We start from the raw sequence: 67,587 nt of genomic DNA, 5'->3' as shown, positions 1-67,587 counted from the left end.
AACCCTCTCAAGGCGAGGATGTATAGTCCTCTGGAGGTGAGGGCGTGTAGTCCTCTCAAGGTGAGGGCGTGCAGCCCTCTGTTGGCGAGGACGTGTAGTCCTCTAAAGGTGAGGGCGTGTAGCCCTCTGTTGGCAAGGACGTGTAGTCCTCTAAAGGTGAGGGCGTGTAGCCCTACGAAGGTGAGGACATGCAGTCCTCTGATGGCGAGGGCGTGTAGCCCTCTGAAGGTGAGGACGTGTGGTCCTCTAAAGGTGAGGGCGTGTAGCCCTCTGATGGCGAGGGCGTGTAGCCCTCTGAAGGTGAGGACATGCAGTCCTCTAAAAGTGAGGACACACAGTCCTCTTAAGGTGAGGGCGTGCAGCCCTCTGTTGGCGAGGACGTGTAGTCCTCTGAAGACCGGGGTACTAGTACCCGAGGGTCCATCCTTATGAGAAAGCAAGAGATCGACTCATCGAGAGAGCCGGTCATCCCAAATTCAAAAGATTTGGACATTTAGATGTAGGGAATCTATGCAGTTAACATGATTTTGAGGGATGCAAATGCATGCAACCTTTGTTGTGAAATTTGGGTAAATGCGGACTTTATATGAAACAATGCAATGTAATGGAAAGTTGTACAATGTTCATGGCATTCTTTCCCTATTTTGTGATTTTGATTTTGATTTAATTTTTTTGGAAAACATAGATTGACTGTCCTTTTGAAAGAGGTGATAATTCATGCGACCTTATCCTATCTTTTTGCAAATCTCTCTGGGAACTCCCTCAGAGTGTATGTTCTGTTTGATTTAGTCACTTGACCGTTTTGGAGTGACGGGAATGGATTCGTTTGATAATTAATCAATCTATTGAAATTCCAGGGCTTGTCTCCTTTTTTTTTTCTTGTTTAAAAACATCGACGGGTGTGAACTTTTGATCGGCCCCTATGTTCACTTGAGGCTCATGCACGGTGCCCCTCATTGCCCCAGTGTAAGGCTTTGAGGTACCAATCGTTGCCTTTCGTCATGACCTTGTAGGAGGGAACCTATTGGGTGAGAACTTCTAATCTGCCCCTAGGTTCGCTTGAGGTTTTTGCATGGTGCCTTTCGTTGCCCCAGTGTAGGGCTTAGAGGTACCAAGTGTTGTCTTGTTTTCACGACCTCGTAGTGAGGAAGAATGAAAGAAGCAGTTGATTCTTGCAAAAAGAATTTTCCAAGGACGAGAAATAGTTGAAGGATTTTTTTTAGTTGATGGATTAAGTCAAATGACTCCTATGTAGAAGCAAGATGTTTTGATGTTTTGATGATGCCAAAGGATCAAGTGCTTCCAAGTTTTATTCAAGACAAGAATCCAAGAAAGTCAAGATATATGATCAAGTTGATTTCTAGAATCTTTTGGAAGAAGTTTCCAAATTGAAAAACAAAAGGTTTGACCAAAGAATTCTATCATTTCAAATTGAGATTTGCTCTCCGGTAATCGATTACCAGCAGCTGAAAATGTTTATAACAGTCACTAGAAATTTGAATTCAAAATTTATAATGTGTAATCGATTACACATGGATGGTAATTGATTACCAGCAATTTATTCAAATTTTAAAGCCTGTGATCTATTACACAAGTCTTGTAATCGATTACCAGAGGAGATTTTCAGAAAATAATTTCCAAGAGTCACATCTATTCAAATGGTTTATGAATGGCCATCAAAGGTGACTTGGAAACACGAATTTAAAGAGAGTTTTCATTGCCCACAAAGTTTATCCTCTCAAAAGATTAAGAGTTTTTCTGAACTGAACTGTCTTATCCTCTTAAAAAGATTCCTTGGTCAACCACTTGCATATTCAATAAGGAATTTTGATTGGTCTTCATTGTACAATCTATCCCTTTTAAGAGAGATTTCTTCTTCTCTTCTTCTTACTTCTGAAAAGGGATTAAGAGACTGAGAGTCTCTTATTGTAGAGGATTCTTGAACACAAGGGAAGGGTTGTCCCTGTGTGGTTCAGACTTTGTAAAAGGAGTTTTACAAAGAGAGTGGAAAATCTCAAGTGGGTTTCTTGAGGACTGGACGTAGGCGCGGGAAGTGGCCGAACCAGTATAAATCAAGTTTGCATTCCTCTCTTCCTTTAAAATTCTTTTATTGCTATTTATCTTTTGCTTTAAAGAAGTTTATTTTGATTTGTCTTTTGAGTAATTCATGTTAAGGGTGCATTGTTAATCCAAAAAGAAAGAGTGATAGTTCAATTGGGGAATAGTCTTTGCATCTTAATTCAACCCCCCCTTTCTTAAGATAACTGAGGCCATTTGTCCAACATCCTATTCTTGACAACTCGCTTCTCTAAGAAGACAAACTTTCTGGAATGATAAAATGAGGTCACATGAACGTCTATATTTTTACTTGAAAACACAGTCAATCAAATGCCCCCTCTTTTTTTTTTTTTTACTTTACTCGTCGTTTTACGACACCCCCACCAACGTGCAAGATGAGTAATCTCTGATTGAACGGTCTTGGAAGTCAACACTCAGGAGCGCAGGTTGCTTGAGCAAACAGACCCATGGCTTACACTCACATTCCGGTGGAAGTTGAATAAGCAAAGATGTGTTCGTGAGAGGATGTCCATTTTATCCATATCATTTAGCATTGTAACTGTGGTTTATGGCATAAACTTGAAAATCCTGATGAGTCATAACAACAGCTTCCAGAATTGCCCCATGTATGGTGTTGCTTCTCAATGTTAGGATTCAACAAGCGATTCTCCTCAAATTTCAGCCAGCCCGTATCAATTAGACTTCACACTTTATGCTTCGGGGTCATACAATGCTCAATGGAATGCCCCGGGGCTCCTCCATGATAAGCACACGTTGCGTTCGAGTCGTATCCTCAGAAAAATGGAGGTTGAGGAACCTTGGTTGGGGTTATGGCTACCATTGAATTATTGAGTGGATATGGGATCAAGTTTAGCATATGACAACGGAATTTGGGGTGAACCCTACAGGCTTTTTGCTGCAAAATTCCTTTTTGTTGGTGTTTTTTTTGGTTTGTGCTAAAGGTGGTCTTCGTCATTGGAAGTGCGGTAGACAGGCTTTGTGGTTGATTTAGGGATGGCCTTTGTGGATAACTGGGTGGTGGGTAAGGAGGTGGTTTGTTATTGACTGAGTAATGACATTGTTGGGTTTGGTGGGAAACTTGGCCGTATAGGAATGGCAGTCACAGCATGGGTTTCTCCCTCATCCTCACCCTCTTTATTTGCCCCAGTTTTCTCATTCGTCTAAGCAGGATGATTAAATTTGCCTCTTTTCAGATCCACTTCGATCCTTTCACTGGCGAAGACCAAATCCGCAAAGCTTTGAGGGTGCGTAGCCCACCATCTTTTCATAGTAGAGTATCGATAATGTGTCTACCATCACGATTATCGTCTCCCTTTCCATCATTGGGGGTACCACTTGGGCCGCCAGATCCCTCCACCTTTTGGGCGTGTTCTTTGAAAGATCCGTCCCCCTTTTTGCAAATGTTCTGTAGTTGCATCCTATCCAGAACCATATCAAAATTGTACTAATACTGCCTAACAAAGGCAACCATTAGGTCCTTCCAAGAATGGACTCGGGAAGGTTCCAAGTTAGTGTACCAGGTAACAGCTACCCCAGTAAGACTTTCATGGAAGGAATGTATCAACAATTCCTCATCTTTTGCGTATTCCCCCATCTTCTGACAATACATCTTTAGATGGTTCTTGGGACAAGTAGTCCCCTTGTACTTGTCAAAGTCCAGCACCTTGAACTTGGGAGGGGTGATGATATTGGGTACTAGGAACAACTCTTTTAGGTTAGCAAAGGCATAATCTTTACCTCCTTCAATGGCCCTGAGCCTTTCCTCTAGATGATCCAACTTTCCCATTCCTGCCATAGTCATGAGGGTTTTTAACCGCTGTGGAACGTGAGGGTTGTGGTTGTGGATGATATTGAGGGCCCTCCAAAGTGTTTTGTAGGGGTATACCACCAACTGCTTGCCCTTCAGCAGCATATCCGAGGCAAGGCTCGAAGTTGGCTAGATCGTGGTGGGGAATTTCATGTGTCTCCTCCATGCGTCGAGAGACATGTGCATGATCAGATTGAGGTTGTTGGCTCTTAATGAGTATGGGAGTGGAGTTATTGACATCCTCATTGGGAATGTACACCACATTGGGTGGTGTATAGTTTGGGAGGCAAACCATATGGCGGGAAGGCGTGCTTGTTTTGAATTTGCACATCATGGGGTCATCCGTACTTCCCAAATCTTTGCCTACCATATTTGAGGTTGGATGATTCATTTGCTTGAGGCCAGATGGGAGCATCGGGTTCACCTTAGCGACAGCGCTAGTAGCGGCAACTATAACCGCATTGGCTTCCATTATCTTCTTCATGCTCATCATGGCCTCCATCATTGTGGCCATTTGCTCTTTCATGGCCTCCATGTCGGCCTTCATCTTCTCTTGCACCTCCTCTGCTTCACCCATTACTCTAGCTCTAGCACGAGTCCGGTAAGGGTGCCGTAAAGCGTGTCCTTTTCTTTTTGATAACAATGATTAAGTTCATTTTATTTTATTTTATTTTATTTTTCAAGGAAAGAATGCAATGAGCAATGCAACCAATGAAAAGCATGGATGTATGCGAATGATGTACAGTTGAAGATTGCAAATTTTTACGCAGGATATGGGGTTGAATCAATTTAGATTTTCAACATGGTCCATGACATCTTTGTCAAGGTGAAAATGGAAGTAACAAGGACATCAACAATCCTAAATATGTTTGGCAGTAGACGAAGCAGTGATGTGACTCGATTCATCTTTTGCCCCAATTTTGCAAGACGGTTACTTCCATATTTTGACTTGATGAACCTTTTTATAAAAGCATGAGCTTGGTTCAACCCTATAATCCAAGGAATGGCAATTCTGATCGCCAATACTTCAACAACGTTTCATAGGGATGAAAGACTCGAGAATATGCATGCTATGCATGGAAAATGTAATTATGAGATTGAGATGCCCGAAGAAACACCCTTTCTTAGTTAAACATGCATCAGGTACCATGTTCAATCATTTTGTTTTTAAGTGAAATGGGTTTATGATCCCAACATGGTTGGCTCATGGTACCGAATATATGCAACTAAGAATGCAGCGTGAATTTTCGTACTTCCCTTTTTTTTTGTTTTTGTTTTGTAGAGGAAAATACAAGGATCATGTATGAGCAAACAAAAAGTATGTTGAACGCATATGATGATGCAATGACTCATGCAAAATGTGAGGCTGGAATATGATAACGGACAAATGCAGGAACGATATGTTCATTATGATATTATGAAGAGATGCTTATGCGATGCATGATATGAATGCATTTTACGGACACGAGAGCCCGGAAAATTATCTCTTCTTACTTGCGCATTTGGGGGCGCAGTGCCCCATGTGTACAATTAAGAAGGTGATATGGACCTTCCGGCTTCCCGTGACAAAGGACGAGACCAACATACAATGCATGCTAGAGATAAAATGTGGGAGTGACTTGATTCGCACTGATTTTTGGAGTAAAAACGTGGGATAAACTCATTTTTTTCAAAAAGTTATAACTAGTCAAGATCTGAGCGACAATACAAACTTCCTAGTGGTTTCCAATTATATGGTCCATTAAGTCTATCATATGCTGACAATAGCTGAGAAGTCCGTGGATCTCCTCGGGGGCGGAGTAGGTGTCCGCCACTGCTTTGGCCTTGGCTAGCAATGGGGGAAGTTCTTGACTCCTGTTCAAAGTAAGAGCAAATCGGTCCGTCCACATTGTTGTCTCTTGGTGCAATGAATCAATTACCCTTTCCCTTTTCGACGCACGAGCGGTGACCTTGTAGCGGATAGACGGGCCTACCTTCTTGGAGAAAAAAGGTGTGAAACCAGCCACACATAGAGAGCCAGTGCACAACAAACAATTCTTGCGCTGCTCTTTTCACATCCCCGGTCGAACGTGTCATACATGGCCAAAATGGCGACGATCGGGCTTTCCTTGCCATGATGAAAGGCGAGGAAAGCGTCAATCGCTGCTAGGTCCACTAACCCTTCCATATTCGGAAAGAGGACAACTCCAAAGATCAAAAACGCCAAGATGTCAATAAAAGAAAGCCCATTCGCCTTGATTTTCCAAGGCCTTTGCCCTTTCCTCCAAACACTTCCTTGGTACTCCGACTACTCCATTTCTGTTTTGCTTTACCTGGTTCAACTCTTGTGCTGAGATTTTCACTACCTTGGCAACTCTTGTCGTGGAGGGATAGAACCCAGAGAAAAGATATGGCTTCCTTCCGCCCAGTGGGCATCCCAGGATTTCTTTAAACTCTTTCACAGTCAGCACTAGCTGGAAGTCCTCGAATGTGAAGCACCTTAGGGGCTGGTCATAATACTGGGAAAGGGATGCAATCGGTTCCATGGAGACTTCTACCTTAGCTAGGTCCCAAATCTTACCATAGGCTTTGCGGAAGGCTTGCTGTTGAAGTTGACCCATTAATTGCCCCAACTTTCGTAAACTGGTGACCTCTAAGCTCTTGATTTTGACTTGATAAAACCTCTTTTTAAGCGAAGGCTTTTGACTTGATCCCATGTTTTACTAAAGTGAAATAAAATCTAGTGCGAATCAAAACTCCGACATCTATCATGGGTGGAATGGATGAATGCATGAAGGAATGCATATGACACGGATGCAATTTATGAATACGGGAGCTCGGGAAATTGTCTCCTTCTTAGATACAACGTCTTGGGGTAGCAAAGTGCCCAACGTATGTATTTAAGAAGGTGACACGGACCCTCCGTTGGTTTGCCCAAGAGAGGGGATTAAGACGGAACCCGCACATGATGCACATGCGAAAGGTACAATACGGGGATGTACATAGTATGATAATATTCACTGAACATAAGCAAACGGGTATATGATACTTATGCATGGCAGTGTGAAAAATGGCACGCAGTGTGTTTGCTCCGTGCCCCTATTTAAGGGACCTATAAGGGAGAGAGCTAACTAGGCTTTTAGTAATAACCCCCAAGGTAGTCATATCTCTCTTGATGGTTTCTAGAGGTATCATCCCCTTCGAAGAACATATTGCAGCAGTAGGGACTACTAGCAACAATAAGTTTTCAAAGAGAAAAGCTCTAGATGAGGGTTCACTGTAATCAAGCAAGTCGGAGACCTAGCATGATCACAGATTCACCTCCACTCCTTATGTTCCCATGAACCCGGGTATAGGGCCCTTTTTCACTCACAGTGTGTGCAAATAGTGTTAGTGTTTGTGTGCATCAAATGAATAAATATTTACCTCATGCATACATTCTAAAACACACTAAAAGCAACAAAAAGTTTATATACACAAGAACATAAGACAAATAAAGGGAAACCAACAAAGGAGAAAGTCATGATAAAACATTGCACAAGATTAAATGGCCTAACTCTCTAAAAAACAGTCCCCAGTGGAGTCGCCAACTGTCGCAACCTACCCTTCGGCGGGAGGGCGACGCGTGACTCGTGGGATGCATGTTCCACGAAAGGAATACGCGCGGAGTCGCCACCAACGTTTATTTGAGGAAAACGTCAGAAAAACCGGAAAAGACGCGATCTACGAACTTTTAAGTGAAAGGTTCGGGAGTTGTATTTACGCGCGGGGAAGGTATTAGCACCCCACACGTCCGTCACAAGGGACGGCAGCCTTTAATCGAATGTGCAAACATGACTTTGATTTTTACGTTCCCTTTTATGTCCTTATATCCTTTATACCCTTTTTATATTTTTTCTCTTTTTGTGGTCGACAAGGGTGTTTCCCTTTGCTCCTACGTATTCCTCAATTGGGATGAGAAAATCAGACCTACGTAGTTCTTTCGGAACAAAGTGTTTGGTTAAGTTGTTTTTGTCTTTTTTTGCAAAATATGTTTTTATTGAACAAAAGGTCATTTAAGGTGTTGGACCATTAAACGGTCTTTTGATTTTGAAAGGAGAGAAACGTTAAGGCGTTGGACCATTAACGATCTCTTGTTTTTTGAAAGGAGAGAAACGTTAAGGCATTGGACCATTAACGATCTCTTGGGGTGGTCGACAAAAGCGGGGCTTTTGCTCCTACGTATCCTCAATGAGGAACTCAGACCTACGTAGTTCTTGCAAAAGCGGTAAAGTCACATGTTGATTTTATGCTTTTGAACGGTCCATGTTAACCGATAAAAGCAAAGAGGACCGTTTAAGGCGCTGGACCTTAAAACGGTTTTTAGTGATTTTTCGGAAAAAAACTTGATTTGTGAGTTGATTTTAGTCTTAGTTTCACTTTGGTTTATTAATCAATTCATTCAAGGAAACTTCCAAAGAAAAACGTCCGATTGATTTTTTTTATTATTTTATTCAAAGATATTTTGATTATTTTATTATTATTTTTCAAGATATTTTGATTATTTTATTATTATTTTACTTTTTTTGGTTTAACCGAGGTTATAGCGTGAACGATCGGTTAGATTTCGTTTTAACAGTGATTAAACGAGATTACAACACAAATGATCGGTTGAAATTCATTTTATCATTTATTAGACGAGAAAACGGCTTAAATAAATGGTTAAAGCACGTTAAAAACGGAAGAAAAGAAAACTGAAAGTAAACGAAATTAAAGTGAAAGTACACAAAACAAGAAATGAATTGAAAGTCTCGAATTCGAAAACTTACCCGTTGAAGAACGAAGAACGGATGAAGAACGGATGAAGAACGGTGAAGAACGACGAAGAACGATGAAGAATTTCCACAGAATCGCTTACGGAAGCGTTTCGGAAGCGCCTCGGCTTAGATTTTCTTCACGGAAACGATTTTTCCAAGCAAATTCGAAAGAGAGAGAAGTGCCAAAGGGGCTGAACCTTTTGAAACAGCTCCCCCCTCCCCTATTTATAGAAAAAAAGGGAGGTGCTTGCCGCCCAAAGACTTAATGAAGAAGATTTCTAAGCGCACCCGAATTACTAAGTTCACCCCCCTTTTCGTATTTTACGGAAAAGTTACGGAAGCCTTACGGAACTGTTTTCGAATTTGATTTTCATCTTTTTTCTTTTCCCTTTTACCAATGTTAAGTGGAATATGCTTACCCAAGGTTTTCGGAAATTTTACGGAAGTATTACGGAAGCCGCGGAAGCCCCGAAAACCATTTTTCAAAAACGTGGAGGAGCTTGCCGCCCAGTTGCTTCCTCCTTAAGCAACCCAACTTCCAAAATGTTCTAGAAGGGCCTAGATTTGAATTGCTATTTACACCCCTATCTTGATAAGTTCACCCCCTTACCTTTTTTGGTGATTCTTTTTTCGTAAAGTTACGGAAACTTACGAATCTCGTAACGATACTTGTTTTCTTTCCGTAATGTTACGGAACCTTGCGGATTACATAATCATCCCCTTTTTGACTTACGGAATGTTACGGAATCTCACTTAATTATGCAACGATGCTTCCATTTGATTTCCGGTGTGTCACGGAAACTTACGGATTGTGCATCAATATTTTTTGGTTTTCCGGCATGTCCTGGAATTTCACAAATTGCCTAATGATGGGTGCCAAGCACCTCATAAGGACCAAAGAAAGGTCGCATGTCATCAAGCAAAGGTCCCCGGACGAAATTAAGGTATGACACATTCCTTCCAAGAAAGTCTTACTGGGGTAGCTGTTACCTGGTACACTAACTTGGAACCTTCCCGAGTCCATTCTTGGAAGGACCTAATGGTTGCCTTTGTTAGGCAGTATCAGTACAATTTTGATATGGTTTCGGATAGGATGCAACTACAGAACATGTACGAAAAGGGGGACGGATCTTTCAAAGAACATGCCCAAAAGGTGGAGGGATCTGGCGGCCCAGGTTGTACCCCCAATGATGGAAAGGGAGACGATAATCGTGATGGTAGACACATTATCGATACTCTACTATGAAAAGATGGTGGGCTACGCACCCTCAAAGCTTTGCGGATTTGGTCTTCGCCAGTGAAAGGATCGATGTGGTTCCGAAAAGAGGCAAATTTGATCATCCTACTAGGACGACTGAGAAAACTGGGGCAAATGAAGAGGGTGAGAAAGAGGGAGAAACCCATGTTGTGACTGCCATTCCTATACGGCCAAGTTTCCCACCAACCCAACAATGTCATTACTCAGCCAATAACAAACCTCCTCCTTACCCACCACCCAGTTATCCACAAAGGCCATCCCTAAATCAACCACAAAGCCTGTCTACCGCACTTCCAATGACGAAGACCACCTTTAGCACAAACCAAAAAAACACCAACAAAAAGGAATTTTGCAGCAAAAAGCCTGTAGGGTTCACCCCAAATTCCGTTGTCATATGCTAAACTTGATCCCATATCCACTCAATAATTCAATGGTAGCCATAACCCCAACCAAGGTTCCTCAACCTCCATTTTTCTGAGGATACGACTCGAACGCAACGTGTGCTTATCGTGGAGGAGCCCTGGGGCATTCCATTGAGCATTGTATGACCCCGAAGCATAAAGTGTGAAGTCTAATTGATACGGGCTGGCTGAAATTTGAGGAGAATCGCTTGTTGAATCATAACATTGACAAGCAACACCATACATGGGGCAATTCTGGAAGCTGTTGTTATGACTCATCAGGATTTTCAAGTTTATGCCATTATTATAAACCACAGTTACAATGCTAAATGATATGGATAAAATGGACATCCTTGTCCCTCATCCTCTCACAAACGCATGTTTGCTTATTCAACTTTCACCGGAATGTGGGTGCAAGCCATTGGTCTATTTGCTCAAGCGACCTGTGCTCCTGAGTGTTGACTTCCAAGACTGTTCAATCAGAGATTACTCGTCTTGCACATTGGTGGGGGTGCCGTAAAACAACGAGTAAAGTTCAAAACAAATAAGTTTCAAAATAAAAAAATAAGTTTCAAAATAAAAAAAATAAAAAGGCATTTGATTGACTGTGTTTTCAAGTAAAAATATAGACGTTCATGTGACTTCATTTTATCATTCCAGAAAGTTTGTCTTCTTAGAGAAGCGAGTTGTCAAGAATAGGATGTTGGACAAATGGCCTCAGTTACCTTAAGAAAAGGAGGGGTTGAATTAAGATGCAAAGACTATTCCCCAATTGAACTATCACTCTTTCTTTTTGGATTAACAATGCACCCTTAACATGAATTACTCAAAAGACAAATCAAAATAAACTTCTTTAAAGCAAAAGATAAATGGCAATAAAAGAAGTTTAAAGGAAGAGAGGAATGCAAACTTGATTTATACTGGTTCGGCCACTTCCCGCGCCTACGTCCAGTCCTCAAGAAACCCACTTGAGATTTTCCACTCTCTTTGTAAAACTCCTTTTACAAAGTCTGAACCACACAGGGACAACCCTTCCCTTGTGTTCAAGAATCCTCTACAATAAGAGACTCTCAGTCTCTTAATCCCTTTTCAGAAGTAAGAAGAAGAGAAGAAGAAATCTCTCTTAAAAGGGATAGATTGTACAATGAAGACCAATCAAAATTCCTTATTGAATATGCAAGTGGTTGACCAAGGAATCTTTTTGAGAGGATAAGATAGTTCAGTTCAGAAAAACTCTTAATCTTTTGAGAGGATAAACTTTGTGGGCAATGAAAACTCTCTTTAAATTCGTGTTTCCAAGTCACCTTTGATGGCCATTCATAAACCATTTGAATAGATGTGACTCTTGGAAATTATTTTCTGAAAATCTCCTCTGGTAATCGATTACAAAACTTGTGTAATAGATCACAGGCTTTAAAATTTGAATAAATTGCTGGTAATCAATTACCATCCATGTGTAATCGATTACACATTATAAATTTTGAATTCAAATTTCTAGTGACTGTTATAAACATTTTCAGCTACTGGTAATCGATTACCGGAGAGCAAATCTCAATTTAAAATGATAGAATTCTTTGGTCAAACCTTTTGTTTTTTCAATTTGGAAACTTCTTCCAAAAGATTCTAGAAATCAACTTGATCATATATCTTGACTTTCTTGGATTCTTGTTTGAATAAAACTTAGAAGCACTTGATCCTTTAGCATCATCAAGACATCAAAACATCTTGCTTCTACATAGGAGTCATTTGACTTAATCCATCAGCTGAAAAATCCTTCAACTATTTCTCGTCCTTGGAAATTCTTTTTGCAAGAATCAATTGCGTCTTTCATTCTTCCTCACTACGAGGTTGTGAAAACAAGACAACAATTGGTACCTCTAAGCCCTACACTGGGGCAATGAAAGGCCCCATGCATAAACCTCAAACGAACCTAGGGGCAGATTAGAAGTTCTCACTCAATAGGTTCCCAGCTACAAGGTCATGACGAAAGACAACGATTGGTACCTCAAAGCCTTACACTGGGGCAATGAGGGGCACCGTTCATGAGCCTCAAGTGAACATAGGGGCCGATCAAAAGTTCTCACCCATCGATGTTTTTAACAAAAAAAAGGGGACAAACCCTAGGATTTCAATGGATTGATTAAACATCAAACGACTCCATTGCCGTCACTCCAAAATGGTCAAGTGACTAAATCAAAAAGAACATACACTCTGAGGGAGTTCCCGGAGAGATTTGCAAAAAGATAGGATGAGGTTGCATGAATTATCACCTTTTTCAAAAGGGCAGTCAATCTGTGTTTTCCAAAAAAAAAAAAATCAAATCAAAATCAAAATCAAAAAATAGGGAAAGAATGCCATGAACATTGTACAACTTTCCATTACATTGCATTGTTTCATATAAAGTCCGCATTTACCCAAATTTCACAACAAAGGTTGCATGCATTTGCATCCCTCAAAATCATGTTAACTACATAGATTCCCTACATCTAAATGTCCAAATCTTTTGAATTTGGGATGATCGGCTCTCTCGATGAGTCGATCTCTTGCTTTCTCATAAGGATGGACCCTCGGGTACTAGTACCCTGGTCTTCAGAGGACTACACGTCCTCGCCAACAGAGGGTTGCACGCCCTCACCTTAAGAGGACCGTGTGTCCTCACTTTCAGAGGACTGCATGTCCTCACCTTCAGAGGGCTACACGCCCTCGCCATCAGAGGACTGCGTGTCCTCACCTTCAGAGGGCTACACGCCCTCTCCATCAGAGGACTGCATGTCCTCACCTTCAGAGGGTTACACGCCCTCGCCATCAGAGGACTGCATGTTGTCACCTTCGTAGGGCTACACGCCCTCACCTTTAGAGGACTACACGTCCTCGCCAACAGAGGGCTGCACGCCCTCACCTCCAGAGGACTATACATCCTCGCCTTGAGAGGGTTGCACGCCCTCACCTTTAGAGGGCTACGTGTCCTCATTTGAAGTGTGCTCCACATCTGCACCTTAAGAGAATTTAAGGTCCTCTATCCTTAAATGCTTAACCAAGACTTGCACTCCCGGTTAAGGGACCAGTAGTTTCCTTTTAACGGTTCCTGGGCCACCCCCTGATATTGGAGGACGGCCAACTGTGCGAGCACAACCAGAGAGGGAGGCTATCACACAGCTACTATGCATACCGGGGCAAGATTTCACCCGTGCCGCTGCAAAGAGACGAGTGCGGATCATGCGCACCAACATGACCACTCTTACATAGATATAGATGACATTGCTACTTAGCAACATTCTGCCCAGCGACCGCAATGCCAATCTCCCCCTGCAAAAGTATCAGTTGGTCTGTGTTGTCCCGACATGGGTAAGTATGCATATGGTTCAACTGATTTCTGATACCATTTATTGTTTGCAGGGATCGCACCCACAAAGACACCCAGTGGACCTGAAGAAGTCCAACAGGGCCCTGGGGTTTCCAGCTCTGGTTACGGGCCTCTGTCGGCCCTACAGGGCGCCCGTTCCCCCCCAGCAAGTTCATGTCGTCGTGGCATAGGTAAGTATGCACCTCCCCCAACTGATTTCTGATGTCATCTATTGTTTACGGGGATTGTGCCCGCAAGACACCTAGTGGACCCGAAGAAGGCCAACAGGGTCTTGGAGTTGCCAGCTCTAAATACGGGTCTCTGTCAGTTCTAGGGAGTGCCTGTCGCCCCCAGCAAGGTCATCAGGTCCCCCCTACCAATCGAGCTTTCATCAAGAAGTTCTGCGTCTCCAGGCAGGCGCAGGGCGAAACACCACAGCAGCCTGGCGATGGCCGGCAGCGGGCAACAGACGCACCGCCATCACCTCTAGAGTTCACCTCTGCTCATCCACAAAAAGGTTTGAGTATTGCCTACACCACATGGCCGACCAATAGGCGACCAAGTCCAAAGCCAAAGGTAAGCAAAGTACTAGGTCAGTGACCGACAAGTCATAAGGCGTCCAGCTCAAGACGTTAAAGAAGTGCTACTAGGAGGCAACCTAGTACCTTTTGAATCTATGCTTGTTATTTGATCACTTTTTATAGTAGGACGCACCTAGTTGCTCATGATCCTGGGAATTTAAATAAATCAAGCACAAGCTCGAAAGGTAGTCATACCTCACAAAATATATATATGTATGTTTAGGTAGAAAGATACCTTAGATATGCATGTATGTAACAAAAATACTTCACAAAATATATATATGTATGTTTAGGTAGAAAGATACCTTAGATATGCATGTATGTAAACAAAAAAATACTTCACAAAATATATATATGTATGTTTAGGTAGAAAGATACCTCAGATATGCATGTATGTAAACAAAAAAATAGTTCACCAAAATATATATATGTATGTTTAGGTTGAAAGATACCTCAGATATGCATGTATGTAAACAAAAAAATAGTTCACAAAATATATATATGTATGTTTAGGTAGAAAGATACCTTGGATATGCATGTATATAGCAAAGATACCTCACAAAATATACACATGTTTAGGTAGCAAAATACCTCATGAAAAAAAAAAACAAAAACAAACAAGAAAAAGAAATAAACATAAAAAAATAAGAGAAAAAAGAAAAAAATGTTTTCTAGCTGAAAAACCAACATGCTTTTGAAAAGAGATGACTTCCAACCTTTCTTTGAAAAAATTCGCTGATCATAGCTATTTTTGAAAAAAAATGTGTATACACCTAAAGGGTGAATGCTGTGAAGATTTCCCCGGACGCCCGAAATGGACTTGGTTTAATGCACAAATTGATAAAAGAACATATTTTGGAAACATTGGGTTGATTTAAAATAGAGGAAATGAATCCTGAGCCCTAGCATCACATGACCATAAAAATTTGACACTTGAGTGTCCACATAGGTGCATGCATGACCAGTTTTGCATAAAGTTTCCAAATCATCATTTTTTGCATTTGTATCATGGAAATAATGTGGGGCATCCCTTTTTATCCTTGAACCAAACCAAACCCTGACATGTATCATGCCTAGCCATTCTACAAGTCTTGAGCCAAAATCCTGACTCACCATAAACCTTGACCCAGGGTGAGAATGTTAATCCTTACCCTCGGAAGCAAAAAAGAAGAGAAGGAAAATTTCCAATCAAAGGAAAAGAGAAGGAAAATTTCCAATCAAAGAGAAAGAAAAAAAAGGAGAGAAGGAAAATTTCCAATCAAAGGAAAAAAGGAAGCAAGGAAATTCCCAATCAAAGGGTGGGAGAAAGAAAAAAGAAAAGAAAGAAAATTCCCAAGCAAAGAATGGGAGAAAGTAAAAAAGAAGAAAGCTCCTGGTCAAAGAAACCAGAAGAAATGTGCAGAGAGGTCTTTGGACCAGACAATATCTGAACAATACAGAATTGTCACCAAATGAACAAAAGAAAGAAAAGGAAACCATGACCTAAAAGTGGTCTTCTCCCTTTGATTACCAACCAAAATCCTGTGCGTCGGTGACTTGTTCGCCCCACACTAAACAAAAACAGAAAAGGAAAAAGCCAACAAAAAATCAAAAGCCAAAAACACACAAAAGCTGAAAAACCCATCAAGAGAACCCATTCCCAAGGGAAGTCTTATTGATCCATGATCACGCATGTAATTTTTGATTTGATAGGAAATAATTTGCAAAGTCAAGTCATGACATATCTATGGTTCGGAATTAGGATGAAACACTTACCTGTGCGAGATTGATACACTTTGAGTGGATTTCTTCTATTTTTGTCGAACCCAGTGTTTCCTCTAAATGGTCATTTAGAAACGAAATGCTAACATCCAAAATCTCATTTATGGCTATGGGGGATTTCATCAGCAGACTCTCCTTCCCTGGTAGACGCATTGTTTGTCACTCAAAAAAGGCATATGCTGCTCTAATCGGTTGGAATATTTGTCTCTTTGCTAAAGCATGTTTGCATTTTTAGTGGAGAAAACACCGAGACTTTTTCAAGTCTCACAAGTTATCCAGAACTACGTAGGTCTGAGTTCCTCATTGGAGGATACGTAGGAGCAAGAGCCTCGCTTTTGTCGACCGCACCGCTTTTTGTTACCATGATCCAAGAGCTGGTAGCCCGCGGAGATACCTTACGGTTATCCGCACCTCGTCATTCAGTGACCCCAAGTGTGATTGATGAGCAGAGGCCAATGTGGTCATCTGCGCCCTTTCCGGAGATGTCAGCATCTTCCAGTGGAGACTTTCTCAAGTCTCACAAGTTATCTAGAACTACGTAGGTCTGAGTTCCTCATTGGAGGATACGTAGGAGCAAGAGCCTTGCTTTTGTCGACCGCCCCATAATCTTTGTCATACTGACCCTGAGGTCATGTGACATGCACCCTTGTGTCATCCAGAGGCGGCGGGCCCGATGACACGCAGAGACAAAATTTGGTCATTCTGCACCCTTGTATCATCCAGAGGCGGCGGGCCCGATGATACGCGGAGATACCTTACGGTTATCCGCACCCTTTTGTCATCCAGAGGCGGCGGGCCCGATGATACGCGGAGATACCTTACGGTTATCCGCACCCTTGTGTCATCCAGAGGCGGCGGACCCGATGACACGCAGAGACAAAATTTGATCATTCTGCACCCTTGTGTCATCTAGAGGCGACGGGCCCGATGATACACGGAGATACCTTACGGTTATCCGCACCCTTTTGTCATCCAGAGGCGGCGGGCCCGATGACAAGCAGAGACAAAATTTGGTCATTCTGCACTCTTGTGTCATCCAGAGGCGGCGGGCCCGATGATACGCGAAGATACCTTACGGTTATCCGCACCCTTTTGTCATCCAGAGGCGGCGGGCCCGATGACAAGCAGAGACAAAATTTGGTCATTCTGCACCCTTGTGTCATCCAGAGGCGGCGGGCCCGATGACAAGCAGAGACAAAATTTGGTCATTCTACACCCTTGTGTCATCCAGAGGCGGCGGGCCCGATGATACGCGGAAATACCCGAGTGGTTATCCGTATAAACATTCTTTTGCTATCTGTAAGACAAAACGCTTGATAGCATGCAGAGACTGACATAGTCTTCTGCACCTTTTGTTCCTCCGGGAACAACAAGTTATTTACATGCGGAAATTTTATGGTCACCCGCGACTCCCGTCAACCGAGAGGAGCGAAATTAGTGTAATACCCTAATTTTCGTCCGAGGACCTTTGCTTGATGACATGCGACCTTTCTTTGGTCCTTGTGAGGTGCTTGGCACCCATCATTAGGCAATTTGTGAAAATCCGGGAACGACAAGTCATGGTCACCCGCGACTCTCGTCAACCGAGAGGAGCGAAATTAGTGTCATACACTAATTTTCGTCCGGGGACCTTTGCTTGATGACATGCGACCCTTCTTTGGTCCTTGTGAGGTGCTTGGCACCCATCATTAGGCGATTTGTGAAATTCCGGGAACGACAAGTCATGGTCACCCGCGACTCTCGTCAACCGAGAGGAGCGAAATTAGTGTCATACACTAATTTTCGTCCGGGGACCTTTGCTTGATGACATGCGACCTTTCTTTGGTCCTTGTGAGGTGCTTGGCACCCATCATTAGGCGATTTGTGAAATTCCGGGAACGACAAGTCATGGTCACCCGCGACTCTCGTTAACCGAGAGGAGCGAAATTAGTGTCATACCCTAATTTTCGTCCGGGGACCTTTGCTTGATGACATGCGACCTTTCTTTGGTCCTTGTGAGGTGCTTGGCACCCATCATTAGGCGATTTGTGAAATTCCGGGAATGACAAGTCATGGTCACCCGCGACTCTCGTCAACCGAGAGGAGCGAAATTAGTGTCATACACCAATTTTCGTCCGGGGACCTTTGCTTGATGACATGCGACCTTTCTTTGGTCCTTGTGAGGTGCTTGGCACCCATCATTAGGCAATTTGTGAAAATCCGGGAACAACAAGTCATTTGCATGTGGAGATTTTACGGTCACCCGCGACTCTCGTCAAATCGAGAGGAACGAAATTAGTGTCTTATCTTTACTTTCCTTTTATCTCCAATAAAAGACAAGTAAAGAGGGGCAACTGTCATACCCTAATTTCGTCCGGGGACCTTTGCTTGATGACATGCGACCTTTCTTTGGTCCTTGTGAGGTGCTTGGCACCCATTATTAGGCAATTTGTGAAATTCCAGGACATGCCGGAAAACCAAAAAATATTGATGCACAATCCGTAAGTTTCCGTGACACACCGGAAATCAAATGGAAGCATCGTTGCATAATTAAGTGAGATTCCGTAACATTCCGTAAGTCAAAAAGGGGATGATTATGTAATCCGCAAGGTTCCGTAACATTACGGAAAGAAAACAAGTATCGTTACGAGATTCGTAAGTTTCCGTAACTTTACAAAAAAAGAATCACCAAAAAAGGTAAGGGGGGTGAACTTATCAAGATAGGGGTGTAAATAGCAATTCAAATCTAGGCCCTTCCAGAACATTTTGGAAGTTGGGTTGCTTAAGGAGGAAGCAACTGGGCGGCAAGCTCCTCCACGTTTTTGAAAAATGGTTTTCGGGGCTTCCGCGGCTTCCGTAATACTTCCGTAAAATTTCCGAAAACCTTGGGTAAGCATATTCCACTTAACATTGGTAAAAGGGAAAAGAAAAAAGATGAAAATCAAATTCGAAAACAGTTCCGTAAGGCTTCCGTAACTTTTCCGTAAAATACGAAAAGGGGGGTGAACTTAGTAATTCGGGTGCGCTTAGAAATCTTCTTCATTAAGTCTTTGGGCGGCAAGCACCTCTTTTTTTTCTATAAATAGGGGAGGGGGGAGCTGTTTCAAAAGGTTCAAGACCCCTTTGGGTATGCGTTTCGGCTATTTTGGGCAAAAACACGTTTTCGTGAAGAAAAATCAAGTCGAAGTACTTCCGTAACGCTTCCGTAAGCGATTCTGTGGAAATTCTTCATCGTTCTTCGTCGTTCTTCACCGTTCTTCATCCGTTCTTCGTTCGTTCTTCGTTCTTCAACGGGTAAGTTTTCGAATCCGAGACTTTCAATTCATTTCTTGTTTTGTGTACTTTCACTTTAATTTCGTTTACTTTCAGTTTTCTTTTCTTCCGTTTTTAACGTGCTTTAACCATTTATTTAAGCCGTTTTCTCGTCTAATAAATGATAAAATGAATTTCAACCGATCATTTGTGTTGTAATCTCGTTTAATCACTGTTAAAACGAAATCTAACCGATCGTTCACGCTATAACCTCGGTTAAACCAAAAAAAGTAAAATAATAATAAAATAATCAAAATATCTTGAAAAATAATAATAAAATAATCAAAATATCTTTGAATAAAATAAATTAAAAAAATCAATCGGACGTTTTTCTTTGGAAGTTTCCTTGAATGAATTGATTAATAACCAAAGTGAAACTAAGACTAAAATAGACTCACAAATCAAGTTTTGTCCGAAAATCACTAAAAACCGTTTTAAGGTCCAACGCCTTAAACGGTCCTCTTTGCTTTTATCGGTTAACATGGACCGTTCAAAAGCATAAAATCAACATGTAACTTTACCGCTTTTGCAAGAACTACGTAGGTTTGATTTCCTCATCGCAATTGAGGATACGTAGGAGCAAAAGCCCCGCTTTTGTCGACCACCCCAAGAGATCGTTAATGGTCCAAATGCCTTAACGTTTCTCTCCTTTCAAAAACAAGAGATCGTTAATGGTCCAATGCCTTAACGTTTCTCTCCTTTCAAAATCAAAAGACCGTTTAATGGTCCAACACCTTAAATGACCTTTTGTTCAAATAAAAAACATATTTTGCAAAAAAGACAAAAAACAAACTTAAACCAAACACTTTGTTCCGAAAGAACTACGTAGGTCTGATTTTCTCATCCCAAATTGAGGAATACGTAGGAGCAAAGGGAAACACCCTTGTCGACCACAAAAAAGAAAAAATATAAAAAGGGTATAAAAGATATAAGGACATAAAAGGGAACGTAAAAATCAAAGTCATGTTTGCACATTCGATTAAAGGCTGCCGTCCCTTGGGGCGGACGTGTGGGGTGCCAATACCTTCCCCGTGCGTAAATACAACTCCCGAACCTTTCACTTAAAAGTTCGTAGATCGCGTCTTTTCTGGTTTTTTCGACGTTTTCCTCAAATAAACGTTGGTGGCGACTCCGCGCGTATTCCTTTCGTGGAACACGCATCCCGCGAGTCACGCGTCGCCCTCCCGGCGAAGGGTAGGTTGCGACAGAGTTGGATTAAGTGGTTGAACTGATAAAGGATAAACTCTCGTAACCTAGGATAAGAGACTTGCTTGTGAATCAAGGGGAAGCAACGTGTTTTAAAGTTAGTAATATTAAAAGTGTTGCTTACACCATAGTCAAGTGGTAAATCAATTTTATATGCATTATCATTTATGTGTTCCAATACTTTAAAAGGATCATCTCCCCTTTCATGTAGTTTAGATTTCCTGATGTAATCCTTACTAAGAGTAGATCGCTTGATACAGGTTACAGAGTTTTTGGATGATGCCACTTCTAGTGAGGGAAGATAAGTCAGGGTAGATGCCACAAGGATTACCTTGATAAGTCTGAGATTGGTTCAGCGAGGAACCTAGAGAGAAGTTCTCACAAAATTTTACCAAATGTCAAAAAAGTCCCTCTATTAAAAATGAAATCAATACATATAGTGTATCTGAACAAAAATATAGAAATAAACATAGACCTTCAAATCAGTTTGGGCCAAAATGACAACAAAAAAATAGAAATATAAAAAAGAACATATTTGACATGAGCCTTCAAATTAGTCTAGGCCTTCAGCAACAATTAAAATTCTTGGTAGTGCCTCTGCCTCTGGGCCTTCATCCTCCTCCACTTGGGTCTTGTTAAGTATTGTAACACCCTGAAATATTACTATTTATAAATCGATGTTTAATTGTATTTATTGTTTTATTTGACTATATGGTTGACTTGAAAGGAGGTACGGCTTGAATTAGTCATGTGTGATTTCTTAATGTGGATGTTGAGTTATGTGGGGGTTTTGTTGAGATAAGTTGAAATTATGAGATTTTAAACTTTACCTAAACCTATTCCAGTAAAATCGCGATCTCGGATTCGTTAACCGTTGGATCATCTTCAAATTTTGTCTAGAGCTTCCTAAGACATTTCTTCACAGTCTGACTATTGGGATTTTTGAAAGTAACAACTTATGGTGTCTCACTAAGCAAGAAGGGAGGGCTAAGCGCAATTCCAACCCGAGAGGGAATTGCGCTGAGCGAGCCATAGTGCAGAAGAAGTTGCACTGAGCGAGAATTTGCACGCTGAGCGAGAAAAGTGGACTCCTGCTTAGCAAGACGAGATCACTAAGCGAGATCTGTAGATTATAAATACGTTCCTCAACGAGAAAAACACAATTTTTCACTCTCCTCTTCTCCAAAACGCCACCCAAACCCTAACATCTCCTCCTCCACCACCCACGACCACCGGTGGCCGCCATGAGCCGCCATTGCTTGCAGTCGAACCCCCACACCAAGAGGAACATCTTAATTTGAGCAAAATCCTCAGAATCCTCCTCAAGGATTCGGTGGAGAAAATTCCCCCAATCCTCCATTTCAAAGCTTCTCTGAGGTAACCTTGATTTCTAAACCCTTCTCCTAGTTAGTTTGAGTTGCTCTTAGTTTCTCTTGTGTGTTGGGTACTATAATAAGGTATTTTTACACTTCCTTTGAAAAACCCTTGAAAATGAGACATTGTAAAAGTTATTTTTTTACAGCATTGATGTTATTTTTGTGACCTTCACTGAACCTCGGTCACATTGGTGTGAGCGGAATTTCAAAATGATATCTCCTTTTAGTAGAATCCGAAACACCCCTCTGCCCTTTACGTTTTGATAGGGGTATTTGACTCCATGATTTATGAATATTTTTTTTAATAAACAGAAAACAGTAAGGTAAGATCATTCCATTTCTACAAAGTACTCACAAATTCCATAGCTTTGAGTCTGCTAACCCGATCATGATTTTCCTACCCCAGGGAGAAATCCTTCCCTTTTTTGGCCGGTTGTGGGTGAGAAGGAATTCGAACCCCCGACACCGTGGTTAAAAAAAAGTAATTTTTAATTCATTTTAGCTAATAAAAAAGCATTTTAAAAAAGGTTATTAATAAATATGGTAATTTAGATTTTTAATCACAAATTGTGAATTTTATTTCCTATTTAATTAACCTCTTCAATTAGAAAATTTCTCATTATATTTTGTTTAAAAAATACTCTACTATTTGTCAATACTTCTCTACAATCATTTCATTAGTTTTCCTCTATCTAAAACTTGAAATTTTAAATTTTTTCCCAAATCCATCAAACATTTAAATACTTAAAACTTGTAAATAAATAAAAAAAATATATTTTATATATTCTCTTTAAAACCAGCAATTTCACATTTGTAAAGCCAAAAACTTACAATTAATTATTTCAGTTTTCAATCCGCCACAAAGAATTTGTGAAAAGGGGGGAAAAAAAAAAAAGAGTCCCTGCTATGAACAAAAAGTTATGATCTTGGAGAAAAGAAGAAAAAAAAAAAAAAACAGATGTGTAACAAACTTATAAAACAAAAACTGGGCCACCATCGCAGCAAAACGCGTGTTCGCAGCAACAAAGAATCACATCGCAACGAATCAGAGGCCCCTTTCAACGAATCACATGGCAGAACCGTCGTCCACCGCCGCCACCATCGCTACCGCTGATCCTCCGGTTCCAGCGACCAAAAGCTGGGCCGACGAAGCGGACGAAGAAACCAACGCCTCCACCGCCGAGGCAGAAACCTCCTCCGTTAACCTGGAAGCGTTAACCATCGACGACAAAGAAAAGAACTCTTCAAAACTCTTGGACGACCCCGACGATTCTAATATTCAAGCGGTGCGTTTCGCTCGCAATACCACTCTCTCTCTTTGTTTTATTATTATTTAGGGTTTTGAATTTAGCACATGCTACCTCCAGCAATATAATATTTCTCTCTCTGATCCGTTAGGGTTTTGAATTGAGTTCAGGTTAGCAATATCATGTTTCTCTGTTTGATCGGTTAGGGTTTTGAATTGTTTTCAGGTTACTTCTGGCGATACGCCGTACACGTCGGCAGCGAGGTTCGAGGACCTAAGCCTCTCGCCAGAGCTTTTGAAGGGGCTCTATGTGGAGATGAAGTTTGAGAAGCCGAGCAAGATCCAGGCTATCAGTTTGCCGATGATCCTTAGCCCGCCCAATCGGGACCTGATTGCGCAGGCACACAATGGCTCTGGCAAGACGACTTGCTTCGTGCTTGGGATGCTTAGCCGTGTCGATCCAAAGGTGCAGGCTCCACAGGCGCTCTGCATCTGCCCCACCCGGGAGCTGGCCATTCAGAACATCGAGGTGCTCCGCAGGATGGGGAAGTACACGGGGATTGCATCCGAGTGCCTTGTGCCATTGGACCGGGATGCGGTTCATGTATCGAAAAGGGCACCTATTATGGCACAGGTGGTGATTGGGACCCCAGGGACAGTCAAGAAGTTTATTAGCTTCAAGAAACTTGGGACCACGAGGTTGAGGATTCTTGTTTTCGATGAGGCTGATCAAATGCTTGCTGAGGTAATTCTATTGGGTATATACTTGTTGAACTTTAGTGTGATTTATTGGAGGATAGGTTAGTTCAGAATATAATAGGTTACAATTGAATTGAATTGGAAATTGTGATTATGCTAGTAGTGGTAGTAATTACTAATTAGTAAATCACATGTGTTGACAACTTATTTGTGAGTTTAATGTTGATACACAGCGTAATACTGTCAACTAGGTAGAAATCACCATAGACATGACTTTTAAAGTGACTTGGTAATTTTATGTATCTTAGTAATTTTTAGTTAAGTTAGTAATCTTACCATACATGACCATTCATGATTGGATATCCTTTACCTTATCATGTTTTGCAATGGAATTTATGTGTACTTGTGTTGTATGGTAAGTTGTCATTCTTCCTGTTGTGATGGATAGTAGTAAATCAGTTGTCTTGACAATTTATTCATTTCTGCCTTGTAAATACACAATTTTAGGTTCAGGGAATGCTGGTGTGGTCATGTGTAGGTCATGTGTATTTGTCTTGTTCTTTTAAATAGGGTTTGACTGGTAGATATGCTGTGTCTTGATTGTTATGAATTGTGCTGTTGCAGGATGGATTTAGAGATGATTCCCTGAGGATAATGAAAGATATAGAAAAAGAGAATTCTAAGTGTCAGGTTTGTTGAATTCTCTCTCGCATAGTAATTAGTGATGCTTGCATGCATCATGATGTCTCCATCTGCCCAAGAAATCCTTATAAAGATTTGGTCTTCACACTGACATGACATTATTTTTCGTGTAGAATTGGTTTTGATTTGTTGAACATGATCGAGATGTGTGCCCAAATTAAGCTCATGAATATCTTTTTAGCCTTCTCAACTTGTGGAGTAAATTTCTGCACATGTTCATGCTAACATACATGTAGAGACATGATGTGTAATTTATAGTCACCCATGCTTCAACCTGTCTTTTCATTAGCTCATGCAAAATTGTACTTACCCTAAAGATACAATGTAAAGCCATTCATTCATCTTAATAGTCAAAGGTTCACTCAAACAATATTGCATAGACAATAATGTATTGCTGTATTGCTATAAGTAAATTTGAATTTGCATGGAGGGTAAATATAATTTATATAACTGTTCCTAGTTACACTTATTGGTGCTACAGAACCACTGCATCTGCATTGGAATAAACCTTTTAGCTTCTTACCTAGATTGCTTGCTATATATGTGATTCAAATGTTTCTGTCATTTTTATTCCATGTAGTTAATTTTCAAGTTTCTTGTTTATCTGAGAAAACTTTTATTGGCCTGTATGTCTCCAGGTTCTTTTGTTTTCTGCTACATTTAATGACACCGTCAAGAATTTCGTTTCAAGGACAGTCAGGATGGATCATAATAAACTCTTTGTAAAGAAAGAAGAACTATCTTTAGATGCAGTGAAGCAATATAAAGTGTATTGTCCTGATGAACTTGCTAAGATTGATGTGGTAAAAGATTACATATTTGAAATAGGAGAGAATGTGGGGCAAACAATTATATTTGTGCGCTCAAAAATTACTGCAAGATTAACACATGAAGCACTTGTTAAGTTGGGCTATGAGGTTACATCTATACAAGGTTCTCTTAGTAATGAAGAGAGAGACAAAGTTGTCAAGGAGTTCAAAGATGGTTTGACCCAAGTTCTTATATCAACAGATATTCTTGCTCGTGGCTTTGATCAGCAACAGGTACTGAATTGGTTCTCCTCTCTCTTTCACTCTTCTTATTCTGTGTATTTCCTCTTTTTTTTCTTCAATGTGATGACATCCTAAGAATGCATATTTATTCAGGTTAATTTGGTCATCAATTATGATCTTCCCAAGAAATACGGTGTACGTGATGAGCCAGATTATGAAGTGTATTTGCACAGGGTTGGCAGAGCTGGGCGTTTTGGGCGCAAGGGTAATTTTTTTTCTTTTGCTTTATCCTTTTTATTCTAAAGAAAGTAATTCATAATTCTTTCTTCATTAAATTAAGAATGACATTTACAGCAATGATACAAAATAGTGAAGTTATTCTTTTCCATTTGTTTCATTTGATTCACAGGGGCTGTATTTAACCTGATATGTGGTGAATTGGATGAAAGGCTCATGTCGAAGATCGAGAACCATTTTGGCACTCGTGTAACTGAGGTATGCTATTTGATGGATATTGGATCATGATGCATAACATTTGATTCTGCAAATTTGGATTTTGCCTTGCTATTGTTTGGAAAGAGTTGTGAAGATATTCATCTTACATAATAACATTATTTTTTGTTAATGTGCAGGTGCGAGCACAAAGTGTTGAAGAATATAAAGCTGCTCTCAAGGAAGCCGGTTTACTGCAATGATGTGAATCTGCACAAGTTAAAGGATGTGTGTAAGCTTACAAAAGATGTTATGATGTACAATTATTATTATAAAAACAATTGTCCTCTTTTTGTTTTATAAGTTTGTTACACATCTGTTTTTTTTTTTCTTTTCTCCCAAGATCATAACTTTTTGTTCATAGCAGGGACTCTTTTTTTTTTCCCTTTTCACAAATTCTGAGGCGGAAATTTATGAGAAAGAAGTAGCGAAACTCATAAATTTTAGCTAGTAGTTGTAGTAATTACTAATCACGTGTTCACAACTTATTTGTGAGTTTAATGTTGATACACAGCGTAATACTGTCAACTAGGTAGAAATCACCCTAGACATGACTTTTAAAGTGACTTGGTAATTTTATGTATCTTAGTAATTTTTAGTTAAGTTAGTAATCTTACCATACATGACAATCCATGATTCGATATCCTTCATTTTATTGGAGAATTAGCCAGTAACACCGCTAATGTTTCACAATGGAATTTATGTGTACTTGTGTTGTATGGTAAGTTGTCATTCTTCCTGTTGTGATGGATAGTAGCAGTGAATCACTTGTCTTGACAGTTTATTCATTTCTGGCTTGTAAATACACAGTTTTAGGTTCAGGGAATGCTGGTGTGGTCATGTGTATTTGTCTTGTTCTTTTAAATAGGGTTTGGCCGGTAAATATGCTGTGTTGATTGTTATGAATTGTGCTGTTGCAGGATGGATTTAGAGATGATTCCCCGAGGATAATGAAAGATATAGAAAAAGCTAGGTGTCAGGTTTGTTGGATTCTCTCTCGCATAGTGATGCTTGCATGCATCATGATGTCTCCATCTGCCCAAGAAATCCTTATAAAGACTTGGTCTTCACACTGACATGACATTATTTTTCGGTAATTATTTTTCGTAAAGTGTCCGTTTGTTTTAGATTTTGGCAGAATTGGTCTTGATTTGTTGAATATGATCGAGATGTGTGTCCAAATTAAGCTCAGCCATAGATTTTACATTGTGTGCAGTGGTGTGTGGAGTTAATTTTCGTAGTAAACCAAATGGACCCTAAACAACTGCATGAAAGGATCCCGAACCTACACTTCAAATATTATCGCAGAACAGAACAGAATGGGATATGATGAGATAGAATGCAACAGAAACAAAGACAAGGGAAAAATGAGTTATTTACTCTTCTTAACGGTCAAAGTGAACCCTTTCATTCAGTCCGAATTACAGATTTCGGAATCAATGAATATCCTTATTTCTAATAATACTTTAAAAAAATAATAGTAATTTTTTAGAATTAGAGAAAAAAAGAAATATATTTGATAGAAAATCTTTAGTAATTACATTTTTTTTCAACCTAATCAGTAAATTTTCAAAAAAATTAGTATCAAGCTTGAGTTTTGAAGCACTTTCTTTATTTCTAGAACATGAACAAGTCAAAATTAATTATGAAGAAGAAAAAAAACAAATAATAAAAATATTATTTGATGCAATTAGAACTTATTTGAACGAAAAAATAATAGTAAATGGAAATAGAACAAAGTGTATCAGAATAAATGAAATCTGTAAAATAGTTCCTCGATGGTCATACAAATTTATTGATGAATTGGAACAACTAGATAAATTTTTTAAGAAGTATGATACTTATAATCCTATGGGAGATACTGATAACGCTGAAAAAAAAATGAATTGGCTTTAATACGATATTCCCCACAATTGGATGTTTGGCGAGACATAATCAAAGGATCTATACGTGCTCAAAGCATAAAACAGTTACTTGGAAATTTTTTCAAAAAAGGGTTCAATCCCCCCTTTTTTGGATAAAATTGAAAAACCTTTATTCTTTTCTTTTGATAGTTTCAAATCAATGAAAATCTTTTTTATGTTCAAAATTTGGATGTAAAAAATGGAAAAAATTTGAAATTTCTAGTTATACAGATGAAAGGGCAAAATTGAGTTTGAAAAAAGAAGAGGAAAAAAAAGAAAAATGAGAAAAGAAAACACATAGAAATAGTAGAAGCCTGAGATAACATTATATTTGCTCAAGTAATAAGAGGTATTTTATTAATAACCTAATCCATTCTTAGAAAATATATTTTATTACCTTCATTGATAATAACTAAAAATATTGCTCGTATACTATTTTTTTCAATTTCCTGAATGGTCGGAAGATTATAGGGATTGGAAGAGAGAAATGTATATTAAATACACATATAATGGTGTTCAATTATCCAAAAGAGAATTTCCAAAAAAATGGCTAACATATGATATTCAGATAAAGATATTATTTCCTTTTCATCTCAAACCTTGGCACAAATCTAAGCTAAGATCCAATGAAAAGAAAAAGGATCTAATGAAAAAAAGAACTTTTGTTTTCTAACAGTTTGGGGGATGGAAGTCGACTTGCCCTCTTCTAGTTCTCTCCCAAAAAATAGATTTTCATCATTTTTTACCCCATTTTTAAAGAACTAAAAAAAATGAAAAAATTTCAAATTTTCACTTTTCGACTTCTAAAAGTTTTAAGTGAAAAATTGAAATTGTTTCTAACTATCTTAATAGAAAAAGCAAAAAGGATTAGCAAAAGTATTATCGAAAGTATTCTTAAAAGTATTCTCAAAAGTATTCTAAGCCAAATAAAACAATTTTTCAAAATGCTATTTATTAAATTTAAATTCAAAAAGATAGATGAATTGAGCGAAAGCAAAAAAGATTCAACAATTTATAAGAATAATCCAATGATTTCTGAAACAACCATTTCAATTCAATTGATAAATTCAGTAAATTGTTCATTGAAAAAAATAAAATAAAGGATCTTAATGCTAAAAGAAAAGCAGTTATAAAAAAATTGAAAAAATTAAAAAGGGGCTTGTAATTTCAGAGACAGATATTCATTCAAACAAAACAACTTATGATAGTAAAAGAGTAGAGTTCGAAATTTTTTTTTATAGATATTATAAAGAAGAAGAAATGCTCGATTAACTCGAAGATCAAATTCTTTTTTTAAAATTTTTCATGAAAAGGACATATAGAGATATATTTCTATATATCAGGTGTATTCCGAGGATCAATATACAATTTTTTCTTGAATTAACAATTTTTTTTAAATAAATCCATTTATGATAATGAAGCAAATGCAGAAAGAATTTATAAAACAAATCAAAGTATAATTCGCTTTATTTCAATTTTACACAAATATTTTCATACTAGAAATTCGAATTCACATAATTCTTGTGACATCTCCTTTTTGTCACAAGCATATGTATTTTTTAATTTATTACACACCCAAATTATTAACCTAAACATCTATAAGTTACGATCTGTTTTTCAATATCATGAATTTTTTTTTTCTGAAAAATGAAATAAATGATTCTTTTTTTGGAGCACAAGGAATATTTCATTATAAATTAAAACTTAATAACCCTCTCAATTCTGTAATAAATCAATGGACAAATTGGTTAAAGGATCATTATTATCAATATGACTTATCTAAAAGTAGATGGTCCAAATTAGTACCACAAAAATGGAGAAATAGAATAATTGAATATCGTATAGCTCAAAATAAGGATTTAACCAAATGCAATTCATATGAAAGAAGCCGATTAATTCTTTACAAAAAACAACAAGTAGACACATTAAAAAAAATTAGAAAACAATATAGATACGATCTTTTATCCTATAATTTTATCAATTATGCAGATAAGAAAGACTTATATATTTATGGATATAGATCCCTATTTGAAGTAAAAAAAACCAAGTGATTTCTTCTAATTACAACATGTATAAAAAATAATTATTTGATATCATAGATAATCTCTTTATCAAGAATTATATATCGGAAGATGCGATTCTAGATATGGAAAAAAATCTGGATAGAAAGTATTTTGATTGGATGGGAATCAATAGAGAAATACTAAATCATTCCATATCAAATCCAGAATTTTGGTTCTTTTCAAAATTTGTGATATTTTATGATGCATATAAGGGTAACTCACAGCAGGTTATACCAATCAAATTACTTTTTTTTTCTTATAATGTAAATCAAAATGTTAGTCAAAATAAAACGAACATTACTAGAAAGAAAAAAAATGAATCTCTTGAATTGGAGTTAGAGACTCGAAATCGGGCAAAAGTAGAATACCCTGATCAACGAAATCTTGAATTATCTATCTCAAACCAAGAGAAAGATATTGAAAACAATTATGTAGTATCAGATAGTGAAAATAATAGTAAGGGTATAAAGAAAAAGAAAGACAAGAACAAGATGGAGGCAGAACTAAATTTCTTACTACGAAATTTTTTGATTTTACATTTGAATTGGAATAATTTCTTAGGTCAAAGAATATTTAACAATGTCAAAATATATTGTCTCCTGATTAGATTAAAAAATTTAAGAGAAATTACAATAGCCTCTATTCAAAGAGGAGAACTAGGTCTAGATATTATGATGATTCAAAATCAGAAGAATTTAATTCTTCTAGGCTTAAGGAAAAAGAAAATAACAAATTTATGAAAAAATAAATATTTGTTATCGAACCAGTTCGCTTGTCTAGAAAAAACAATAAATAATTTTTTATGTATCAAACCGTAGGTCTTTCATTAATTCAAAAGAATAAACGCAAAATTTATCACAAATACCCAGAAAAATTCATGTTAATAAGAATTTTTTTTATAAATATATTACAAGAACAAGAGATCCAAAAATAATAGAAAAAAAGAAAAAGATAATTATGATTTACTTGTTCCTGAAAACATTTTATCCGCTAGACGTCGTAGAGAATTGAGAATTCTAATTTTTTTAAATCCAAATAATATAAATAGTATGCATAGAAACACAATATTTTATAATCAAAATAAAGTCCAAAATGGTTTTTCACTTTTGACTAAAAAAAGAAAATATTTTGAGAAAGATAAAAAAAAACTGATGAATTTCAAAATTTTTCTTTGGCCAAAATATGAATTAGGAGATTTAGCTTGTATAAATCGATATTGGTTTAATACCCATAATGGAAGCCGGTTCAGTATAGTAAGGATACATATGTATCCGCGAATGAAAATTGGTTAATCCAAATTTGTCGTCTATTTACCATATCTATATGATAAATAGAAGACAAATTAATATCTATATCTATCTATATAGATAGATATAGATACATAACATAAATAAAGACACACATTATGGCATGACATTGATACTAATTCTTTGATATATACCTCAGGTAAAAAAAGAATCCACAAAATTATGTTTTTTTTAAGTATACCATTTTTTATGGTGAATCTATAAAAACAGTTCCTTTATATCTATTTATATTGCATGGATTCCATTTTTTATTTATAAGAATCAATTCAATTGTAAAAAAATCAAGAATTCTTAAGTAAATTAAGTAAATTCAGATTTATATAAAAAATTCAAAATTAGTGTCATTAATATTACTGATCAATCAAAATATCTATCAAAAGTAAAAAGCAAAGAGTAGGGAAAAACTTTAATTTTTTATGGTAAAAAATTCATTTATACCTGTTATCTCACAAGAAAAAAAGAGAAAAAAACCTAGGATTGGTTGAATTTAAAATATTCAAATTTACCAATAGAATACAAAGACTTACTTCACATTTTGAATTGCACCGAAAAGACAAACGACAAAGATTGATGTCTTATTTGTCAAAGAAAGATAGAATACGGTGTAAAAAATTAATAAATCAATTTGATATTCGAGAGTCACAAATTCGTTAAATTGAAGAGTAATTCTCAATTATTCGATTTATTAGATCTTGAATTTTGATGAACTTTTTTTTTAAGCGATTCATAAAAAAATAAATCGAGGAAAAACCTATGAATATCTCAACTACAAGAAAGGACTTCATGATAGTCAATATGGGGCTTCACCACCCATCAATGCATGGTGTTCTTAGACTTATTGTTACTCTAGACGGTGAGGATGTTATTGATTGTGAACCTATATTGGGTTATTTACACATAGGAATGGAAAAAATAGCGGAAAATCGAACAATTATACAATATATGTCTTATGTAACACGTTGGGACTATTTAGCTACTATGTTCACAGAAGCAATAATTGTAAATGGACCAGAACTATTGGGAAATATTCAAGTACCTAAAAGAGCCAGTTATATCCAAGTAATAATGTTGGAGTTAAGTCGTATAGCTTCTCACCTACTATGGTTAGGACCTTTTATGGCAGATATTGGTGCACAAACCCCCTTCTTCTATATTTTCAGAGAAAGACAATTAATATATGATTTATTTGAAGTTGCGACGGGTATGAGAATTATGCATAATTTTTTTCGTATCGGGGGGGGGGGGGGGTAGCAGGTGATCTACCTTATGGTTGGATAAATAAATGTTATGATTTATGCGATTATTTTTTAACAAGAATTGTTGAATATCAAAAACTTCTTACGCGAAGTCCTATTTTTTTAGAACGGGTTGAGGGGGTAGGTTTAGTTGATATAAAGGAAGTAATAAATTGGGGTTTATCAGGACCCATGCTTTGGGCTTCTGGAATACAATAGGATCTCCATGAAGTGGATAATTATGAATGTTACGAAGAATTTGATTGGGAAGTTCAATGGCAAAAAGAACGAGATTTGTTAGCTCGTTATTTAGTTCGAAAGGAATCCATAAAAATTATTCAATAGGCTTTGGAAGGAATTCCCGGCGGACCATATGAAAATTTAGAAATTCGCTGCTTTGATAGAGAAAAAGAGCCAAAATGGAATGAGTTTGAGTATCGATTTATTAGTAAAAAACCGTCTTCGGCTTTGAATTGCCAAAACAAGAACTTTATGTAAGAATTGAAGCCCCCAAGGGAGAATTAGGAATTTTTCTAACAGGGGATCAAAATGGTTTTCCTTGGAGATGGAAAATTCATCCGCTAGGTTTTATCAATTTGCAAATTCTTCCTCAATTAGTTAAAAAAATGAAATTGGCCGATATTATGACAATACTAGGTAGCATAGATATTATTATGGGAGAAGTTGATCGTTGAAATGATAATTTATTTAACAGAGATACAAGATATCCATTTTTTTTCAGATTGGAATCTTTTAAAGAGATATATGGAATTATATGGGTATTTGCCCTTATTTTGATTCTTATATTGGGAATTACGATAAGTGTACTAGCAATTGTATGGTTAGAAAGGGAAATATCCGCAGGGATACAACAACGTATTGGACCTGAATACACAGGTCCTTTTGGAGTTCTTCAAGCTCTCCTAGACGAAACAAAATTACTTTTCAAAGAGAATCTTATTCCATCTAGAGGAGATATTCGTTTATTCAGTATAGGACTATCTATATCAGTCATATCGATTATAATAAGCTATTAAGTAATTCCTTTTGGCTATAACTTTGTTTTATCTGATCTGAATATTGGTGTTTTTTTATGGATTGCTATTTCGAGTATTGCTCCCATTGGACTTCTTATGTTAGGATATGGGTCAAATAATAAATATTCTTTTTTGGGTGGTCTACGAGAAGCTGCTCAATCGATTAGTTATGAAATACCATTAACTCTATGTGTGTTATCAATATCTCTACGTGCGATTGTTAGTCGATGAATACGACTAACTTTTGTATATAAAACCTATGTAAAATGTATTAAACTTCCCTAGTTTATGGTTATTTTGTAGTGTTATAAGTACTTTCTGTTAAGTATAGGTAATAAATACTTAGTACTTCCATTTTGTGTGTTTAATAATCATTTTCTCTCAATTTCAGGTTAATTAGGCGACTCTGAAAAGTGTTGTTTTTCACCTTCTCGCTAAGCCAATCTGCTAGCTTAGCGAGCATCCGTTAAGCGCAACACTCATTGGCTAAGCGCGAGGAAGAATCTGGAAGAAGATGAGCTGTACAGGTTCGCTGAGCACACTGCTTCATCTCACTAAGCGCACCGCTTCAGTCCATCCGCTGAGCGAGAAAAGCACGCACTAAGCCGAAATTCACTCATGTGCGCTAAGCGGTTCAGAATTGCGCTAAGTGCATGAGCATGAACAAGGCCACCTGTTTAAGCCTGAAATCAGATTTTGTGAAGGGAGTTTGGGCTGAGAGCTGAAGCTTTGCATGTCTAGTGATTCTAGAGAGAGAAAGGTCCAAGTTCCAGAGAGTTTTGAGAGATTTTGTTGTGTGAAGATCTGCAGAGACCAGAGCTGGAAGCGAAAGCCGTTCTGAGAGCTTGAGATGAGTTTATGAGTGGTTGTGAGATCCAAGAGGTGAAGGAGACATCCTCACCACTTGTATTTTTGCAATCTTTCATCTTGTTCTTCTCTTTGTTGTAAAGGAGGCTTCCTGGTTATGGAAAGCTAAAATCCTCTGTTGGATCTTCCTTGTAGGTACTTGATGTAAATATCTTTCTATCTATTTAATGATGTTTTGTGTGTTCTCTATGCTATCATCTTTTCATTCTTGTATGCTTTTACCTTGATCACATAGATGCATGCTTTGTTAGGGTCATTCAACAGTGGAAACTAGTCTGATTTTGATGACCTTGATAGGACAAAGCTAAGTTGTCATACTATCATGAGGAATCGGGGTGTGATAATTTAGTTGTAGTATGTTTGTCTTAATGCGGTCCTGGTTGAGTTTAGTCCAACAAGAGGAATCTGAAGACGATGCTTGATCAGGATTAGGCTAAACTATCATGAGGAATCGGGGTTTAGCATCTCAGGAGACACGATAGGAACACATGGGCATTGTTAGATAGAAAATATCTTTTTAGCATTAGGCACCTATTAGGAAGACCAACGCGTTTTCTACTTGTTTTTACACATCATTACTCTTGCGTGATTTTCCTTTTTGCATAGATAGTTTACATACTTGTTCATATTCACACTTAGCTTTTCACACCAGACACCTATTCACTAAAATAGCTTACCAAGTAACACAAGTTCCCTGAGAGTTCGATACTCGGTTCTTACCATTTTATACTACTTGTGCGATCCGGTGCACTTTCCGGAAGCGAACAAGTTTTTGGCGTCGTTGCCGAGGAAATTCTTTTTATTTGGAAAGTTAGATCATTTTTAGGTGTCTTTTCTTTATTCTTTTATTACTTGAGAATATTTGTTTTTGTTTATGTTTGTTTTCCTCTTGACTTAGTGACTGCTGCTCTTGTTAGTGTTTTGTATGCATAGTAAATCTTCTGCAAATGATTTAGTTCCATGAGATTTGGAGATTAAAGCCAATTGTAGGAGGAAAAACACAGAGCGAAGAAGAAAAAAATCTTGCAATACAGAACAACACCACTAAGTTTAAGCGAACTCAGTAGATCTTACGACAATAAGTTTTGTGTTTTTTTTTATTATTATTTAGTACTTTTATCTTTCTTACTTATTCTATTTAAATTTTTCTTTCTTGAGAGTCTATGCTTGCAGTGTTGAATTTAAGAAGAACCTATTCCATGACAAAATTTTAGAAATGGAAGAGCTTTTTAAGAGGTGGAATGTATGTTTTGACAGCACACGATCAAGGGTCAGCCAACCACCATTTATCAATTGTGATTTTTGTGGAGGAGAGCATTACAATGACAATTGTCATCTCTACTCCATGAATGACTCTAGGTGGGAAAAGTAGTTAAGTCCTTACAATCAATGTGAAGAAGAAAGAACTCCTAATCTTGAAAGTGTGTTTGAGGAATTCATGGCTTACCATGCTAGCTCAAAAGCCAATCAAAATTCAATGAAAAATCATGAAATTCATTTTGGCAAGAGCTACTCAATAGAAAACTTTCAAGGGGGACCAGAGTTACAACCTTACTATCAAAATGAAGCAGAAAGAGGTTCCAATCTGGATAATTTGTTGATGCAATTCAAGGAAACAACTAAATCAACTCAACGAGCACTCCAAAGTGTAGAAATCCAGGTTGGTGAGCTGGCAGAAGAAGTGACTCAATTTATGTCTAGACGAGAAAAATACTTTGTAGAGGTTGAAGCTCAAGAGGAAAACCCTATAAAAGAGCATGAGTCAAGAGAAAAAGATGAGGAACAAGCACAACAACAATGGGAGAAGTACTCAACAGTAGAAAACCAACAAGAAAGTATTCTCCAAATCAATAACCTTCCTCATCAACTGATTGTCAAGAAAGGAAGGCAAGGAGAGCATGAGGAAACTTTAAGTGCCATTCTTTCTTTAATCACTAACACCTTTCCTGAAATGATTTGGAGTGTACTTCCAGAATACATGAAGTTCATGGAATTTCTAGCTAAAAGGCGAAACTGCAAGAAAGATGTGTTCTATGTGACTTTCATGCCACCTTGAAGGCATTAAGCTATGCGTCAAGCTAATGACGTTAAAGAAGCACTTCTTGGGAGGCAACCCAGTGTTGAGTTTCTTTTCATTTTGTTTTTCATGCATTGCATATAGTTGGAATTTGCTTGGTGATCATTGAAAAATGGGGTATATCAGATTATCCTTGAATGTTAGATATAAGGGTTTCTATTTGTTGAAGAAAGGACTGAAAAATAACTTAGAAAACATTTTCTGAAAAATAGTCCTTTCGCTAAGCGCAAGCCTCACGCTAAGCGCATCTTTCTTCATGCGCTAAATCGCGAGTCTCAAGCGCTTAGCGCTCAATACTTGCATCTGAGGCTGATTTGATCCGCTAAGCTGGCCAAGGCTGAGCGAAGCCAACTTCAATTCGATCTGAATTCGGCTAAGTTGCAACCTGATTGCTAAGCCCATCATACACTTCGGCTAAGCGCGAGTCGTTGCCGCCAAGCTCAGTTCTTTGCGGCTAGAACTGGGGTTCATGGAGCTAAGCTCATATGCTTGCGGCAATGTCTGCGCTAAGCTATCCATCATCCGCTAAGCGCATATCCCTCTATAATCTAGACGCATTATTTTAGCTAAGCCGGCCCAGAGCCCGGCTTAGCGAAAGTTGCAGGTATTTTGCTCTGCAAAACTCGCTAAGCGGCCTTATTTGCGCGCTAAGCTAGTCCCTTCTCTGTGTAAAAAAAAACTTGAATTTCATAGTTAGGCTAAGTGCACGGTGCTGCTAAGTGAGCATCTTCGAAAATCCAAACGTCACTTCGAGAAAGCAAAACGGCTTATGTGAGTGTAATGGCAGTTACACTCACATTTGTTGGAAACTGCTGAACTGCCTGCATTTTCTCTCTCGCACTCATTTTCCTGCATTTTCGCCTTCTTCTACATCAAAGCATCAATGATACAAGTAAGTTCCTTACCCCCTTCATTCTTTTTTGTTGTTAAACCTTAGGGTAGAAAACCATAGATTTTAGTTTTCAATCTTTAGGGTTTTCGTGATTTTAGATTAGGTAAAAATTAGGACTTTTTATATGATTGTGATGTGTAGATATTTTCAATTGTCTTGTGTGTTTGATAATGCCTTTTAGAGGCTTAAAAAGACAAGGAAACAAACTGCGTTTTCTGTGTTTTTTCTGGAAAACGCGATGAACTCGCTAAGCGAGTTCATCGGTATTCATTGAAGATATGCGCTTCTAGACAAACTCGCTAAGCGTGCATACTGCGCTAAGCGAGTTCATCTTGTGAGGATGAACACTCATCCTCCTGTTGAGATATTTGTGGCTAAGCGAGGCTGAATCGCTAAGCCAAGGTAACTTAGAAAATTTTGTGTTGTAAGCTTCGCGCTAAGCTGAATCTACCTAAGCTAAGCGCATTTCATCACGACAACTATTAGGCTAAGTGAGCTTGGCTCCAGCTAAGCCAATATGTTATGTTTATCAGGGCGCGCTGAGCGAGTTGTATCCCACTAAGCACCCATCATTAATTTCAGCCTTTATTTATGCTGTTAAACTTAAACAATTTTGGTCTAAGCAATTTTGAGTTCTTTTTAGTTACAGATGGCATTGAGAAAAAAAAGGCTAGAACAGATGACATCCCTTCATCATCCACTCCAGATCCTCCATCAGTAACCATAGGACAGAATGTCCAAAGTTCACTAACTTTAGTCCCTATGCTACAAAGCTTATTCCGAGGATAGTTTATTATCATGCATAACCTGCAAGAGTTGGCTCATAACAGGCCAATCATACCTATGGAGCATTTTCTTGAGCAAGTAGCCTGGTCTGAAGCTCAACTTCCATTGGTGAGACCCAACGAGGGTTCTCCTCCTGAGCCCACACCTGTGCAGGTTGATCCAGAGCCAGCTGGCCCACAATCTCCAGTGGTGAATCCACCCCCTTCTCCTGAGCTTGAAGTAGTTCCCTCATCTCCACCTCTGATTGTCATCTCCGATGCATCATCAGATGAAGTGGCTGCCCTTCTTGATTCACTAGTTGGAGAAACAGCTGACCCCCCTGCTTCCCCAATTGGAGGAATTGTCAATCTTTCTGATTCGTCATCTGGAGAAGCTGTTGCTCTCACTGATTCCCCAGTTTAGACACTGTTGACATTGTTGATTTTTGATGATGTTTTATTTTTTTTGCTTTGTGGTTTATTATTATTATGATTATGGTTTCAATACAATATTTCTTTTATGTTTATATACACTGCTAGTTTTACTTTTGGGTAGCTGGTTTGCTTATTCTGAAGCATATGGAACAGTTTGACTTGATTTCCAGGACATGGTAGTAAAACACTTTTATCTCTTTTTTTTTTGTGAAAATTGGTGTATGACTTGGTTTTGAATTGAATGCATGATTGTGATGGAGTTTGTGTTTCTTTTCATGAGTTTGAGCAAGTGTGTATGTTAGACAAAGAAAGAACAAGATTGTGAACTTGCAATTAGAATTGTTAGTCAGTAGATAGATTGATTGAGAAAGAAAGACTTGAACCAAAACTGGTGAAAGTGTGATCTTACACTATGAGTGAACGACTAGCTGTGAGTAATAATCTTTGCATGAATCTCTGAATTTTAGTATGAAATTTATAAATGAGGACATGATGATGGCCATGATTGTGCATATACAAGCCTTTTGACCAAAAAACTTATCTTGAATGATAATTGTATCCTTTGCACCCTTTCTGAGCTGAATAATATTGTAAAAAATTTGAACCCTGAACCTAAAAAATTATCTCCAGATACCTTGCTTAGATTCTAGGAGAGCATAAGGTTCAAGGAAAATTTACCCAAAAATTTGAGGGAGTGAAGTTAATAGGGATGTAAAGAAAAGGGTAAAAGCATCAGCACACACAACAAATAAGTTGTATGTTAAAAAAAAAATTTGTGTTGTTATAATAAGGTCAGAACAAAGTAATAGGAAAAGATGGTGAGAAAGCTACTTGTATGGAAAAGATCACTTGGATAAGTCTAGGATTTGTGCTCTCTTAGAATCTAAATCTTTGAATCCTAGAAAAACCAATGAATTTTTGTAGCCAAGCCTCACTACAAGCCTGGGAAAGTCCTTCTGATTCTGTTTATACATTTCTGACTTTATGGCATGAGATTAAATTCAAAGATTGGATCTCTTGTTAGTTGTTATTAATGAATAGCTTCAACACTTGTGCTTGAGTGAAACAGTAGCCGTGAGACTGTGGTTTAAGCTACTTTCCTTAATTTCTGTCTTATGATTAACTTCATCTAATGGTACAACTTACATTTTATTCTTCTATTTGAATAGCTGAATATTTTGTGAAAGACAAGTGATGAGTACATAATGCTTTATTTTTCTTATCATGCAATCAATAATTTTTGCTGCATACACCTTTGTACATGATCACTGCATGTTATTGTCACATGAGGACAAGTGAGCTATTCTCTTTTTGCTTGAGGACAAGCAAAATTGTAAATTTGGGGGAGTTGTTAGTCGATGAATACAACTAACTTTTGTGTATAAAACCTGTGTAAAATGTATCAAACTTCCCCAGTTTATGGTTATTTTGTAGTGTTATAAGTACTTTATGTTAAGTATAGGTAATAAATACTTAGTACTTCCATTTTGGGTGTTTAATAATCATTTTCTCTCAATTTCAGGTTAATTAGGCGACTCTAAAAAGTGCTATTTTTCACCTTCTCGCTAAGCCAATCTACTGGCTTAGGGAGCATCCGCTAAGCGCAACACTCATTGGCTAAGCGTGAGGAAGTATCTGGAAGAAGATGAGCTGTACAGGTTCACTGAGCGCACCGCTTCATCTCACTAAGTGCACTGCTTCATTCCATTCGCTGAGCGAGAAAAACACGTGCTAAGCCGAAATTCACTCATGTGCGCTAAGCAGTTCAGAATTGCGCTAAGCGCATGAGCACGAACAAGGCCACCTGTTTAAGCCTGAAATCAGATTTTGTGAAGGGAGTTTGGGCTGAGAGATGAAGCTTTGCATGTCTAGTGATTCTAGAGAGAGAAAGGTCCAAGTTCCAGAGAGTTTTGAGAGATTTTGCTGTATGAAGATCTACAAAGACCAGAGCTGGAAGCGAAAGCCGTTCTAAGAGCTTGAGATGAGTTTGTGAGTGGTTGTGAGATCCTAGAGGTGAAGGAGACATCCTCACCCCTTGTATTTTTGCAATCTTTCATCTTGTTTTTCTCTTTGTTGTAAAGGAGGCTTCCTGGTTATGGAAAGCTAAAATCCTCTGTTGGATCTTCCTTGTAGGTACTTGATGTAAATATCTTTCTATCTATTTAATGATGTTTTGTGTGTTCTCTGTGCTATCAGCTTTTCATTCTAGTATGCTTTTACCTTGATCACGCAGATGCATGCTTTGTTAGGGTCATTCAACAGTGGAAATTGGTCTGATTCTGATGACCTTGATAGGACAGGGCTAAGTTGTTGTACTATCACGAGGATCCGGGGTGCGATAATTTAATTGTAGTATGTTTGTCTTAATGCGGTCCTGGTTGAGTTTAGTCCAACAAGAGGAATCTGAGGATGATGCTTGATCAGGATTAGGCTAAACTATCATGAGGAATCGGGGTTTAGCATCTCAGGAGACACCATAGGAACACATGAGCATTGTTAGATAGAAAATATCTTTTTAGCATTAGGCACCTATTAGGAAGACCAACGCGTTTTCTACTTGTTTTTACACATCATTTCTCTCGCGTGATTTTTCTTTTTGCATAGATAGTTTACATACCTGTTCATATTCACACTTAGCTTTTCACACCAGACACCTATTCACCAAAATAGCTTACCAAGTAACACAAGTTCCCCGAGAGTTTGATACTCGGTTCTTACCGTTTTATACTACTTGTGCGATCCGGTGCACTTGCCGTAAGTGAACAATGATTTGTTGAGACATAAATTTTTTGATACTATTTGCTATACGCCTCTCTTTATAGTACTTTGTAGTAAAGTAGGAAAATAAATTGAATATATATATCTATTGATTTTTTTCCGCATTCGGATTGAAGAATTTAATAAGATATTTATATGAGTGCAATAAAATAGCTTCTTTTGAATATAATTTATAGAATACTATATTATTTATAGTTAATAGAAAAGATGATGATTTTAAATTGCAGTAAAAATATTGAGTCTCATTTTCTATGTATAAGAATTAAGTGAAAAAATGAATTAAATTATAGGTAGAAGTTTTTGTTTTTCCCAAGGTTGATTGATTAGTAACATATATTTTTAAAAATATCCAAAAGAACATTTATATTTATGTATAATAGAAAAAGAATACTAATTGGGGCTTTTCGTTGGTAGAAAAAATAAGGCAGTACTCCCCATAATTCCGATCCAGAGTATACTTCCATCCACCGATTAAATAAATAACTATCAGAAGCGAAATAATCGTTTAATTTTTTGAAGTCCCCTTTTATTTTACTTGCACAAAAAAGACTAGGATAAGAACGAAAAAAAAAGTGATCCCCCTTTTCTTGTTTGTCTTATATCCATATTTATGGAGATAGAATTCATGTCATAATTTAAAAAATGAACATGTATGATTCTTTTTCGTAATCGAAAATGATGAGGGAGTTATTGATAATTTGAAAAGAGTATTTTATGAAAGAATTAAGTTATTAATCAACAAATTTGAATTTGAATTTTTTATAGGATGAGATAAATTCAGAAGTACTTTTTGTATTTTTTTTATTTATTTAAAGAAATGTTAAAATGTATTTTATTTTTTCTTTATTAAATGTATTTATTTTAAAATTTATTTATTTAGAACAAACAAAATTCAATAGGTCTAATTCTGAACCGTCTGATAAAATAGAATATTATCTACCTTAGAGATGTATCAGGGATAAATAATCAGACCGGTTCTTAGATTTTTTTTAAGGCTTTAAGGGAGCCGTATGAGGTGAAAGTCTCATGTACGGTTCTGTAATAGAGATGGTAACAGTAATGTCATCATCGACTAGGATTATCTAACAGTTTAAGTACAGTTGATATAGTTGACGCACAATAAAAATATGGCTTTTGGGGATGGAATTTGTGGCGTCAACCTATGGGTTTCATTGTTTTTCTAATCTTGTCCCTAGCAGAATGTGAAAGATTACCTTTTGATTTACCGAAAGCGGAAGAAGAACTAGTAGCGGGTTATCAAACCGAATACTCGGGTATCAAATTTGGTTTATTTTATGTTGCTTCCTATTTAAACCTATTCATTTCTTCCTTACTTGTAACAGTTCTTTACTTGGTGGTTCAAATATCTCTATTCCATACATATTCGTTTCTGACTTTTTTTGAAATAAATCAAACATATGGAGTTTTCGTAATGATAATTGATATCTTTATTACACTAGCTAAAACTTATTTATTCTTATTCCTTTCTATCGCAACAAGATGGACTTTGCCTAGGCTAAGAATAGATCAATTATGAAATCTTGGGTGGAAATTTCTTTTACCCATTTCTCTCAGCAATCTATTATTAACAACTTTGTCTCAACTGTTTTCATTGTAAAAAAAAGTGGACCTTATATATTCATAACTTGTGTCAAATAAGAGAAAGAAAAAAATATTTGGAGATATTCATGATATGTTCCTTATGGTAAGTGGATCCATAAATTATAGTCAACAAACAGTCCGAGTTGCAAGGTACACTGGTCAGGGTTTCACGATTACTCTATCTCACGCAAATCGGTTACCCGTAACTATTCAATATCCTTATGAAAAAATAATCTCATCAGAACGTTTCCGTGGTCAAATACATTTTGAATTTGATAAATGCATTGCTTGTGAAGTATGTGTTCGTGTATGTCCCATCGATCTACCCATTGTTGATTGGAAACTAGAAACTGATATTCAAAATAAATAATTTCTTAATTATAGTATTGATTTCGGAATTTGTATATTTTGTGGTAACTATATTGAATATTGTCCAACAAATTGTTTATCAATGACCGAAGAATATGAACTTTCAACTTATGATCGCCACAAATTAAATTATAATCAAATTGCTTTGGGCCATTTACCAGTAATTGATGATTATACAATTAGAACAATTCAAATAAAATTCAATTAATTATTTATTAATTATTTAAAAAATTCTTCTTAAAACGAAAATAATAGAATACTTATATAAAATATATAAAAAAATATGGATATATATATTCGTTTATTTTGAAATTACTCATTCACTGAAAGAAAAGAATGAAATAACATTGATCCTATAACAACTGTACCTATAGCAACTCACACCTCTTATGTTAGGAGTTGGTGGAATTCAATGCAGAGATAATTTTAGTATTTAATACGTTTTTTTCCTGGTCATATCAATAAGGTCATGAAATTTAGATTTATTTATCTCTTATTTTACATAGAATGGATTTGCCCGAACCGCTACATGATATTCTTTTAGTCTTCTTGGATCAGGTCTTATATTAGGAAGTCTGGGAGTAGTATTATTTACGAATCCCATTTTTTCTGCTTTTTCATTGGGCCTAGTTCTTGTTTGTATATATTAATTCTATATTTTATCAAACTCCCATTTTGTAGCTGCATTACAACTACTTATTTATGTGGGCACTATAAATGTTTTAATAATATTTGTTGTGATGGTTATGAATGGTTCGAAATATTACCAAGGTTTTCGTCTTTGGACTGTTGGGGATGGAATTACTTTGATGGTTTGTACAAGTATCTTTGTTTCACTAATAACTACTATTCTAGATACATCATGACACGAGATTATTTGGACTACAAGACCCAATCAGATTATAGAGCAAGATACTAGTCAACAAATTGGAATTCATTTATCAACAGATTTTTTTCTTCCATTTGAACTAATTCAATAATCCTTTTAGTTGCTTTGATAGGTGCAATTGTCAATAAGAAATTGTTAGAACTAATAATATAAACCAAAACCAAAATTTAATTTTTTTTGTTAGATTTTATCACATTTATTTTTGTTGAATTCTATGTGAATGAAAACGAATATTTTTGTATAAAATCTTTTTTTTTTTATTGCGAATACATTATTTTTCTTGTGCCAAGATCAGATTTACTCACAAGAAACAAGTTTCTTGTTTGAACAAGAATAAGCAAAATGCAGAAAAGGGATGAACAAAGAAGAACTTCACAGAAATGTGATTTGACTAGAGTAAAAATTCCACTCTAAATCTCCTCATAGCAACCACTTTTATTTAAACTCTGTAGATTCCTCCTCTGGGTACAATCTCTCTACTGATCTAGGCTATGCAGAAAAAGAAATAGAAGCACTATCTCAAGCCTAGCTAACTTTACCTCTGACTTCAAACCCCTCGGGTTGTTTCATCAATATCACCTCATCAAGCTTTCCATACAAAAATGTTGTCTTCACATCCATTTGTTCTAACACGATCAAATTCTGCCACCATAGCCATAAGTATTTTGATTGACCTGTGTTTCACTACAGGAGAGAAAACTTCATTGAAGTCAATTCCCTCCTTTTGAGTGAATCATTGAGCAACAAGTCTAGCTTTAAATCTATCTGGTTCACCTCCTTGGATGCCTTCTTTCTTCTTGAAGATCCACTTGCAGCTGACCACTTTAGAACTAGGGTTTTTTTTAATCAATTCCCATGTATAGTTGTCATGGAGAGACTTAATCTCTTCATTCATGGCACTTAGCCATTTTTCTTTCTCCTTACTAGCTAAGACAACTTTAAGAGTTTTTGGATCTTCCTCCAAAACTTCACTGGCAGCTACCCGAGCAAATGCTATTAGATCAGCATATCCATACCCTTTAGGTTGTTTGATTTCCCTTCTGGTTCTATCTCGAGCTAGCATATAGCCAGCTTCTTCTTCTTGTTTTTCTTCAGATTTCTCTTCATCAAGAGGCCAATTAACAACTTGTGTTTTCAGCATGCTTGTCCTTAGTCTCCACCTCAAAATTTAATTTTTTAGAACCTGTTTCCTTACTCTAATCAGTGCTAGACTGAACCATGCAAGGCTTGGTCTTGTAGGCCATCTCAGCTTCATTGAAGACAACATCACGACTCACTAAGCACCTTTTAAAACCAACCTCCAAACACCATAGCTTACACCCTTCCACTCCCTCAGGATATCCTAGAAAGATGCACTTGACAGCTTTAGGTTCCAATTTGTCTTGCCTGATGTGAGCATAGGAAACACAACCAAATACCTTTAGCTATTTTAGACTCGATGGATGGCTAAACCAAATCTCCTCAGGGGTTTTAAAATTCAGAGCTGTTGAAGGACACTTGTTGATGAAATATACAACAGTCATTGCTGCTTTAGCCCAAAAAATCTTGGGTAATCCTGCACTTAGCAACATACATCTCACTCTCTCCAAAATGGTCCTGTTGAATCTTTCAGCTAAACCATTTTGTTGAGGGGTGCCCACAACTTTCCTGTGCCTTGCAATGCCATTCTCTTTGCAGAAATCATTGAAAGGTTCAGAGTAGAACTCAAGACCGTTATCAGTATGAAACCTCTTGATCTTTCTGCCTGTTTGGTTTTCCACAAGTGTCTTCCAGCTTTTGAAGTTATCTAAAGCCTCATATTTTGTTTTTTGAATGTAGATCCACAACTTCCTTGAGTAGTCATCCACAATACTCAAGAAATACCTTGCTCCAGAATGAGAGGGGGTCTTAGTTGGACCCCAAAGATCAGCATGAACATAATCAAGGGTACCTTTTGTTCTCTGCTATCCACCATTGAATTTGGCTCTGCAGGCTTTGCCATAGACACAATGTTCATAGAACTTCAATTTCTCCATTTTGTCCCCACATAGAAGCTCATGTTTTGCCAATTCAATCAACCCCTTCTCACTTACATGGCCCAATCTCATGTGCCATAACTCAATTTTTGATAAAACTCTTCCTGTTGCAGTGACTGCAAAGCCAATTACAACTTCACCATCCACAGAATAGAGGCCATTCTCTATAATTCCCCTCATGACAATCATGGAGTCTTAAACTACATTCAGTATTCATTTTTCACCCTTGAACACATACCTTCTTTTATCAAATTCACCAAGAGGGATTAAATTTCTCTTCAGTTCAGGTACATATCTGACCTCTGTGAGAATTCTCTCAGCCCCATCATGAAACTTGAACCTTATAGACCCAATTCCTTCAATTTTGCAAGGCTTGTTATCTCCAAGGAGTACTAACCCATTTGCTTGATCAGAAAATTGTTCAAACCATGATCTGTTTGGTGTCATATGCCATGAACACCCTGAATCCATTATCCATTTAGTTTTTGGATTCTTTTCAGACACCACCAGTGCCTTTGCAGATTCATAGCCATCATCTTGAAAAATTGTAGCATTTCCTGAGTCCTTCTTCCTATTGTTACTGCCACCATTTTTCTGCTTTTTAGTACAAACTTTGCTTGTATGACCCTCCTTTTTACAGTGATAACATCTGATTTTGAAGACATTTCCTTCACCATTCTTCTGGTTTTCTGGCTTTTGCTTCTTCTTATCAGATTTACTATCTTTCTTGAAGGTCTTGCCTCTTGTTGTCAGCCCTTCACCACTTATAGAGGACTTCTTTTCCTTTCTTTCATTCAATTCCTTTAAATTCAGAGCAGCATGCACTTCATCAAGAGAAACAGAGTCTCTTCCAAATAGTAAAGTCTCTTTGAAATGAGAGTAACTCTTAGGCAAAAAGCATAGCAATAGCAAAGCTTGATCCTCATCATCAATGGTGACATCGATATTTTCAAGATCTAGAATCATTTTATTAAACAAACCCAATTGTTCTCCTACTGATCTATCTTCATGCATTTTAAACGAATACAAAGACTGCTTTAGGTAAAGACGATTAACTAAAGATTTGGTCATGTACAAACCTTCAAGCTTTGACCAAACCCCAGCAGCAGTTGTTTCCTTAAAGACTTGCCTCAGCACCTTGTCTCTGAGACTGAGGATAATTGCACTCTGTGCCTTTTGCATTAGTGCTTTCTTATCCCCATCAACCATCATCTTTTCGAGTTTGGCTTCTCCATCAAGTGCTTCAACCAGGCCCTGCTGAACAAGAAGGGCTCTCATCTTCAATCACCATAGCCCAAAATCATTTTTCCCTATGAATTTTTCAACCTCATACTTGGCCGAGCCCATTTCTTGAATCGAGCCCAAAATTATCCACGTTCACCGCACCAGTTTGTTGTGCCAAGATCAGATTTACTCACAAGAAATGAGTTTCTTGTTTGAACAAGAATAAGCAAAATGCAAAAAAGGGATGAACAAAGAAGAACTTCACAGAAATGTGATTTGACTAGAGTAAAAATTCCACTCTAAATTGTAGAAGCAAGCTTCATGATGATGAATCCAGTTGATTCAAGTAATTTTGATGATGGCTAAGATGATGACAAAAAGCCCAAAGAATGATTTCAAGATTGAGTCAACAAGTTCAAGATCAAGATTAATTTCAAGTTTCATGAGAAGAAATCAAGAAGATTCAAGAATCAAGAGAAGTTTGATTTCTAAATTCAAGAGAAGATGAATTCAAGATTCAAGAGAAGAAATCAAGAAGACTTCACAAAGGGAAGTATTGAAAATATTTTTCAAAAAACAAACATAGCACAGTTTTGTTTTTCAAAAGAGTTTTTTCTCAAAATTTTCTAAGTTACTAGAGTTTTTACTCTCTGGTAATCGATTACCAGTTTCCTGTAATCGATTACCAGAGGCAAAGCTTGATTTCAAAGGCTTTTAACTAAATTTGCAACGTTCCAATTGTTTTTTAAATGGTGTAATCGATTACAATATATTGGTAATCGATTACCAGTGTATCTGAATGTTGAAATTCAAATTCAATTGTGAAGAGTCACATCTTTTAATAAAATGCTTTGTGTAATCGATTACATGGTTATGGTAATCGATTACCAGTGACAAGTTTTGAATAAAAATCAAGAGATGTAACTCTTCCAATGGTTTTTTGGTTTTTTTCTCAAGGTTATAACTCTTCCAATGGTTTTCTTGACCAGACATGAAGAGTCTATAAAAACAAGATCTTGACTTGCATTTTAATAAGACTTATAACTTTTTTATATATTCTTTTACAACCTTTGAATCTCTTTGAACATATTCTTGAACTTCTTCTTCTTCCTTTGCCAAAAGCTTTTTGAGTTTTCTGGTTTCCAAACTTTGTTCTTTCACAGAAAACAAAAGTGTGCTATTCATCTTTTTCATTCTCTTCTCCCTTTGCCAAAAAGAATTTGCCAAGGACTACCCGCCTGAATTCTTTTTGTGTCTCTCTTCTCCCTTTTCCAAAAGAACGAAGGACTAACCGCCTGAATTCTTTTGTGTCTCCCTTCTCCCTTTTCAAAGAATTAAAAAAGACACAGTCTGAGAATTCTTTTGATTCTTCCCTTTCCCTTAAACAAAAGATTTCAAAGGACTAACCGCCTGAGATATCTTTTGTTTCCCCCTTCACAAAGTTTCAAAGGACTAACCGCCTGAGAACTTTGTCTTAACACATTGGAGGGTACATCCTTTGTGGTACAAGTAGAGGGTACATCTACTTAGGTTGTTGTAACTGAGAACAAGAGAGGGTACATCTCTTGTGGATCAGTTCAAGTGGAGGTACATCCACTTGGTTGTTCAAAGAGAACAAGGGAGGGTACATCCCTTGTGGATCTTTGCTTGTAAAGGATTTTACAAGGTTGAAAAGAAATCTCAAGGGCCACAGGTCGCTTGGGGACTGGATGTAGGCACGGGTTGTTGCCGAATCAGTATAAATTCTTGTGTTTGTCTTCTTCTTCCCTACACTTTTTAATTTCCGCTGTGCACTTTAATTATCGCTTTTACTTTTGGTTAAGTTTCTATTTCTGTTCTTTACTTTCTTAACACTATAGTAAAAGCATAATTGAATCTAGTAACATTAAGAAGGATTGTTTTTTAATTAGTAAAGGTTCATTAATAATTAATTCAACCCCCCATCTTAGTTATTCCGAGGCCACTTGATCCAACATAAATCTCCTCACAGCAACCACTTTTATATAAACTCTGTAGATTCCTCCTCTGGGTACAATCTCTCTGCTGTTGTAGACTTATAATATTAGTCAATCAAATCCATTGAATTCTTCTTGTTCATATCGAAATGAATAAAAATTGACAAGGAGTTGGTCAATGATATTTGAGCATGCACTTGTTTTGAGTGCCTATTTATTTTCTATAGGTATATATGGGTTGATCACGAGCCGAAATATGATTAGAGCCCTTATGTGTCTTGAACTTATACTGAGTATAGTTAATATAAATCTCATAACCTTTTCTTATTTTTTTGATAGTCGACAATTAAAAGGTAATATTTTTTCAATTTTTGTTATAGCTATTGCAGCTGTTGAAGTAGCTATTGGATAGGCTATTGTTTCCTCAATTTATCGTAATAGAAAATCAACCCGTATCAATCAATCAAATTTATTGAATAAATAATATTACCCATAAAAAATAAAAAAGTATAATTTATATTTAGTGTGTACTATTAATCAATTCAAAATAGCATAAATATATAGGATATATAAATTAGAATCATGTTTGCAAAAAAAAAGATAAGAAATCAAAGTATCTTGGTTCTATTCTCTTATTATTAATTAATCTATAAGTATATTTTGATTAGCAAAATTTTTATAAATCATTGATTCATTTGGTATCTAATATATATATAAATTTGTTTACAAGTTTACTAGATTGAAAATGTTGAATTTTTGACGTTCAAGGATTACGATCCAATGTCACATTCAGTAAAGATTTATGATACATGTAAAGGATGTACTCAATGTGTCCGAGCCTGCCCAACGGATGTATTAGAAATGATACCTTGGGATAGATGTAAAGCTACACAAATTGCTTTTGCCCCAAGAATAGAGGACTGTGTTGGTTGTAAGAGGTGTGAATCCATCTGTCTGACAAATTTCTTAAGTGTTAGAGTTTATTTATGGCATGAAACAACTCAAAGCATGGGTCTAGCTTATTGATACATTTCAAAAAGAACCGCACACAAGTACGTTTTTTTACTGGCAAAAACCCGCGCTCAAAATAAAAAAGGAAATCTTTTTTTATTTTGAGCGTGGGTTTTTCTAGTCTAAGTATATCTTATTTTTATCACGAATTATTTTGAGGGAAAAATCCTCCACATTTTATTAATGCATTTCTCTCCTAAATTAACAGTGTGTATTGTTGCCAACACTTTTCTAGTACTATATTTACTCGTTGAATAGAGTAAACTAGACTCGGGATTTTTTATCCACCCTTTTGTCCCATCCTTTCATTTACCTATCCCTTAATCTCTTCGTTTGGATCTTTGATGAAGATCCTCATTGAGAGAGGGTACATGTTCACTATCGCTGCCCAGTGGGAAATTGTTCATGACATGAAGGAGAAGCTTGCTTATGTTGCCTTGGATTATGAGTAAGAACTCAAGACTGCAAAGAGCAATTCTTCAGTTGAGAAAAACTACGAGCTTCTTGACAGACAAGTTATCACCATTGGAGCTGAGAGATTTCGTTGCCCCGAAGTTCTTTTCCAGCCTTCTATGATTGGAATGGAAGCTGTTGGAATTCATGAGACCACCTACAACTCGATCATGAAGTGTGATGTGGATATTGTTAGTCGATGAATACGACTAACTTTTGTGTATAAAATATGTGTAAATTGTATCAAATCTCCTCCAATTTATGGTTGTTTTGTAATTACTTTTTGTTAAAGATAGGTAATAAATACTTAGTATTTCCATTTTGTGTGTTTAATAATCAATTCCTTTCAATTTCAGGTTAATTAGGCAAGTTTGTAAAGTGCTGATTTTCAGTCTCTCGCTAAGCCAATCTGCTGGCTTAGCGAGGCATCCGTTGAGTGCACCCCTCCTTCGGCTGAGCGTGAGGAAAGATCTGGAAGAAGGATGAGCTGTGCATGTTCGCTGAGTGAAGGGTCATCCAGTGAAGTACACCGCTTCAGTCCATCCGTTGAGCGAGAAAAGCACACGCTAAGCCAAAATCCACTAATGAGCGCTAAGCGATCCAGAGTTGCGCTAAGTGTGCAAGCACGAACAAAGCCACCTATTTAAGCCTGAAATCAGATTTTGGAGGGGAGTTTGGGCCTTTTCTTGAAGCTTCTAAATGTATAGGGTTTTCTAGAGAGAGAAAGGTCCAAGTTCCAGAGAGTTTTGAGATTTTTTTGTGTGAAGACCTGCAGAGAACTGAGCTTGAAGAGGAAGCTGCTCTGAGAGCTTGAGATGAGTTTGTGAGTGATTGTGAGGTCCTAGAGGTGGAGGAGACATCCCTATCACTTGAATTTCTTCAATCATTCATCTTTTTCTTCTGTTTGTTGTAAAGGAAGCTTCCCAGTTATGGATGTGGAAAAGGGATCAAGCTGAATGTTTTGATGATGCCAAAGTTTCACATGCGTCTCAAAGCTTTATTCAAGACAAAGAAATTAAAGATATTCAAGATGGATGATCAAGACAATCTCTAGAGTCTTAGAAAGGGTATATTAAATAGGAAGGGAATTCCAATTGAAGTAGCAAAAGGTTTGGCCAAGAATTTTAAGTTAAAAAGTCTTTTTCAACAAATTTACTCTCTGGTAATCGATTACGAGAGGATGTAATCGATTACCAGTGACCAAAACTGATTTACAACAGCTATTAAAATTTGAATTCAAAGTTTGCACTGTGTAATCGATTACACATATATGGTAATCGATTACCAGCAGTTTCTGAACGTTTTAATTCAAATTTTAAAGCTTGTAATCGATTACACACATACTGTAATCGATTACCAGAGGAGTTTTTCAGAAAACATTCTCAACAGTCACATCTTTTTGTGTGGTTCTTGAATGGCTATCATAGGCCTATATATATGTGACTTGAGACACGAATTTGACAAGAGTTTTGAAGAACAAAAAGGTCTTATCCTCTTAACAAGCAAAATTGTTTTATCCTCTTACAAATTCCTTGGCCAAAACACTTGTTATTTAATAAGGAATTATTTGAGTGCTCAAATTGTTCAATCTATCTCTTTCAAGAGAGATTTCTTCTTTTCTTCTTCTTTATTCTGAAAAGGGATTAAGAGACCGAGGGTCTCTTCTTGTGAAAGAATTCTAAACACAAAGGAAGGGTTGTCCTTGTGTGTTTAGAACTTGTAAAAGGAATTTACAAGATAGTTGCTTGGGGACTGGACGTAGGCACAAGGGTGTGGCCGAACCAGTATAAATCTGAGTTTGCATTTTCTCTTCCCTTAAACTCCTTTATTTATTATTGTTTTATATTCATATTCAAATTGTTCTATTTGAATCAACATTTAAGAAATTCATTATTAAGGGAATTTATAACTTGAATAGAAAGTTAAATAGAAATTTTAATTGGGGAAATAAGTTGCAATATCTTAATTCAACCCCCCCTTCTTAAGATATCTGAGGCCACTTGTCCAACAAGTGGTATCAGAGCTTTATTCTTGTATAAAGTTTAGAAGCTTCAAGAATTATGGCCTCATCAAACTACTTGTTTCCCGAGGGAAATTCTATAAATAGACCTCCCATCTTTAATGGAGTGGGTTACCACTACTGGAAAACCCGCATGCAAATATTTATAGAGGCAATAGATTTAAATATTTGGGAAGCCATAGAACAAGGACCTTATGTTCCCTCTATAATAGCCGGAAGTCCAACAATAGAAAAACCTAGAGCAGATTGGACTGAGGAAGAAAGAAGATTAGTACAATATAATTTAAAGGCCAAAAATATTATTACATCTGCCTTAGGAATAGATGAATACTTTAGGGTTTCAAATTGTAAAAGTGCTAAGGATATGTGGGATACACTACAAGTAACACATGAAGGCACAACAGATGTTAAAAGATCTAGGATAAACACTTTAACTCGTGAATATGAAATTTTTAGGATGAATGTAAATGAAAGTATACAAGACATGCCAAAGAGGTTCACACACCTAGTTAATCATCTTGCATCTCTAGGAAAAATTTTTCAAAATGAAGATCTAGTAAATAAAATCTTAAGATGTCTTAATAGAGAATGGCAACCAAAGGTAACAGCCATCACAGAATCTCAAGATTTATCTAGTATGTCTCTTGCTACATTATTTGGAAAATTGCAGGAGCATGAAATGGAATTACTAAGATTAAATCAGCATGAAGAAACTGATAAGAAGAAGAAGGGAATCGCTCTTAAAGCCTCATCTGCAATCCAAGAAGACAGTGATAAAGAAGATTCGATTGACTTGGATAATGATGAAGATATTAGTTTGTTTGTAAAAAGGTTCAACAAGTTCCTGAGAGTCAGAGGAAATCAAAAGCGACCCAATTTTAAACCTAAAAGAAGGACAGAAACTTCATCCTCTACTCTAAAATTCTTTGAGTGCAATCAACCTGGACATCTGAGGGTTGATTGTCCCATCTTCAAGAAAAAGATGGAGAAGTCTGAAAAGAAAAATATTAATGAAAAGAAATTGAAGAAAGCATACATTACATGGGATGAAAACGATATGGAATCTTCTGAAGATTCAGAAAATGAAGAAATAAACCTCTGCCTTATGGCAAAAAGTTATGAAAGTGATGAAGAGGAACCCTTGAGGAAAAAGTGGTACATAGATAGCGGATGCTCAAAACATATGATGTGAGACAAATCAAAATTCACACATATCTCTCCCAAGAAAAGCGGACATGTAACTTATGGTGACAACAACAAAGGTAGAATTCTTGGAGTTGGAAAAATAGGTACAAATTCTTCAACCTCCATTGAAAATGTTCTACTTGTTGAAGGTCTTAAACATGGTCTGCTTAGTGTGAGTCAATTATGTGACAAAGGCTATCTGGTATCATTTGATTCTCAAAAGTGTGTCATTGAACATAAACATGATACGAATATAAAGCATATAGGGTTTAGAGTCAACAATGTTTACATGATAGATTTAAGTCAAAAACTAGATAATAATCAATGTTTTCTTAGTAAAGATAATGATCCATGGTTATGGTATAAACGGATTGCACATATAAACATGGAACATTTAAATAGATTAATATCAAAAGAGTTAGTTGTTGGTTTGCCAAAACTAAGATTTGAAAAAGATAGGCTATGTGATGCTTGTCAAAAGGGAAAACAAACTAGAGTTTCTTTCAAATCTAAAAACATTGTTTCAACTACTCAACCCTTACAATTACTACATATGGATTTGTTTGGTCCTTCCAGAATCATGAGTTTTGGAGGAAGTTACTATGCTCTTGTTATAGTTGATGATTATTCTAGATACACATGGACTCTTTTTATCACTCATAAGAATGATGCATTCCAAGCATTTAGAAAACTTGCAAAAATCATTCAAAATAAGAAAAATCTCAAGATTATATCTATTAGGAGTGATCATGGGGGTGAGTTTGAAAATAAAGAATTTGAATTATTTTGTGATAAGCATGGGATTGAGCATAACTTTTCTGCACCAAGGACCCCTCAACAAAATGGTGTTGTTGAAAGGAAAAATAGATCTTTGGAAGAGATTGCTAGAACTTTATTAAATGATACATCTCTTCCAAAATATTTTTGGGCTGAAGCCGTTAACACTGCATGCTACATTTTAAATAGGGCTTTAATAAGACCCATCTTAAAGAAAACTCCATATGAATTGTTCAATGGCAGAAAACCAAACATCTCACATCTTCATATCTTTGGTTGTAAATGTTTTGTATTGAATAATGGAAAAGATAATTTAGGAAAATTTGATGCTAAGTCAGATTAAGGTATTTTCCTTGGATATTCTCTGCATAGTAAAACTTATAGAATATATAATAAAAGAACAATGACAATTGAAGAGTCTATACATGTTTCCTTTGATGAGTCTAATGACATTCTTCCAAGGAAGGATTTTTTAGATGATATTTCATATTCCTTAGAAGATACACATATTCATGGAAATGACTCTAAAGAAAAAGATGAAGGAAGCAATGAAGATTCTCAAGATAATGGAGTTAGAGCAAATAATGAACTTCCAAGAGAATGGAAAGCCTCAAGAGATCATCCCCTCGACAACATTATTGGTGATATATCAAAAGGGGTATCAACTAGACATTCTCTTAAACATTTATGCAATAATATGGCTTTTGTATCTATGATTGAACCTAAAAATATAAAAGAAGCCATAGTAGATGATAACTGGATCATTGCCATGCAAGAAGAACTGAATCAATTTGCAAGAAACAATGTGTGGAAACTAGTAGAAAAACCTGAAAATTATCCTGTCATAGGAACAAAATGGGTTTTTAGAAATAAATTAGATGAACATGGCATAATTATTAGAAATAAGGCTAGGTTAGTAGCAAAAGGGTATAATCAAGAAGAGGGAATAGACTATGAAGAAACATATGCTCCAGTTGCAAGATTAGAAGCCATTAGAATGCTCTTAGCATATGCATCCATAATGAATTTTAAGCTCTATCAAATGGATGTTAAAAGTGCTTTTCTAAATGGTTTAATTCAAGAAGAAGTATATGTTGAACAACCTCCAGGTTTTGAAATCCCGGATAAACCAAATCATGTTTATAAATTACAAAAGGCTCTTTATGGTTTGAAACAAGCCCCTAGGGCGTGGTATGAACGTTTAAGTAATTTTCTCCTAGAAAAAGAATTTTCTAGAGGAGAAGTGGATACCACATTATTCATAAAGAGAAAGCATAATGATATTTTGTTGGTTCAAATATATGTTGATGATATAATTTTTGGATCCACTAATAATTCATTGTGCAAGGAGTTTTCCCTTGATATGCAAAGTGAATTTGAAATGTCAATGATGGGAGAACTAAAGTACTTCCTGGGATTACAAATCAAGCAAACTCAAGAAGGTATATTCATCAATCAATCCAAGTACTGCAAGGAATTGATCAAAAGATTTGGGATGGAAAGTGTAAAACACATGGCTACACCGATGAGCACTAGCTGTTACTTAGATAAAGATGAATCTGGTCAATCTATAGACATGAAACAGTATCGAGGTATGATCAGATCTCTTCTCTATTTATTTGCTAGTAGACCTGATATTATGTTTAGTGTATGCATGTGTGCTAGGTTTCAATCCAACCCCAAACAATCACATTTGAGTGCAGTTAAGAGAATCATGAGATATCTATTAGGTACAATAAATTTAGGATTATGGTATCCTAAGAACTCAACATGTAACTTAATAGGATATTCTGATTCTGACTTTGCCGGATCTAAAACTGATAGAAAAAGCACAAGTGGAACTTGTCAATTCATTGGATCCGCTCTTGTCTCATGGCATAGTAAGAAACAAAACAGTGTTGCTTTATCCACTGCTGAAGCGGAATATATTTCTGCCGGCAGTTGTTGTGCACAGATTTTATGGATGAAGCAACAATTATCTGACTATGGTATCCTTCTTGATCGCATACCTATTAGGTGTGATAATACTAGTGCCATAAATCTATCCAAAAACCCTGTTCAACATTCTAGAACGAAACATACAGAAATTAGGCACCATTTTCTAAGAGACCATGTTCTAAAGGGAGATTGTTTGCTAGAATTTGTTGATACAAAGAATCAGCTTGCTGATATGTTTACAAAACCTCTCCCAAAGGATATATTCTTTTCAATAAGAAGAGAATTAGGACTTTTAGACCTTAGTGATTTGGATAGGTAAAGTTTTATGATTGATTGATTGTGTTTTGATTGAGTATGACACTTGTTTTTGTTTAATTTAGTTTACTTTTCTTGTTAGAATAATTAAATCTTAAGATAGTATAAGTTTTTAGACTTAGAAATAAGTTTTCTTTTAGAAAAAGGCTATTATTTTGTTCTGGTAATCGATTACATGAATACTGTAATCGATTACACTAGAACAGATGGCCTGTAATCGATTACAGTATTCATGTAATCGATTACCAGTAGGCTGCCTCCTCCTGTAATTGATTACAATTACTTGTAATCGATTACCACGCGTCCTGCTATATAAATATCACATTTTCCAGAAACTCCTGCGTAGCCCTTCCTCCTTGCGACGTTCCTCCATTCCCAAACCTCCAAACCTTCCTATCTCACTCATTTCTTCATCAAATCGACTCCCGTAAATTGCAATCTTCTTTTTTTTCATTTTTCTTTTGATTTCAACGATTGAAATCTGCAAAAACTCCTTCAAATGGCAGAATCGTCAAAGAAACGTAAGGGTTCATCCGCCTCCGCTTCAGCTTCAAGAGCTCCTCGTTCCGGAGCCACTAGCGCGTCCACAACACCAATTCCACCCTCATTATCCTCTTCCACATTGTTTTCTTCCGAAGAACAGCAAAAATGGTATTCAAATATTTTCTCATCTCGTTCCATTATCGACCCTAAGTTCATTGATATGGAATTTTTTTCTGCTGAAACCTTTGATTGCATTCAAGCATTTCAGAATTTAGGTCTCATACCTTTCATGTCATTACAATTGCCTGTTTATCCTGAATTGGTTAAAGCCTTTTGTTGTAATCTTGAAATTCAGGACAACACTTTGATTTTTGAGGTTTTTGGGATAAAAATGGTCATTGACCAATCCCTTTTCCATGACTTAACCCAATTGTCTAGTGACGGTGTACCATTTGAAGGTACACTGAATGACGATTGGAAGTTTGATTTTTCTGCACATGATGCCCGCCAGTTGGTTTGCACCAACAATGCGGATATGACCGGACGCCTTCTTGCCGATTCATTGGCTTTTGAAAGCCGCATCCTACATTATCTGATTGTGCGGATTTTGCTTCCACGATCTTCCAATCTTGCCCAAGTTTCTGAGGAAGATCTTGTTATCATGTGGGCCTTTCATACCAGACGTCAACTAGACTGGGCACATCTTGTAAGATATCGCATGCATAAGGCATTGCGATTAAATGCACCTTTGCCATATCCACATCTTGTCACACTCTTTTTCCGCCATTTTCAAATTCCTCTTGATTCTGAACCTTATGTTCCAATCAAGAGTTCTTTTTTAATTGGTGCTGCTGTGATTGCTTCTTTTGGTTACCGCAAAGAGCATGATGGCTCTTGGGTCAAAAAGGGCGCTCAACCCGCTGATGAAGAAGGCAACCTACCAGTTGAAGATAATTCCACTCTTCTTCGAAGGCTTATGGACAAGTTTGATGGACTTCAGACTTTTGTTGGTGACAAGTTTGATGCCATGGAATTGCAAGTCGACATGCGGTTCGATGCTATGGAATCAAGGATCACCAAAGTTGAAGAAGATGTCTCTTTCATCCGTACTTGCTTTGATCCACCACCACCGCCTCCATCATCGTCTTAGCTTAAGTATTATTAAGTATTATTAGTAATTAAGTATTATTAGTACTTTGGTTTATCGCCGTGTATTTGGCTTATTATTGCTTAGTTATCGTAATCTTGCACTTATATTATATTTCTTGACTTTGATTTGGATTGGTTATGAAAATGTATGGATTTATTTTGGTTCATTGTTTGGCTCTGTTTGGATATTGATTATGTTGCTTAGTTCTTTTTGATGTTGCCAAAGGGGGAGAGAACTTGAGAGAAGAACTTGGGTTAGAAATCAATTATCAATTAGAAATTTATCATTAAGTAAAGTTAGGCATACATGCCAAAAGATAGGGGGAGTAAGGGTTGTGTGAACGTGCTATCATCTTGTATATAGCTTGTCATCATCAAAAAGGGGGAGATTATGGACAAAGGATCAAGCTGAATGTTTTGATGATGCCAAAGTTTCACATGCGTCTCAAAGCTTTATTCAAGACAAAGAAATTAAAGATATTCAAGATGGATGATCAAGACAGTCTCTAGAGTCTTAGAAAGGGTGTATTAAATAGGAAGGGAATTCCAATTGAAGTAGCAAAAGGTTTGGCCAAGAATTTTAAGTTAAAAAGTCTTTTTCAACAAATTTACTCTCTGGTAATTGATTACCAGAGGATGTAATCGATTACCAGTGGCCAAAACTGATTTACAACAGCTATTAAAATTTGAATTCAAAGTTTGCACTATGTAATCGATTACACATATATGGTAATCGATTACCAGCAGTTTCTGAACGTTTTAATTCAAATTTTAAAGCTTGTAATCGATTACACACATACTGTAATCGATTACCAGAGGAGTTTTTCAGAAAACATTCTCAACAGTCACATCTTTTTGTGTGGTTCTTGAATGGCTATCATAGGCCTATATATATGTGACTTGAGACACGAATTTGACAAGAGTTTTGAAGAACAAAAAGGTCTTATCCTCTTAACAAGAAAAATTGTTTTATCCTCTTACAAATTCCTTGGCCAAAACACTTGTTATTTAATAAGGAATTATTTGAGTGCTCAAATTGTTCAATCTATCTCTTTCAAGAGAGATTTCTTCTTTTCTTCTTCTTTATTCTGAAAAGGGATTAAGAGACCGAGGGTCTCTTCTTGTGAAAGAATTCTAAACACAAAGGAAGGGTTGTCCTTGTGTGTTTAGAACTTGTAAAAGGAATTTACAAGATAGTTGCTTGGGGACTGGACGTAGGCACAAGGGTGTGGCCGAACCAGTATAAATCTGAGTTTGCATTTTCTCTTCCCTTAAACTCCTTTATTTATTATTGTTTTATATTCATATTCAAATTGTTCTATTTGAATCACTATTTAAGAAATTCATTATTAAGGGAATTTATAACTTGAATAGAAAGTTAAATAGAAATTTTAATTGGGGAAATAAGTTGCAATATCTTAATTCAACCCCCCCTTCTTAAGATATCTTAGGCCACTTGTGCAACAATGGAAAGCTAAATCCTCTGTTGGTTCTTCCTTGTAGGTACTTGATGTAAATACCTGTATATCTTTTTAATGATGTTTTGTGTGTTCACTGTGCTATCAGAACTTCATTCTACCATGCTTTTGCCTTGATCACGTAGATGCATGTGTTTTTAGGATCATTCAACAGTGGAAACTGGTTTGATTCTTAGAACTTGATAGGACGGGGCTAGTTTATTGTATTATCACGAGGGATCGGGGTACGGTAACCTAGTTGTTGTATGTTTGTCTTAATGCGGTTCTGGTCGAGTTTAGTCCAACAAGAGGAATCTGCGGACGATGCTTGATCAGGATTAGGCTAGACTTTCATGAGGAATCGGGGTTTAGCATTTCAGGAGACACCATAGAACACATGGGCATTGTTAATTAGAGAATATCCTTTTAACATCAGACACCTATTATGAAAACCAACATGTTGTGTACTTGTCTTTACGCATCATTACTCATTGGATTTTCTTTTTAATAGTTAGTTTACACACCTGTTCATAGTAAACATATCTCCTTTTATACTAGACACCTATTCACTGAAGTAGCTTTACCAAGTAACACAAGTTCCCCAAGAGTTTGATACTTGGTTCTTATCGTTTTATACTACTTGCGCGATCCAATGCACTTGCCACGACCGAACAAGTTTTTGGCGCTGTTGCCAGGGAACTTCTTTCTATTAGGAAAGTTAGTTCAGTCCTAGGTGTCTATTCTTTATTCTTTGATAAACTGTGAATATTTACCTTCGATTCATATTTGTATTTGTTTTCCTCTTGAACTGGATAATCGTTGTTTCTGTTAGTGTTTTATATGCATAGATCTACCATAGGCAATTTAGTTCCTCTGGATTTGGAGATTGAAGCTACGTTAAGAAGGAACAGAGCCGAGAGGAGAAGAAAATTACTGCAAGACAGGACAATAGTGTCCATTCTTGAGGAAGAAACTCATTTTTTCTGATTCTTCATCATCTGATTCACCGTCATCAAGGGAATCTGTGACCTATTTGCCAAAATTCGTTTCCATGGTAGATGAACACAAACAAAGGGTTACCCTTGAGGAATATTCAAGCAGTTTAGTGCCGCAATTCTTTACCAGCATTGCACGTCCTAAAGTGCAAGCTCACAACATAAACTACCCTCATTCTTTGATTCATTTAATACAGGGGAACTTATTCCAATGATTACCAAATGAGGACCCCTATGCACATTTGGCAACATTCATTGAAATTTGTAACATTGTAAAGATTGCAGGTGTGCCAGATGAAGCCATTAGACTTAGTCTATTTTCATTTTCTTTGGCAGGAGAAGCCAAAAGGTGGCTCCACTCATTTAAGGGTAACAATTTGAAAACCAGGGAAGAAGTTGTTGAAAAGTTTCTCAAGAAATATTTCCCAAAGTCGAAGATTGCGGAAGGGAAAGCTGCAATCTCGTCATATCATCAGTTCCCTGACGAGTCCTTGAGTGAAGCGTTGGAGAGGTTTAGAGGTTTATTGAGAAAGACTCCCACCCATGGGTTTTTTCAGCCAATTCAATTGAATATGTTTATAGATTGACTGAGACCACAAACCAAGCAACTGCTAGATGCTTCAGCAGGGGGGAAAATAAAGTTGAAGACCCCTGAAGAGGCAACTGAGCTAATTGAGAATATGTCAGCAAGTGATCATGCCATTCTGCACAACAGAGTTCATCAACCCACAAAGAAAAGCTTGTTATAACTATCATCACATGATGCTTTATTGGCACAAAATAAGTTGCTTTCTAAGCAACTTGAGATTTTAATAGAAACACTTGGTAAGTTGCCAACTAAATTGTCTATTGGTCAACCTACACATTCTTCTGTTTTGCAGGTTATAGGTTGTACCATCTGTGGTGAGGCTCATGAAATAGGCCAATGTATTCCCAGTGAAGAACACACTCAAGAAGTTAACTATATGGGAAATCAACAAAGACAAGGATATACTCAAGGATGATTTTCAGGCTTCCAGCAGGGTCCTTATAACTAACAAGGACAATGGAGATCACACCCTGGCAATCAATTCAACAAAGACCAGGGTGGACCTTCTAATAGGCCAATCCAACAAGGGCCTAATATCTTTCAGAGGACTACTAAGTTGGAGGAGACTTTGACTTAGTTTATGCAGGTAACAATGTCAAATCATAAAAGCACTGAGTCAGCACTGAAAAACCTTGAGGTCCAGGTGGAACAACTAGCCAAGCAGATAGCTGACAAGTCATCCAACAATTTTGTGGCGAATACAGAAAAGAACCCTAAGGAGGAATGCAAAGGTTGTATATTATCAAATAGCAATCCCCGGACGAAATTAGGGTATGACAGTTGCCCCTCTTTACTTACCTTTTATCGGAGATAGGAGGAAAGCAAAGATAAAACACTGATTTCGTCCGTCTTAGCCCTTTCCGTAATTAATCTATGATGACTCCCGTCTCTCCTTCTTCTTTCTCTGCACAACACAAAACAAAACAAACAAACAAACAAAAATAACATAATATATATACGTATACACATGTTTGGTGAAGGAACCGATTGGGAAAATAACAAAAAAACCGTATTTTCCCCTCACCGGAGGCTCCGTACTTGATAACGGAGGACGCATGAACAGCGCTAGGCAATCAATTCACGGGACTCCGAATAAGATGGTGGAGGATGCATGGACAATGCTAGGCAATCAATTCGTGGGACTCCGGACTCGATGGTGGAGGATGCATGAATGGCAATCAATTCATGGGGCTCCGAACAAGATTTGATGGTGGAGGATGCACGAACAACGCTAGGCAATCAATTCGTGGGGCTCCAGAATCGATGGCGGAGGATGCATGAATGGTAATCAATTCTTGAGGCTCCGAACAAGATTTGATGGTGGAGGATGCACGAACAGTGCTAGGCAATCAATTCGTGAGGCTCCGGACTCGATGGTGGAGGATGCATGAATGACAATCAATTCATGGGGCTCCGAACAAGATTTGATGGTGGAGGATGCACGAACAGTGCTAGGCAATCAATTCGTGGGGCTCCGGACTCGATGGTGGAGGATGCATGAATGACAATCAATTCATGGGGCTCCGAACAAGATTTAATGGTGGAGGATGCACGAATAGCGCTAGGCAATCAATTTGTCGGGCTCCAGACTCGATGGTGGAGGATGCATGAATGGAAATCAATTCATCGGGCTCCGGACTCGATGGTGGAGGATGCATGAATGGCAATCAATTCATGGGGCTCCGAATAAGACTTGATTTTAGGACTGAATGGTCCACCAAGTTCTTTCACCTAAAAGGCGAACATGCTTTAGCAAGGAAAAATAAATCATTCACGAGAGCACCATATTTTTAGAGAAACAATATGCTTATGCAAAAATAGTTTCCTTGTAACCGAGAATGAAGGGTAGGATGTCAACATTTAGCTTTTAAATGAACATTCAGGGGAAACGTAGGGTCAAACTAAAACTGGGAATAAAATCACTCATGGTGTATAAAACTCACACAGGTAAGTGTTTTACCCTAATTCCAAACCATAGCTGCACCATGACTTTATTTTGCACATGATTTCCTATTGAACCAAAAGATTACACGCGCGATCACGGATCAATAGGATTTTCTCAAGGGTGGTGTTTTTGGAGAGGAAGCTGGGTGTTTCGGTCTTTTCCTCTTTGTTTATGTGGGGCGGGACATCGCTAGTCGGGAGCGACCTTGAATGGAAATCCCTAAGGAAGAACCACTTCAAAAATGGGTTTTCCCTTTGCCGGCGGTCATTTACCTCGCTGAAAATTCATCTGGTCCGAAGATCTTCTGTTCTCTTTCCTGGTTTCCTTTATTGATTGGGAATTAATTTGTTTTCCTCCGTTCTTTTCCTTTTTACTTTCTTCTGATCTTCGATCAGGAATCCTTCTTTTCCTTTTCTTTTCTTTCTTTTCATTTCTTCCTTTTCATTTCTTTCTTTTCATCTCTTCCTTTCCATTTCTTTCTCTCCTCTTTTTTTGATCTTTGATTTGGAATTCGAGTTTTAGCATTCGTTATTTGCTCTCCCTTGAGGAGATTCTACTGTCCTCTTCTTTGGGGGGAAGAATGAGGATTCTCTTCATGGGCCAAGGTTCAAGGTAGCTTAAGGTTGTGTCTCAACATGATCTTTTCACCATGTGTGCACGATTATGATATTTAGGGCAAAACAAATTCATGTGTCAGGGTATCGGTTTCGGGTTAAACTCCCCTATTATTTCCACGAGGCACACGTAACAATGATGATTTGGAAACAACGCACAAAATTAGTCATGCATACAGCTAGGTTGGTACTCAAGCATCCAATTTATGGCATTATGATACTAAGGCTTGGGATTTACGCAAGTAGACCTAACATTTCCAAATTATGTTCTTTCATTGGTTCAACGAATCCATCCATTCTTATCTTGGTTATTTTGGAAAATAAACTCTTAGCATCAATTTCTTGTTTCCAAAAGATATGTTTGCTCTCTACGAATGATTTGTGCTTCCTTATGACCATAACATGCCAACCTTCGAGGTCTTTCTTTCTCTTTTCTTTTTGTTTCATTTTTTCTTATGCAAGTTTGCAAAAACTATACATCCATCGCTATCTATGAGAAAAGCTTTTTCTCTGTACACCTACATTCCTATACACGAAAAACTTTTTCTGTATACACACGCATTAAAAACTCTTTCTCTTTATATCAACATGGTCTATATAAAACCTCTATTCCTTTTCAAAGATTTCTTCTTCCTTTTTCAACATACACTCGTTGTTTATACAAAAATTTTCTTTATATACACTCATTGATCACACACAAGAATTTCTTTCCACACATTATTTATACACACAAAATCCTTTCATACACTTTTTATATACAAAAAACTCTTTTCTTTTCTCTATATACAGATATGGCATTTTGTTCACAACACCTCTTTCTTTTCTATTCTTGGTGTTATCATGATGTTTGTTCGTTTTATTTTAGGACGATGTTCCTAAATGAAAACTCTACACGGTTCCGGAATTTCAACAAACATTATCAACAATAATGAAGTAAGCACTAACGCAACAGTCCAAACAAAATGTATTTACAAAACAAATGACAATCAAAACAAAAAAAACAAACGTTAGTCCCTCAAGTCATAGAAATAAAATAACATGTAAATGATAAAGGATGAAGCATAAAAAGAATATGAATTTGGGGATCTCATGGTCATGTGGCTCCGCTCCCTCCCAAGAAACCGAGCAAATCCGTCATCTCCTCATCCATGCGGGCCTCCTATGCATCGCTGGGAGCCTCTGCAGGCGCCTCCCCTGCCTGGGCCTCAGGCCAATCTCCAGGCCATGTGACCTCAGCCCTAAACTAATCTGGAGTAGGGCACACAAAAGGAACGAAACCCTGACCCTGCTGACTGAGGCTGAGCTGGTAGAGACACTCATGTATCTGCACCTGCCCCCTGTGGTTGGCCGCCTGCTGGCGAACCAAGCATTGTAGATACCGCTCCATGCCTAATGACCCAGCAGGATCAGCCTGATGAGGTGGTGGCGGTGCGTCTGCGGCCTGTGGTGCATCACCCTGCGCCTGCCTAGGCGTACAATACTTCTCAATGAAGGCCCGGGTGATCGGCGGTCGGATCACCTTACTAGGTGTGACAGGAACCCCGAATGACTGGCAGAGGCCCGTGATCAATGCTAGAAACCCTAGGGCCCTGTTAGACTTATCTGGGTCTAGAGGGTGCCTGGTGGGTGGCATACCTACAAATAAATAGATGGCGTTAGCAATCAACTGAGCCACATGGACGCTCATCCGTGTCAGGATGGCATACACCAGCTGACACTTCGACAGAGGAAGGTCGGAGTTATGATCACAAGGCAAGACATTGCTGAGCAGCAATCTCATCCACATCTGGGTCAAGGTGGTCATGCTGGTGCGCATAATCCGCACCCGCCTCCCTGCAGCGGTCAGAGTGAAATCCTGACCCGGTATGCATAAGAGCTTAGCAATGGTCTCTTCGTTGAACCCATCGGCCCTGTTCCTCCTCTGACTAAACTCGCACTCCTGGCCTTCCTCTAACACTAGCGGGTCAACCAGGAACTGGCTGAGGGCATCTGCGTCAAAGGGAATCCACTGACCCCTCACCCATGACCGCATGTCCCACAGTCCCTCCTCTGTGGGCCAAGCATTAGCATAAAACTCCAGGACTATATTTGGGTCAAACTTAGCCATGGGAGTTACCAGCGATGTCCAATGTTGGCGAGCTATCTCTTCCTAAAAATCGGTGTACTCATCGTCCCTGAGCTGGACGCGTCTCTCTCGGTGGAACGACCATCCTTTGATGGCCTCGAAGCGCTGCTGGTGCTCGGCGCTCCTGAAACGGTGGCTATCAAACTCGGGGGCGGCACTGGTCCCTTCAACCGCGACGTCCCTCCTAGATCTCTTCGCGGAAAGCTTTTTTCGAGCCATTTCCTACGAGGACAAACATTTGGAAAGTTAGTTTACAAGAAGAATACCAATCATTACGTACAAGAGCCAAACAACACTTATATGGCGCGAGTGTCAACCTGCGCTTCACAAAATAATCACATTGGGGCATGTGCTATTTTATGACACATATCTATATACATGCATTTACACACGCACACATAAAAAATTTGGTGAAAGGCATTTTACGACACACATCCATGTATGTTTTTGACAAGCCTTTTCATGCTACATCCCACATATATGCACATTTTTTGAAAGGCTCCTTGTGCTACCTACTCACAAATATACATATTTTGAAAGGCATTTTTACGCTACCTATCCAACATATACAAATTTTGAAAGGCATTTTTTGCTATATATCCACACACTTTGTAAGGCATTTTCATGCTATATATTCACACACTTTGTAAGGCATCTTCATGCTATATATTCACACTTTGCAATACATTTCCATGCTATATATTCACACATTTTGCAATGCATTTTCATGCTATATATTCACACACTTTGCAAAGTATTTCATGCTATATATTCACATATATACATACTATTAAAAAGTATTTTTCATGCTACCTAGGTGCAAGGTATCCCTCATGAGGTAGCAAATTCAAATTCTAGTCAAAAACTTCTCAAACACATTCTAATATTCATGCATTTTTTACATTCAAAACCAAAAACTTAGATTCCTAGGCGTAAGTCATGCTTTTGGCACTTTAGTCTAGCTTCAACAAAACTGCCCACACACGCACAATGGCAGCCATATGTGCACAATTTGTTTCACAAGCTAAGTTTCACAAAATCATGCGCAAATGCCATTGAGGCATTTCACCGAACACTTGGTGGGCGCATGTTCAAGCAATGTGGCATGC

General features: G+C 37.4%; 2 protein-coding genes across 3 annotated transcripts; both read left to right on the top strand.

Annotated features, from left to right (window-relative positions):
• The first annotated feature begins 22,785 nt into the window (after nucleotides 1-22,785).
• LOC114397682 (DEAD-box ATP-dependent RNA helicase 38-like) lies at nucleotides 22,786-27,224 on the top strand. Of its 2 annotated transcripts, none has more exons than XM_028359855.1 (8): nucleotides 22,786-23,164; nucleotides 23,351-23,869; nucleotides 24,448-24,513; nucleotides 25,164-25,568; nucleotides 25,671-25,782; nucleotides 25,927-26,012; nucleotides 26,150-26,241; nucleotides 26,930-27,224. In XM_028359855.1, exons 1-7 carry the CDS (start codon nucleotides 22,949-22,951, stop codon nucleotides 26,210-26,212), a joined length of 1,467 nt encoding a protein of 488 aa, XP_028215656.1. In that variant the 5' UTR covers nucleotides 22,786-22,948; the 3' UTR covers nucleotides 26,213-26,241; nucleotides 26,930-27,224. The 2 variants fall into 2 exon arrangements, with proteins under 2 accessions (XP_028215656.1, XP_028215655.1); XM_028359854.1 differs by having other exon boundaries at nucleotides 22,787-23,164; nucleotides 26,150-26,237.
• Nucleotides 27,225-32,838: 5,614 nt separating this feature from the next.
• LOC114397681 (NAD(P)H-quinone oxidoreductase subunit 1, chloroplastic) lies at nucleotides 32,839-42,555 on the top strand. Its single transcript, XM_028359853.1, is given in 3 exon segments — nucleotides 32,839-33,257; nucleotides 33,260-33,766; nucleotides 42,448-42,555. Coding segments are annotated over 3 exon segments (594 nt in total). The 5' UTR covers nucleotides 32,839-33,214; the 3' UTR covers nucleotides 42,492-42,555.
• The last annotated feature ends 25,032 nt before the right edge of the window (nucleotides 42,556-67,587 follow it).

The sequence above is a fragment of the Glycine soja genome, chromosome 18 (assembly GCF_004193775.1).
Source record: "Glycine soja cultivar W05 chromosome 18, ASM419377v2, whole genome shotgun sequence".
In the NCBI taxonomy this organism is placed as follows: domain Eukaryota; kingdom Viridiplantae; phylum Streptophyta; class Magnoliopsida; order Fabales; family Fabaceae; genus Glycine; species Glycine soja.
This window is presented reverse-complemented; position numbering and strand designations above follow the sequence as displayed.

Coding starts and splice junctions, on each gene's coding strand:
- LOC114397682 (XM_028359855.1), top strand. CDS start 22,949: ATGGCAGAACCGTCGTCCACCGCCGCCACCATCGCTACCGCTGATCCT. Junction 24,514..25,163: donor AAGAGAATTCTAAGTGTCAG/GTTTGTTGAATT, acceptor GTATGTCTCCAG/GTTCTTTTGTTTTCTGCTAC. Junction 25,783..25,926: donor TGGGCGTTTTGGGCGCAAGG/GTAATTTTTTTT, acceptor TTTGATTCACAG/GGGCTGTATTTAACCTGATA.